This window comes from Coptis chinensis, chromosome 3, assembly GCF_015680905.1.
Source record: "Coptis chinensis isolate HL-2020 chromosome 3, ASM1568090v1, whole genome shotgun sequence".
In the NCBI taxonomy this organism is placed as follows: domain Eukaryota; kingdom Viridiplantae; phylum Streptophyta; class Magnoliopsida; order Ranunculales; family Ranunculaceae; genus Coptis; species Coptis chinensis.
This window is the reverse complement of record NC_141458.1, coordinates 10,154,810-10,226,898: the sequence shown is the minus strand read 5'-3', so window position 1 is coordinate 10,226,898 and position 72,089 is coordinate 10,154,810. Positions and strand designations below refer to the sequence as shown.

The 72,089-nt window shown below is 36.1% G+C and overlaps 1 protein-coding gene and 1 pseudogene across 4 annotated transcripts; both read left to right on the top strand.

Annotated features, from left to right (window-relative positions):
- The first annotated feature begins 25,587 nt into the window (after window positions 1–25,587).
- Window positions 25,588–34,893, top strand: LOC147507835 (PX domain-containing protein EREL1-like). Of its 3 annotated transcripts, none has more exons than XM_086600494.1 (10): window positions 25,588–25,989; window positions 26,064–26,174; window positions 27,420–27,518; window positions 27,671–27,760; window positions 28,391–28,499; window positions 28,778–29,565; window positions 31,435–31,599; window positions 31,685–31,915; window positions 32,493–32,711; window positions 34,341–34,893. In XM_086600494.1, exons 1-10 carry the CDS (start codon window positions 25,894–25,896, stop codon window positions 34,596–34,598), a joined length of 2,166 nt encoding a protein of 721 aa, XP_086456620.1. In that variant the 5' UTR covers window positions 25,588–25,893; the 3' UTR covers window positions 34,599–34,893. The 3 variants fall into 3 exon arrangements, with proteins under 3 accessions (XP_086456620.1, XP_086456621.1, XP_086456622.1); XM_086600495.1 differs by having other exon boundaries at window positions 25,850–25,989; window positions 27,428–27,518; XM_086600496.1 differs by lacking the exon at window positions 25,588–25,989 and having other exon boundaries at window positions 28,380–28,499.
- Window positions 34,894–37,790: 2,897 nt separating this feature from the next.
- Window positions 37,791–39,216, top strand: LOC147507834 (calmodulin-like protein 3 pseudogene; annotated as a pseudogene). Its single transcript, XR_015217813.1, has one exon. The product of XR_015217813.1 is annotated as a calmodulin-like protein 3 pseudogene (transcript).
- Window positions 39,217–72,089: the final 32,873 nt, after the last annotated feature.

The window sequence follows — 72,089 nt, the reverse complement described above, 5'->3', positions numbered from 1 at the left end:
TTCTATCTCACCCTATAGTACGCATCTCCGTATCGTAGAATGGCTGGAATATCTCGGCGCTAAATGCGAATTCCAGCATGATTTTTGCTGGTCAAGCCATTGTATGGTTGAAATTTGAATACGGGTAGGGGTTTAAGTAGGGGATGATAGGGGAAAGGTACTGTAAAAATTTGGAGAAGGCCTGTTTCGATGAGGGCGTGATGCACGCTTGGATTTAGTTTTGTATAGGCACGATGTGCACTGGGATCGATTTAGGTTAGATTAATTTTGGTAGGGGAAAATGATGAAGTTGGGCCGGTGTTGGATCTTAAATGGGATGGTCGGTGGGGTATAAATATTGTGGGTTGGGTGGAAAAATGAATCTTGGCCCAAGCCCAAATCTTTTCTAAAATACCCATCATGGCCTGTTGCTTCGTAAACTTAAAACTAAGATTCCCAATTCGTTAACGGTCCGATTTTTGCGAATGAGCTATGAAAATGATCAGCATGAAAAATGATATCTAATAATGTAGAAAAAAACTCAAATCTAACCGTGTTTGACATATGAAATAGTAGAAGAACGCTTCGAAATGCGTAAATGGCATAAGTTATGAGAGCGAAGGAAAATCGAGAAGACTAGATTGTGACACACGAATCTATACGACTTAAAGTAGTATAAACAAAGATAGGAAGTTGGGAGAACAAGATGGGGTGATTACCCACCCCCAAACAAAATTTTAGAATATGATGAATTTTTTTTTGTTGTGGTGAAAAAGAAGGTCTTTTAAAGTCAGATACCCTAGACTTTCTAATCTATCTAATATTTATGGGTTTTATAGTTTCTAATTTTTATGAAAATGATTTTTGAAAAGCGAAAAACAAACAAAGAAAGTAAAAATGTAAATCACTCCATAAAGAAACACTACTCAAAAGAAACGAGAAAAAGTGCAAGAAAGGAATGCGTGAATTACATGACCGTGGACTAAGGATTCGGGACTTACAATCACACACTCCGAAAGGAGGGTCCGGTTACCTTAATGGAGTACTCCCAAAATATGGAATTAATATAGGAAGTACACCAAACATAAAGGGCCAGTCCTCATAAATAGGGTATTGTATAAGGATTTCTTCTACACGGGTGAACATAATTCTTGGAAATGTTTTAAGCGTTCGCCATTTACTTGAAAGGTACTGTTGTTTTTGGGATTTAGCAAAGTGATTACCTTTTGAGGAGTGACATTAGTAACTAGAAAAGGTCCGAACCAACGTATTTTTAATTTACCATGAAAAATATGCAAACGTGAGTTATATAGCAAAACGTTTTGACCAAGATCAAACTCTTTACGTAAAATATGTTTATCATGAATATGTTTCATGCTAGCTTTATAATCCTTCGCTAAATCGTAAGAATCGCTACGGATTTTTTTAAGCTCATTTAATTGCAATTTGCGCTTTACACCAGCAGCGTTAATGTTGAAATTTAAACTTTTAATAGCCCACAGGGCACGGTATTCCAACTCAACAAGCAAGTGACAAGGTTTACCAAAAACTAAGCGGTAGGGGGACATACCAATAGGTGTTTTAAAAGACGTTCATATGTCCATAAATCATCTGTTAGGCATCTAGACCAGTCTTTCTTATCAGGATTAACTGTCATTTCTAATATCTTTTTAATTTCTCTATTGGACACATCTACTTGACCACTAGTTTGAGGATGATACGAGTCACCACCTTATGGGTAACTCCATATTTATTGACTAAAGCTTTAATAACTCTATTACAAAAATATTTTCCTCCATTACTAATGATGGCCTTAGGCACGCCGAAACGTGAGAAGATATACTCCTTTATAAACAATACTACAGTTTTATGGTCATTTTTACGACAAGCCATGACTTCAATCCATTTAGAAACGTAGTCTATAACTATAAGAATATAAATGAAACCATGTGAAATAGGAAAAGGGCCCATGAAATCAATACCCCAGACATAAAAAATCTCCACTATAATAATGCAGGGATTTAAGGGAATCATATTACGTTGAGTAATACACACAAGTTGTTGACATCTAATACACGCTTTGCAGTGTGCATGAGCATCTTGAAATAGGATCAACCAATAAAAATCACATTGAAGAACTTTCGCGGCAGTTTTCTTTCCATTAAAATGACCCCCGCATGATTGTTAATGACAGAAGGATAAGACTTTATTGTGCTCCTACTGGGGAATACAATGACAAATTATCTGATCCGCTCAATTTTAAAAAGATAGGGTTCATCCCAGTAGTAAAACTTAACTTTGGCCAAAAATCTCTTGCGTTCATTCTTAGTTCATATATCAGGAATGATCTCAGACACTAAAAAATTAACAATGTTTGCATACCAATCAAGGTGTAGAAAAAATTGAATAAAGATGTTCATCCAGAAAAGAGCCAGATATCGATTCGGAATAACTGTCATCCTAATTAGTTAACCTAGATAAATGATCTGCAACTATATTTTCAGCTATTTTTTTATCCTTAATTTCTAAGGTAAATTTAGTTAGGAGAAGAATCCAGCGGATCAATCTCTGCTTAACATCCTTCTTCACGAGAAGGTACCTAAGCGAGGCATGGTCTGTATAGACGATGGTTGTAGAACCAACTAAGTAGGGACGAAACTTATCTAAGGCATAGACAACAGCTACAAATTCTTTTTCAGTAGTAGTATAATTATGTTGAGCATTATTTAGGGTTTTACTAGCTAGCTTAAAAAATAATTGTGGATTTATTATCTAATTTCTATCCTAGCACAGCAACAACGACATAATCACTAGTATCACACATAAGTTCAAAAGGTTTTGACCAGTCTGGTGGTTGTATGATAGGTGCAGAGGTTAAAACGACTTTCAAAGTTTCAAAAGCCTGTTTGCAGTCATGATTAAAATAAAAAATGACATCTTTTAAAAGCAATTGTGTTAAAAGCTTAGCTATTTTTGAAAAATCTTTTATAAAATGTCTATAGAAACCTGCATGGCCTAGAAAAACCCTAATGTTACGGACAGTCTGTGGTATAGGCAGAGACGTTATCTTATCTATTTTAGCTTTATCTACCTCTATTCCATTTTTAGAAACAATATGACCTAAAACTATGCCTTTAGTGACCATAAAATGACATTTTTCCAATTTAAGACTAAGTTCTTTTCCTGACACTGCTTCAAAACTTTAGAAAGATTTGAAAGACAATCTTCAAAGGAATGACCATAAATGGAAAAATCATCCATAAAGACTTTCATGAATTTCTCTACCATGTCACTAAAAATATATAGCATACAACGCTGGAAAGTACTAAGTGCATTACAAAGGCCAAATGACATTTTTTTATATGCATATGTACTGAAGGGACATGTGAATGTAGTATTCTCTTGGTCATCAGGGTCAATAATAATCTGGAAATAGCTAGAGTAGCCATCTAAAAAATAATAGTAAGCATGGTCGGCTAGATGTTCAAGCATTTGGTCGACAAAGGGTCAAGAAAAGTGGTCCTTACGTGTCATAACATTAAGCTTCCTATAATCAATACAAATCCGCCACGTTATAGGAATTCGAGTGGAAACTAACTCTCCATCGGCATTACAAATGACTGTAACACTTGATTTCTTAGGGACTATATGAACTGGGCTCACCCATTCACTATCTGAAATGGGGTATATAATGCCAGCATCGAGTAATCTTAAAACTTCCGCTCTAACTACCTCTTTTATGGCAGGGTTCAAATGATGTTGTGGCTCACATGAGGTTTTCACATTATCATCCAAATGTATGCGATGTTTGCATACGCTAGGGTCAATACCCTTAATGTCATCTAAAGACCAACTAATCACAGAACGATGTTCACGAATAACCCTAATCAAATTTGCCTCTTCAGTAGCAGATAACTGAGATGATATAATAATAGGATGAGTGCCATCCGGATCAAGATGAATGTACGTTAACTCAGCGGGAAGATGTTTAAGCATAGGGGTGGGAGGAGTGGGAATGGGGGATTTAGGAAGGTCTTCCTCCTCTACAACGCAGATTTGTTCAGGAATGAGTTTTTCAAACTCAGTAGCTATATCATGGATATGAGTAGATTCTAAGAGGGCATGTACTTCTTGGATGTAAGAATCATCAATACTGCCAAAGGAAAGAAATTGATGCATCTAATTTTCTGGAAAAGTTTTATTAAAATAATCTTGAGCGAGATTTTCTATCATGCTAATTTTGCCATCTATAGTCGTGTCTTGTGTTTGTTGCATCATCTTAAAAACATTTACCTCAATAGCAAGATTTCCAAAGGAAATAGACATCGAACCATCGCAGCAATTAATGAGGGCATTGACAGTTACCAAGAAAAGACGCCTTAAGATGATAGGAACAGAGTCATGAGCGACTTCTGTGTCCAGAATGACAAAATCGGCTGGATAATAGAAGTCTTATACTTTAATAAGAATATTTTCAACTACGCCCTTGGGATACTTAATCGAACGATCGGCTAACTACAAAGTCATTTTAGTCGATTTTAAATCATGTATACCTAGTTGTTTATAAAGGTAAAACGGGAGTAAGTTAACACTCACCCATAGATCTAGAAGAGCAGTTATGGTGAAAGTATCGCCTAAGGTGCATTGTACAGTGGGACGACCAGGGTCCTTGTACTTAACGATTCTATTGTGCTCAGTTAAAGAGAAAAACTGTTATGTTAAAGGCTTCTTTAGGTATGTTTGTTTTCCTCTTTGTGGTGCATAAATCTTTAAGAAACTTAGCGTATTTTGGAAGACGTTTTATAGCTTCAAGGGAATGTAGGTTTATAGTTAAATTTTTGAAAACTTTCCTAATCTCGTCAAAATTATCGTCCTTCTTTAGCATAGCTAGTCTCTAGGGAAATGGTGGTTATTCTTTATATTTAGCATAAGGGTCAATAGGAATATTGTCCCGTTCTTTAGTTTTTGTCGGTTTCCCCTTAGGTTGAGGTTTAACCGGTACTTCTACAGTGGCAGGATCTTCAGTTTCAACTACGATATCTAGTAAGGTTCCTTTATCTTTATTAGTTTGTGGGGAATCCTCAGGCATTATTACTTTGTTGTCAACCACTTTCCCTGAACGGAGAGTAGTTACGGCCTTTAATTCTCTTTGTATTAAATTTTCATTACTAGGATTACTTGTTAATTTGAAAGCTGTGTTTGTTGATTTCAGATTAGGTACATATTGACCTGGAAACACGCCTTTTTGTTGGGTCTTTTCTTGGGATAATTGTTGGATAGGATTGTTGGATAGCTAGTAATATATGTTGTTAAGTTTGCATGTATGCATCGAATCTATCGGATTGGGAAAGTTGAGTTGCCACGAGTTGTGTAATAGGAACTATCTCACATTGATTATTAATGGGTGGATTTTGATAGTAGTTATTATCCGGGACTAAACTTCTATTATTATTATTATTATTATTATTATTATTATTATTATTATTATTATTACCTTGCCCTTATCCTTGCCTTGGTTGATATTGATTGTAGTTATTGGTGGGCCTAACGTTTTTATTATTAAAACCTAGAGGGGTTATTTGATAGTGATTACTATACCAACTAAAATTAGGATTTTGTCTCCAAGGTGTGTTAGGTATATAATTAAAAGTGCAGACATCTTTTGGCTGTGGTTGTGGTTGTTGTTCATAGGCAAGAGGACAATAATGATCAGAATTCTTAAGACTAAAACAGAAATTACAGCGAAGAGAGTTTATATTCATGACCGGAGTGGGTTTCTCTTCTTGTTTATTGATAGAAAGGGCATCTACCTTGTGAGTAAGGGATTCAATTAAAGTTCTAAGTTCAGGATCTTATTTAACCTCAAACATACTGGCTGCCTTAGTTGTAGAAGAAGGAATGGAGCGGGCGTAATTGTTACCTCCCCAGTTGTTACTTTTTTTGGATTGATTATCTAGAAAGTTATAAGGATCTGTGGCTCCTTTACCTAGGAAATTTCATTCGTTCATGATATCTAAAGTCTCTTTATGATGTTAGGATAGGCCTTTGAAGAAGGCACGAATTAGTGTGTCTTTTACTAAGATTATGATGTGGACATTTTACTAGAATATCAGTGAAACGATTCCAAGCCTCAGAAAAGGATTCTTGAGGCTTTTGGCAAAAGAAATGAATATGTGATAGCATTTCATCAGTCTTCTATGGCAGGTAAAATTATTCCATAAATAATTCTACTAGTTTTTCCCATGTGTCGACAGAGTTCGGCTTTTGTGCTGTTAGTCAAGCAGTCGCTTTGTCAGCTAGGGTGAAAGGAAATAGTCTAAGCATTATTTGTTCAGGTTTTACGTTAGGATGATGAAATGTAGTAAGAACTTGTTGTATCCTATGTAAGTGTTGATGAGGCTTCTCATGGTCTAACCCATGGAAAACAGGTAGCAGATTAAATATATTGGGGGGGATTCTAAAATCTCCCGTAGTATCTGCAAGAATTATGCAGGACTTAGGTCCATCGTTTAAAGACTTATAGAAATCAGAGAGGGGTCTCTCTGCTATTTCTTCACCCATTGCTACAAATATAGTGTAGGTGGTGTGTGTGTGGTAATTGGTGAATTTCTAGATAGGCGATTATTTTTGTGTTTACGATAAACTAATATAGCAGGTTTATGTGTACCAGATCTTAATCTCATGCAAGTTTTAAGTCTAATAGGCAAGTCCTAACGAGCATGCAAAAAATAAATAGCATAATTATTACTAGAAATAGAATCCTCTGGCAGTAGATTCGAGGATGTATAGAGGTGTTATCTGGAGCGTCCTTGCTACGCGTATAAATAGCGTCTTCAATAGCCTTGAAGCACGTCTACGTTATTTGAACAATTATACGAGTATTGGTCTGGGTACACGGTGTGGATTGTGAAGTCCTGTAAAAATAGTAACCTTATTAGTTTTTACTTTTAAGAATACGGTTTAAGCTACTTACTATGGGCTTCGTGTTGGGCCTTAATGTTAGGCCTATGAAACGGGCTTTGGTAGTGGGTGGGATTACTAAGTAAATTTAATATTAATTAATTTTTTTTGTATTTTTGTATCAAACCAACGGCCAGGTCACTCAGGAATTTGAGGGAGGTTGTTCGTGCATGCACGTTCCTTAATTAGAGAAAAATAATTTTTTAAAATTTTGTAATTTTTAGCATTCGAGTACTGTACTGTACTCTTGAGATAATAATGCAAATAATATTAAAAATTTAAGTTACTATATTTAATTTAGGGTGCGTGCGCACTTAGAATTAGGGGAAATTGGGAGCGGTGCGCGAGTTTAAAGAAAGGTGCGGGTTGCGCTCAACTAAGGCAAAATTTAGGCATGCGCGCGAGTGAAAGTAAGGTGTGGGTCGTGCACATCGAAGCCAAAATTGAGGCACACGCACTCCCAACTAAATATCTAGGGTTGAAACTTTTAGGGTCAGGTTACGGGAGGGCAGGGAGTTGGCTGAACAACTCGTATGCTCTCGAACAATAGCAGAAAAATTCGAAGAAATTACGAACAATGTTTTCAGTGTTGTTTTGTAAATAGTAAAAAATAGTGTTTCTAATCTAAGTACGCGTAATGAAAACGAACTAGATGGCAAGCAGCGCCATTGATAAGAAATGATTTATTAGATTGGAAAATAATGATATTCAGAGGGAGAAACAATAATTTATCAAGATATGAAAGTCTATAAATCATGTGAGATAGGGAGGAGTAGTCGTATTCGCCAAACTCTAGTTGTACACTATACTTGGATGCAAGTTTAGATTAGAAATATGCTTTACTAGTGAGTCAAAATAGTAGATTTAAAGGTGAAAAACAGTATTTAATAAGATGATAAAAGGGATTAGAGAGGGGAAATTCCACCACGCGATTCGATTGACTATTAGTTAGTTATCGAATTGCTTGTTTGATCCCTATTGTTTGATGGTGGCTCTAAACTCTAGTTCTACGTTGTGAGCTCTATCTCTAGACACTCACAACGAAGAACTTGAAGTTCTTGCAAAACAATTAGAAACTAAATGCTAACCTTCCTCATGTGGCTTCATAAACCCCCTCTAATGGAGGTTTAGCCTTGTTTCATTGGATTCATTAATCTAAAACAGTGAATTATAGACATAAATAATAAAACAAGAATTGAATATGATGAACTAAATCTTTATTTGATAAGGTTTTAATGGTGGCTACAAATGCTAACTCTAATGAAAGTAAAACTAATTAAAACTAAACTAAACTAAAAATTAACTAAGGAGGGGAAGAGATTAAGAGTTTATCCTTAACCCTCTTTATATAGGAGAGGGTTAGGGTTATATTTTCGTGCATGGGCCAAAAAAGGGGACTTTGGGACTCTAAAGTGAGTCCAAAGTCCATTAGGTCAAGTCTAAAAGGGCCAATTATGTTAGAAATTATTTCAGTATTCTTTTTGTCTACTTTTACAGATTTGATTGGGGCAAGGCTAGATCCATTGGAAAGCTTATTCTGAGCCAGTCGTTTTGACATAAAGTAGGCCCAATTCTGAGGCCCAAGTTCAAAGATACGGCCTGTTGAAGTTTTATTGACTTTTATATTCTTTTTCTACCCGGATTGACTTTGACTGGGGTTGAAAAAGGCTTTTCTCTATGATTCTTAGGCTTTAAATATAGAACTTCCTCAACAATCATCTTAACTCGTTTTCCATGCAAAAGTGGTGCCTTTAGTCACCTAATCAACTTCAAGTCCTAAAATGCACAAAAACACATAAACAGTACTAACTCTCATTTATTATAAATATAATTGGCCTAAGTAGAATACTATTAAGGGGTTTAAAATATATTTTTTGGTGCTTATCACTACTCGATCTATTCCTTAAATTCTAAGCATTTACTTGCATTGCCTAAGTCGCCCAATAATCAAATAAATATTCATTAGATTCTTAAAAATGAAGAAGGCACCAGTGGGATTCTAATTGAACCCTGCTTGTCAAAGTAAAATGAAAAGCTTGAACCAGACCACTAAACCAAACGATAGCTGACAATACAACCAAAAACAATGAATAACTCTGTTTGAATAGGCCTCATTTTTTTGGCTTGCCTTGGCCCCCTAGGAACTCAGAGCTGGCCCTGCATTTATGCTGCCCACAAGCATTTCTCAAGGTAAGCTAGCCATGGAGCTAGTAGCGTATCGCTCTAGCTAGCCTCCTAACTAGCCACCTTCACTAGCATTGCAAGTGAGAGGGGACTCGAACATGTGTCTCCTCCTCTTCTCCATGTAAAAGATCCACAAATGTAAAAGACACTGATGCGGGTAGCAATTGGGGATGAGGTAGGTGAGAACATCTTACTATATTAGAAAAATATGGGGGTTGATAAACATGAAAATTCATACCACGTTTCATGTCCGTCATAGGGGAATTTTCATCATTTCTTAGTTTTTCAAGGATTGGGCCTAAAGTCCCTGGTTCAAATTTAATTACGGATAAAAGACATAGACTTTTGTAATTATGTCAAAATCCCACCCGGTCCATTTGTTGGTAACATTATAAATTTGTCCCTCACCCTATCTTCCTTAAACATAAATCTAAATAGATCGAAATTTGAAAACTAAAAAACAAACCCCAGTTCTCCCAAATTGAACAGAAAGTGCAACATTGAAATCTAAAATGAAGGAAATTGATGATGATTTGGTCAATTTTGTGCAACAAAAACCAAGGTCTACTCGAAACAAACGACAACCCACTTCTAAAAAAGTTGAGAAACTAAATTTTCATCTTCATACATATGTTTAATTTAATTGCCTTTAGCTAACATTCAACCCATTGCTAATTTCATACTCTACGGTTTTGATTAATGCAACATGAGTGTTGCATGGACATCAACACTGCAAATTGGAAATACATTTACATTAGTCTATTTAATATGTTGGTTTATGCTTTATTTTGTGCTTTGGTTGAACTTGGTTCTTGCATAGATGAACATGAGGCTTAATTGCTCATGCTTGTTGTTTGATTTTACATGTTGTTATACTGTCAACTCCACTGCAATATGAATATTGCACTGTGAACTACTACTGCAACATGGATGTTGCACTGTCAATTCTACTACAACATGGATGTTGCACTATCAATTATTACTGCAACCTGATGCAACATGGAAGTTGCAATGTCAATTACTACTCCAACAACCACTGTCAACTCCCATTGCAACATGAATGTTGCACTGTCAACTCTACTTTAACATCCACAAACAACACAACACTTGACGCCGATTTCTTTTAACACAAATAATGAATGTTTGTTGGCTTAAGAAAATAAATTAATACACTTATAAATAACTAAGACTGCACAAAAACAACATAGAAACAATCAAAATGATAGCTATCATAGATCATATTGTTTAGAAGTAATAGCATTAATTTCTTTATAGAACTACTACAAATTTTAATTAGGTATGGTGACATACAAATGCTATCATCGCAAACACTACTGTTGAACCATATTTCTTTTCTAGCTAAAACTAGTAGTAATAACTGGCCGGATTTAAATAGATCTCAACCATCACCCTTTCACTTAACAATAATTCTACACTAACAAAAAAATAATGACACAGCCAACCAACACAGTGACATGACAGTGCAACATCAATGTTGCACCATGAAAAACCACCACTGCAACGTTAATGATGCATTGAAAAATACCACTGCAACATCAATGTTGTACCATGAAAACCACTCCAACATCAATGTTGCACTGAGAAATATCACTGCAACATTAATGTTGCACTATAAAAACCATTGCAATATTAATGTTGCATTGAGAAATAGAAAAAAAATGCATAGATGGGTAACGAACTATACCCTTAATCAAACATTGGGGTTTAAACTTTTTTTTTAGCAAGTTTGGGTATCCATGTCTACCACGTTTTGCAACGTTTGGTTCTGTTATACTTCCATCCATTTATTTCACACGTGTCACACTCTTTTTATTTTTCTCTAATTACGTGGCCTTAGTTTCCAATGTGGCTATGTTAACTTGACATGTGGTATGCCAACACGAAACAAAACCCGAAACACAACCCGACTACTTCTGTCTGAGCGCGAAATAAAACCCTAGTTTGAGAGATTTCCAAATAAAAATCTAATTGTGCATGTTGGGGGACTAGTTCGAAGAGAAAGGACAATTAATATTCAATTGGACTGTGATTTCGTTGGAGAATCAAGTATGTTACTTCTATCGAGTAATTTTTTTTTGTGGTTTATGCAATTTTCTAGGGTTTCAATAGAATAATAGTTGATTTTGTGTTATTTATCGTAAAGCTTCTTGATTCCCACTCTAGAATAATAGAAAATTAGCTTCTTTGTTCTCAGTGCTCATTTGAATAATAATGTTGAGTATATTACAATAGTCAATCAATTAGTTATGTAGGCTATCAGTAAACTAATGATAAAATAATATTAAAGTGTACGTTTTGGTTTGTTGTTTGTTAATGTGGGGAATATTGGAATAGTTAATCAATTATATTTGTAGGTTTTCAGTCAAATGATATTAAAATTTTCTTTTGTCTTGTTTGTTTTTGTTCAGTGGATCATATATTTGAAGGTTTATTTCCAGTGGAACTAGATTTTTGCATAGAACTTTACCATGGGGGGAAGTTTGTGTCTGAGCCAATACCTTATTATAAGGGATATAAACTAGAATACTTTTACAGAGTGGATTATGATAAGTTCTGTTTCTTTGAGCTATTGGATATGGTGAAGTTTATAGGGATTTCTAACATGATTAAGATGTACTATGCCCATCCTAGAAAAACTTTCGCATCTTCTAATAGATTAGTCATTGATGATAGTAGTACAAATGAAATGATGAAAATTGCAAGGGTGACTGGTAAGGTTGAACTGTATATTGAACATGGTGAAGATGGTGGACAAGGTGAACTTGGTGAAGTCTTTATTGAACCTGAAGAAGCACCTGAACCTGAAGACTCTAGCTCTGAAGATGAGATACACTATGTAGATGATGAGAGTGATGAGGATGTGAGTGAAGCTGCAAGTTTGGATCATCTAAGTGATTTAGATGAAAAGCTTGTTGAAGTGAGGCAGAAAAAACTACTAGAAGTGAAGAATAAGAAGAAGAAACAAGTGACTGAAGGTATTGAGGGTACTGAGGGTGATGAGAAAGGTGCTGAACCAACTGATGGAGATGTAGAATGTGAGCCAATTGTTGGAGATGGTAGTGGACCAAGTTGTGTTAGTATGGGTGATACAACAATTGAAGACATTGAATGTCCAGATAGTTCTGACTATGACAGCCCTGAAGAAGATGATGAAGGTGAGCTCAGCCTTAAACAAAAGTCTAAGTTTCCCATATTTAATCCAAGCATTGATTACAAACTTGTTGAGTTTCAGTTAGAGATGAGGTTTGGGACTAATGAAGAACTGAAAAAGGCTTTGAAAGACTATGCTGTTGCAAAAGGTTGCCCTATTTAGATGACTGTGAATAAAAAGAGTAAAACACTTGCTGAATGTGTTGAGGGTTGTAAGTGGAGGCTGTTGGCAAGTAAAATGCAATTAGAAGATAGCTTCCAGATAAAGAGTTATAACAGTGTGCACACTTGTTCTAGGGATTTGACTATCCAACTTGTTGATACTCAAATGGTTGGGCATGACTTTGTATGACAGGATTTTTGTAACGCCCGTATTTAAAATACATAATTATTAATTAATTAATTAATTTATTTATTTATTTAAAATTCGCTAGATTGGATTTGGGATATGTGGGCCTAGTTTCTGGGCCCGAGTCTGTGTTGGGCTTGGGTTTCAAACCCAAGTATATAATCACATTGTTATAGAGAATAGGGTTCTTGGAGAATAAAAAAATAATAAAAATGGAGGCGGCTTGTTTGCTCGAGCGTTGGAGCGCGACGACTCGGACTAGGAGGAATTCGTCGAGCTGTTAATAAAGGTGAGTAGATTAGTTTTCTATTTCACAAAATATGTTAATTATTCTGTTATTAATATTCGTCCTGTCATTGGTAAAACTGTCGTTATTAAAACTGATTAAAATATGTTGAAACTCGGAAATTGGATTGGAACTGGTGGAAGCTTGAAACAAGCTATCAATGGCGGCACAAGCCCCACAGCAAGATTTCGGCTTGTGTTTCATTTAAAGTTTAAACTCTTTTTGTTTGTGGTTTTGAAACTCTGAACTTAAGCTGTCGGCAGACTCGGAAGAAGTCGTCAATGGCGACGCGAGACAAAACAAACAGTGGTCCTGTATTCGATTTGGAACTGTTAGTATATTATTTGTAACTGTTTGTAGATTATACTCTTGTTGTGTTGATTGAATTACGGATTGGTGGTAGTGGGGGATGTCTGGATTGAAATTGGGTGGTGCTATTGAACTTTGACGAGGTCGTTAATGGAGGTGCCTCACTTTTATTATGTTGTTGTTTTGGTGGGTTTAGGTTGTGGTTTTATGTGGATTGTTGATTTGATGATTTGGGTGGGCTGTCGGAGCTTTGAAGGGTTGGTAATGGCTATTAATGGCGGTTGAGATCGGTTAGGGAGTGTTTTCAAAAGTAATGAACTCGATTGTTGTAGGCATTAAAGTCTTGGGGGTTTTTGTTTGGAGTCCAACTACTGGGTTGAAGTGGGAGGACGAGTGGTGTCAGGTGGTAGCTAGCGGCGCACGAGCTGGTGCGGTGGAGGAAGAAGCCTGATGGAGAAGATGACCTGTTGGTCGGTTGGGCTTGGGATTTGGGCTTTGGGCCAAAGCCTTTAGATTTTAGTTGTTGGGCCAGTTTATAATGTTTTGTTTGGGCCCGGTTTAGTTTAAGTTGTTTGGGCCAACAGTTCATTTGTTTTGGTTGGGCCGGTTTTGATATAAGTTTTTGGGCCTAAACACTAGTTAGTTGTTGGACCGGATTAATCTTTTGTTTAGGACCAGTTTAGTTTAAGTTGTGGACCAGTTTTAGTTTAAGTCCCCGGGCGGTTTTGGAGGTTTAATTCTCCTTTTTTAACTAGGCTTAAATCCATTTGTGTTTGGAGCCAGTTTCTAATTTGGTTTTGGGCCAGTCCATATAACCTAAAATAGATCTAATTGGGTCTTTAAATGTTTAGACTTTTGGGTTCTAAGGTTTGGGTTTGGGCTTGGCTAGTTGGATCCGAACCATTTCCTTAGTCATGAGCCCATGAGCCATACACCTTTGACCATGAACCTGTTGAACATGGAAACGACAGTTTGACTTTGACAATCACGTGTTGACTTTGACAATGACGTGTTGACTTTGACTTTGACCGTTGACTGTGGAATGTTGACTTTTCCAGTTTTTCACATATTTAAGTATATGAACAAATGTAGTAATAAAATATTGTCGGAAATTGTATAATTTTGGTTGTCTTTATCTAATTAAGATTTGACGTGGGCAGTGTATGAAACCTATAATATTTTGGCACGTAACAAGCGGGGAATTTTTATAAGACTTAGATATATAAGTTTTTATGAGAATTAAATTATATACGAACTTAGATTTATGGACTTTAGATTTTTGGGGATTTGATTGTGGACTGTGGACTGTTTAATTGTGCTACGTTTTATGTTGTAAATTGTATGGACAAATCAAATACTAAAATGCTGTGGAAGCTTGTATAAATTTGGTTGTCATTATCTAGGTAAGATTTGACGTTGATATTGTGTATATTTTGACACGTGACGAGATAAAAACTTTAGGAGATATAATATTCCTAAAACGCTACAAAAATGTTATGCGATATGTTTGAAGCAATTGTGACATTATATAATATCTTGGGATATATATATATATATATTAAATGCAATAGTTTTGGAGAAAAAAAAAAAGGTATAGACACTCTATTATTTTATCTGTCAGATACTAGTAGAGTATTTGTGGATATTTCCCACGGGATTGTGGCATAGTGCAATAATATATTGGCACGTGAAAGAATGAAAGTGGTTATGAGATATAATTGAGATATTTCTAAATATTGTGGCTTAGTGCAATATGGTATTTGACTTGCACATGATATAGTGGAATTATTATGAGTCATAAATGTATGACACCTGAATAAATTACGTAATGAAAATCCTAGAACCTAGCTACCATAACTCATGTGATTGGCCCTTCTGGCGTTTCAGTGAATCTGAATGGCTTTTCTGGCGTTTCAGTGAAGCTGAATGGCCCTTCTGGCGTAGCCGAATAGTGGCTTGATTATTCCGTTCGCAAAAATTAGAACGAGATGGGCGATATTTTATGCTGTATAATGGCAGTACTCACATAATGGCTTTCGTGTGAGGGTTACCTGGTGTGCGGCATCCCGCTCAGGGTAGTTACACACGAAGTGGTTCATTATGTGAGGGGAGGCATGTGGATGTACATGTTCGGCGTTGGGAAGCGATTGTGGTAGCCAGGGAAACTAGGTAAGACATAGATACGACGTGATTTTAGGGACACGCAAAGAAAGCCTTAATTAATATAATTATGAATGCTTGTGTTGGTTAATGATGTATCTTTAGATAGATGATTGTATATGGTTTTGCGAAGTGTGGGTCAAACTAATTACTTGGGCGAGACGACCCACTCAGAATTGAGCATGAAATGCGGTACGGATATAATATGCATGGTTGGTTATTTGTTTAGTTAGAACCTAAGGCGCCTCGATGGAGGAACTACATGCCTTATTTATTATGCGTATAGTTTGTTGTGTGGTTAGTGAGAAGTTAAGGCGCCTCAGTGGAGGAACTACCTGCCTTATTAGTTATTGAACTTAAGGATGTTGTATTAGTCGTGGAAAGTTAAGGCGCCTCGGTGGAGGAACTAACTGCCGTATGGATTGTGTATATATTTGGTATAAGTATATGTTGTATTTTAGAGCTACCCACACCAAGCATTTTATAATGTCAATCCCGATTTGCATGTTTGGTTATCGGTGTGTTCATTAAATGAACATAGTTGATAAGTCTTGACAGTTTAGTGTTGAAGAAGATTGGTTCTTTGCTTGTGGTTTTGCGTTAAGCGTCGCATTTCAAGATAGACTTTGTTTTCCTTTGAGGTGATATAGATTTTCAGTTGAGATAAGGTTATTTGCATTTTCATTTGTTAATTTTTGTAATGAAGAGGACTTTTGTTAATTTGAAATTTTTATTGGTTTTTAAATTATCCGCATATTTAACTGTTTATGGGTTTTTGGGAGTTGAGAGTGCGTCACACCTCGAAGATCGAAGAGTCGGGAACAAATATTGTTTTTCCGAATTCTGTCGAAATTCGGGGTGTGACAATTTTGCTGAACCCAAGTTGGAAAGTGAAGGATATGGTACAAGAAGTCAAGCAAACATTTGCATTCAATGTGTCAAAATTCAAGTGTTATAGAGCTAAGCAACATGCTTTTGGACAAATTGATAAGGTTATAAAAAAAGGTGTATGCTAAGCTTTGGGACTATGGTGCTGAAATATCAAAGCAGAATCCTAGTTCAACTATTAAGATTGCAGTGAAGAGACAATGTCAACAGAACAGTAACCCAGAGAACCCTATGCTCTTGTATCCAGCAGTGTTTGAGAGAATGTATATTTGCTTTAATGCTCTCAGGAAAGGTTTTATTGAAGGTTGTAGGTCTGTTATATGATTAGATGGTTGCTTTCTTAAGGGTTATTGCAAAGGAGAACTATTAACAGCTGTTGGTAGGGATGGTAATAAGCAGATGTATCCAATTGCTTGGGCTGTTGTGGAAGGAGAGAACACTCAGAGCTAGGGATGGTTTCTTGACTTGTTGATAGATGATCTATATTTAGTTGAAGGTCTTGGTTTGACTTTGATAACAGACCAACAAAAGGGGTTATACACAGTTATAAAAGAGAGATTGCCTTTTGCAGAACATAGATGTTGTGCAAGGCATATCTATGCAAATTTCAGGAAGACTTTCGCAGGTAACTTGACATTCTTCCTTTACATTAAGTTTTTATTGTTTTGTCAGTTTAAGAAATTAATAAAAATTCAAATTAATATGAGTTATACTTTATTGTAGGTGCTCATTTCAAAGTTTTGTTTTGGCAAGCAAATAAAGCTGCAACTCATGCAAAGTTTTAGAAGGTGATGTCTGAAATTGCAGCATATGATGTAGATGCAAAAGAGTATTTGCTAAAGAAGCAAAATCCTCAGTAGTGGAGTAGATCTTATTTCTCATTTGTTTAATTTCTACTTGTGAAAATGTTGAAAACAATATGTGTGAGTGTTATAATGGTGTGATTATTGAGGCCAGGTCAAATGATATTATTGCAATGTTGGAGGATATAAGGGTGGGTACAATGGTTAGGATGCAAAAGAAGAGAGAAATATTAGAAGGTTGGCATGACAGCCTTACTCCTACTGCAAGGGTGAAATTGGAGGAAAACAAAATGCACTGTAGGTATTGAGTACCTCAGTATTGTGGTCAACATGCATTTGAAGTGAGTCACGGAGATGACAAGTATGTGGTGGACTTAGCAACTAGGAGTTGTTCATGCAGGATATGGGAGTTGGTTGGCATACCTTGCCGTCATGCAGTAGCTGCAATTTATGCAATGAAGGAGAACCCTGACATATATGTACACAGATGCTACACAGTTGAAGTTTACCAAAAGGCATACAATCACTTCATGAAACCCTTGAATGGTGAGAGATTATGGCCTGTTACAAATAGAGAGATTATCTTGCCTCCTCTTTCAAGGAGAATGCCAGGTAGGCCTAAGAAAGCAAGAAGGAAGGAGTATCATGAACAACTAGGTAGTAGTGGTAACACTAAGTTAAGTAAAAGGGGGACATTGATTAGGTGTTCAAAGTGCAAGGAACCTGGCCATAATAGGACAACATGTCAGAAGGATGTAAGTGTTGAAGGTGAAAGTTCCAAGCCAACCAAGAAAGCAAGAAAAGAAAAAGAACCAACAACTACTCCAAATGAAGATCCAAGTTCAAGGCCAAAAACTAAGAGTAAGGGAAGAACTAAAAATAAGGGGAAGGGGAAGGAAACAAGTACTGCCAAGGAAGCAACCACTGCCAAGGGAAAAGAGGCCATTGCAAAAGGAAAAGAGACCACTGCCAAGGGAAAAGAGAAGGAGGCAAGTACTGCCAAGGGGAAGGCAACAACATCTAGTGGGACAGAGAAAGCATCACAGAATGAGTTTAATACAGTAATGTATTATTTTGAATACACTGGGCCTCAAATGCTTAAGGTAATATATAGTTAGAAATTTCTTTATAGTTAGAGCTTAGTTTGATGCTGCCATTCTCTATAGCTTAGTTTGATGTTGCCATTCTCTGCCATTCTCTGTAGGTTCTCTATAGTTTAATACAGTAATGTGTTATGTTTGATGTTGCCATTTTCTGTAGGTTCTCTGTAGTGTAGAGCTTAGTTTCTAGAGTTTATTGTTGAACTTTATTGTTTTATGCTTATGTCATGATGATTCCAGGACAAGAAGGGCCACCTATTAAAATTTCTAAAGGACCATCATCAGGGACCAGATCAGGAGCTCAATTTTCAACTGCTCCAATGGGAAGAGCTTCAAAGAAAATAACTGATACAACATCAACTCAAGTATCTGCTCATCTTGGTACACAAGGTTCCACAACTACAAATGAGGTACCTGCAAAAAGCCCTAACAAGAAAAAACCTACAACACTGGGTCTCAAAAGAACTAGAAAAAGAACTATGGATACAAGAGCAACTACTCCAGGTGTGAAGACAAGATCTGCTGCAAGCCCAATGAAGCAGCAGTGGAAAATTTGATGTCGTAGCTTGGTTTTGGGATATCTTTATGTTGATGTTTCATGTTTATTAATGTATCTTTATTTTGGTTATTTTGGAGTTTGTTCTAGATGTTTCTTTTGGGTTTTGTATACATGGAAAACATTAGAAATAGTTTGTTGATGTATGTTGATCTTATTTTTTGTTATAAAATGTTTGTTTTACTGCTTGTTCAGGGTTTGGTGGGTTTCTTTTCTATTTTATTTATAGTTTGAAATTTTCTTCTAGTTTTGTTTTAGATAACCCCATGCACAGGGTCAATTCAATTCCAAATTCTCATAATTACCCAAAGAAGTACTCCCTCTATAGCCTATACATTACCTAGCGTATACCATTCAATTTCAACTGCATCTTTCCCTTCCCAATACTAAACTGGTGGACTTCTTCAATGCTATCCTATCTATAAAGAAATTCATCTATAAAACCAAGATAAACCAACCATTGATGAATATCTCAAAGAAAAAAAAACAATGGATACTGGCAAGAAGAAGGAGAATAATGGTTAGGGGAAGAACAAGGAGAATGCTAGTAAGGGTAAGGGGCGCATTACATCATGGGTTAGAACTGGTTCAAGAATAGAGAGAGTTGCAAACCCAAAACCCAAAGCTGAGGGTAGCAGCAACAACATGATGAAGACCAATGTAGTTTACAAGGAGGGAAAAAAATGTGCCAACAACTGGAAGGAACTAAGGTGATTGGTGAAGGTCCTCTTGTTTCTGTTCCATCAGAATCAACCTCCTATAGTTCATGTTCATGTGGGCAATGTGATAGTGATAATTGTTATAGCTTGGACAGTGAGAGTGCAGATGACTGTGGGCAATCATATTCATCAGAATCAACCTCTTCTAGTAATGCTATTTAAAGATGAATGCGTGTATTTGGAATTTGCAATGTAATGCTATGAAGAAAAATAATTATTTAGAAATCTCAAGCAGAAAGCCAGCAAAAATCCATGTAACTGCGTTCATTCTCATTATAAATCTTTCTAGAAATCTTCTCATTACAAATTGTTCTTACAAATTCAAAGAAAACACCACCAAAATACAATCATTACACAAACAAAGATAGTTACTACCTTCTTCAACCTTCATTCGAAATTCTTCTTATCCAAGTTGGCCCACAGAAGTGCATTCATCTTCTCCAAATCCATAATTCTCAATTTTAATTCTCTATTCTTAGCGATCAAAACATCTTCATGATTTGTTTGTTCTTCATCATCCCAGACGAAGAACCCACATACTCTAGTCTTGGTCTCCCTATTATACTGTCCACTTCTTTCCTGGATTTTAGGAATCTGGACCAGCCACTCGTATTAGAGAAGGAGCACCACAGTGGCAAGATTTGCGCGAATTGACTGAGTTCTTCGAAGATGACATTGTCAAAGTAGTGTGCATCTAATTTGGGGGTGGTGGAGCAAGAACTACGCGGGAGTTAGGGTTCTTAGTTATACTTTATTGAAATTTCTAAATTCTTTGATTTTTGAAATTTCTTGATTTATTTGAAATTTCTTAGTATATATATCGTTATATCGTTTGAAAAAACCATCAAAATAAATAAATATACCATTTGAAATCGCACATGATTCGTGCATGTGTGGTTGCCTAATCAATCTTGCATCAGAAATATTGTATCATACCCCTTTGCCATATAAGAAAGAGCCACATTGGAAACTAAGGCCACGTAATTAGAGAAAAATAAAAAGAGTGTGACACGTGTGAGATAAATGGATGGAAGTGTAACAGAACCAAACGTTGCAAAACGTGGTAGACATGGATACCCAAACTTGCTCAAAAAAAAGTTTAAACCCCAATGTTTGATTAAGGGTATAGTTCGTTAACCATCTATGCATTTTTTTTCTTGAGAAATACTACTACAACATCAATGTTGCATCGAGATATATCATTACAACATCAATGATGCACCATGAAAAATCAATAGAATGGATGGTTTGCTATGAAAGAAATACGATAATGGAAAGAGAAGAAGTGTTTTCAGAGAGAGAAAATAGATTTTTGTCTCTTATTTTAACCTAGGTGGACATGAGTCAACATGTCATGTGTCATTTTTTCTGTCGGTAGACGGCTCGCAGCCAAGTTTCTGTTGGTAGCGGTACTTAACACCTTGGTATGTATGAGAAACTAAATGAACTATGTCATTAACACCCTCTCGCAATGCATAATATCATGCATCCATCTTTAATATATATTTGTTAGTCTTTTGTATATGTCAATGTTTATAGGAATCTAGACACATATAGTGTAAAGTTACTCATGCCAATAGAACATTGAAACACGTGTAGGGTGTTAGTATATACTTTCAAGTTCTTAAAAGATTAAAGTTAATAATATAACACACATAAATAAGGTAAGTGACTCAACTTTGTAATGCATTTTAATATTGCTTTCAATATGGTCCAAGGCAACATTCAGGTTGTGTATGTTTATTTGTTAGTGCAACATTTGTGTTGCAGTCGTTCTATCAGTGCAACAATCGTGTTGCAGCGAGTCAATTAATGCAACATTAGTGTTCCATCTACAATGTACTGTAACTATGAATTATTTTCTGCACGAAAAAAAAATGTATACATCAATTCTAATCTACCACTGGAAAATTAGAAAATCAATTCTACTTTCAAAATAAATTCCAGAATTTTGTAACATAATATCCAAAACCAAAACCGAATATTTCACTTTCTCTTTCTTGTCAATAAGAGAATCATCACACTTAGGGGTTATTTGTTTTTTTGGGTTAAGTTATAAGAGGGTCTTATAAGACCATGTGTTATAAGAGAGTCTTATAAGATGGTCTTATAAAGTGGTTTGTTTTTCATTTTAAGTTCCTCTTATAAGCACTTGTAAAAATAGAAAAAAACAAATACATGACATCCTATAGATGGTTATTTGACAAATATAACCCTGCTTTACATCACATTTAACTTGAATAGATTAATTTGAAACAAGTGTATAGTTTGATTTTCGATTTCAAATTAATTTTGATAATTAGAATATCGATTTTAGGAAACTATCTTAATTGGCGGTGGTGGTGGTAGTGGTTTTAATAGTACGGTGGTGGTGGTAGTGGAGGTGATGATATTGGTCTTAATAGCACGGTGGTGGTAGTAGTAGTAGTAGTAGAAATGGTGGATGTCTTAATAGCATGGTGGTGGTGGTGGTGGTGGTGATAGTCTTAATAGTACGATGGTAATGGTGGTGGTGGTGATGATGGTGGTGGTGGTGGTAGGCGGTAGGGGTGGGAAATGGGCCGGGTCGGGCTAGCCCGGCCCTAAACATTTAAAGCCCTTCAAATATTAGGGCCGGGTCAGCCCGGCCCTAAAGTCAGCATAGGGCCGGGCCGGGTCGGGTCGGGTCACAAGTCTAAACCTCAAGCCCTTACCCTACCCTAAGCCCTCTTTAAAGGCTTTGGGGCCGGGCTTTAGGGCCGGGCCTATATATATATATTTTTTTTTTACTACATTAGTTTTAAAACTCATTTATATTACAAAAATGTACAATAATCTACAAACTCAAAGTCCAACCAATTTAGTAATAATCTTGTATAAGTCCAAAAATTTAAAATGCACATCCACAATCTAATGAACTGAAGTACATCGAGAGTTCGGAATTTGTTCTTCATTGTACTCAAACCTCACTAAAATTACATTTTAAATTAAAATACATAGACAAATAATTATATTATCATTTTAAAGGAAGAAGTAATAGATATAAAGAAGAAACATAATAGTTTTGGTTAAGGGTCATGGAAGTTGTTAAACTATTTGTAATATCATAAATTATTTCTATAATAGATTCAAACAAATATAATATTACCTTTCTTCTAATTTAAAAGTGATTCAAGCTTTGTATATGGAAATGAAAATATTGGCTTTTGAACAAGTGATGGAGAAAGGTTTGAGATTACAAATGTCATTTTTCTGACAAAGGTTGTTTTTTAGTTTCTATGTTACAAATGTCTGCTCTGTATTTTGCTTTAATGGTGTGGAAGGAAATCTTTAGTTTTAGACTTGGCTTGGATGTGAATAAAAATATAATTTATAAGAAATAAGTGAGAAAAGAAATTGAGAATAATAAGTTATGGACTTTGACTTGATGATCAAAGGAATAAAGTCTTATTATATTTTTTTATTAGGCTAATGCTCATTGTTCTTCATGGCTGTTAAGTTGACAAGTTTTTGTTATATAAGACAAGTTATTGGAAGTACCCTTGGGTGTAAGTGATAAATTACAAAGGACAATGTTATTTTAATTGAAAATATTTAACAAAGAGTTGGACAATTATGGTATGTGTATTTATAGTGAAAGTGTGAAACAGGGCCGGTTAGGGCTTGGTTAGGGTTGGGCCTATGTTTTAGAATCTTAGCTCTAGCCCTGCCCTAGAAGGCATTAGGGCCGGGTCGGCCCTAAACGCTGTGAGGGCTTTAGTTGTGAGGACTTTATAGGGCTTAGAGTCGGGTCGGTTAGGGCCGGGTTAGGGTCGTTAGGGCCAAATTCCCACCCCTAGTAGGCGGTGGTGGCTAGGGCAATGGAGTTATTTGGAGAAGAAGATAATGAAAAGAGAAGAAGAGAGAAATGAGGCTAGGGGTATATGGACGGGGGTGTTTAAGTTATTTTTCAAATTATAAGACTTATAGAATTGAAGTAGATCCAATTTTGGCACTTATAGAATTATAACCTCTTATAAGACATTTATAGTAGAATGTCTCTTATAAAAGGCAAAAAACAAACAAAAAAAATATCCAAAATCACTGGGCCACATCTTATAAGAGGTTATAGGTCTTATAAGAGGCAAAAACAAATGGCCCCTTATAGTATAATCTTTCGCACTACTAATAAGATCTAAGTTTTATTACACTTTTTATCAAATAAATTTTTTAAATGAGATTTGAAAATGAGAAACTCAAAATCAAATAAAAACACAATTTGAGAAATGAAATAGGAAATAGAAAATTTAAGAGAAAAAAAGAGAGAGAAGATGAAAAAACGCCATTAATGTGGTTCGAAATATATAGGGACTACAGATTGTGAGTTGAAGAGAATGTAGAGATAGAAGAAATAGGTAAATTTGGTATTATAAGAAACTAAATGGGATGACCCAATTGGGTAAATGACTTTATACCACTTTATGGCCGTAAGTCAAGGTGTTTGATTTTTTAATTCATAACTAAAATAAATGGGTGGGCTTTAGCCGTAATTTATAAAGTCAATGGGTTTTAGGCTTAAAAAGACTGGAATCACGGTTATTTGCCCTGATTTTGTTCTTGCAACTGAAAATTGGCTAATAATTTCTTAACGAATTTAGTTCGATCTTCTCCAAAAATGAGTTTATATCAAGTACCCAAAGTTTGCGATATTATCTTTCCAAATGAAACATAGGCACCTAACAAATTTACTCAAAATCCTGGTTTCCTTTTTTTGGCACCTACATATATAATTGTAAGCAACAACCTCTGTCCATCGAAAGAGGATTTCTTCAAATACGGTCTTGGAATCCTAATTGAAGTGGCCTCTCAATCATATAAAACCTATTTAACCACTTCAATCATATGATCTCTCTACATATAGGCTCGCGAAGACAAACCATGGGGATGGGGAATTGGTCAGATGGAACTTCCACAAGACATCCTTGGGCTAATAGTTGAAAAACTACCTACCATAGAAGATTTTTTAAGTCTTCGATTTGTTTGTCATTCATGGAGATCTACCAAGTGCCAAAACTTTATGTTCTAGAAACACTTTCCGTGGTTGATGGTTGCTACTTTTGATGATGAAGAAAACAAGGCGCTATTATTCAGCCTTTCTGAAAATAAGGTTCGACTTCTTAAGTTGCCTGAAATTCGTGGAGGTGGTTGTTATGTCCGTTTGGCTCAGGAATATTGAATGGTCAACTTAACCTTTTAAATCCTCTATCCCGTTCCCGTGTTCCACTCCCTAATATTGGATCCAGACGCATCGATTGGTGGTTACGAAAAGTAGTTGTATCCAATATCTAAAAAATTTCTTCAATGATATATGTTGATTTATAATGATATATGTTTCGGGATATTGCCTTCTGTAGATCTGGAGAGAAAACTTGGACTACCGTAAAGAGTTCGAGTCATTACAAGGACATTATACATTTCCATGGTCAATTTTTTGCTGTTGATTCCAACTGGCATCTTTCGCTTATCAACATTAACTGCCCAAGTCCAGTGGTTATAGAGTTTGCACCTCCAAATGATATTATTGCCGAACCATTCGACCACTACAACTTGTAATGTAGCGGAACTAAATGGGGATGGTCTACTACGCATCGTTTATTCGTTTTAGAGTTTACAAGTTGAATATGTGCACCCGGAACTGGGAAGATGTGCATAGTTTAGGTGACCATGCTCTCTTCATAGGATTTTAGAATATTTCATTCTCCTTGAAGGCCTTCGACTGCCCCGGATTCATTCCTGGTTGTATCTATTTATCCGACAACTACCGTGTTCTTAGAGTACACTTAGATAGTCATGATATTGAATCCTTCAATTTGGATGGAGAAGGTGGGATCCGTTTAATGGATATGATCTCAACAGCAGCCATTCTAAAATTGTTTCTAGGCATAGACTGGACTAGCCACTTTTATTAATCATTTAATATTTACGTTGCTGTGACACTATGGAATGCACTTTTATTGTTGTCTGAATACCTTAGAGATAGTGCAGAACAAGATTCTGCCTCGTGAATTTGGTAGGTTAGAAATCTCGACATTCCATAGATATCACAAAATGCCAAGATATTTCGTGGCATTTTGTACTAAAGTTCACCATTAGAGTAAAAAAGTCGTGGTTTTATAGATCCAGCATTTTTTTTTGGTTGAGTAAAGAGACCAAGGCAAAAAAGAGAAGACAGTTAGGTAGGGAGAGAGTCCAAAATTGTATTTTGTTTTCGGAGTTAAAACCAGAGTGTGTGTCGTAGAAAGAAGGGTGGGGGGACGATACGATACGATACGATACGATACCACCAGGGCTTATTTTAGCCACGTCCCACTTTCTTCTTCTTAACGTACGCCATTCTTCTCTCCACTTGTTCATCTCAAGTTTCTTGATCAGATCAAAGAGGCCCCCATCCATAAATTGATCAAGGAAAAAATGATGCAGAAGCAGAAAAGTCAACCAAAGCATCGACACGATGGGAATTCCCCTTTGCCATTAGGGATGGATTGGAGTCCTCCACCTAAGAAATGGGTAAGCTTTTGATTCAATTTTCAATTTGTTGGCCAATGTGCTTTCATCAATAAATATTTTGTCTTCATATGTAGGATGGAAGAGACACTATTTGGCCTCATGATCCTCGCAGCGGATGGAGTTATTGTGTTACAATTCCCTCTTGGATCATTTTTCCCAAGTCAAGAGATGCGGAGGGCGTGGTGGTGAGGATTTTGCTATCTATCTCAAATAAAATGATTACCTTTCCCTATTCTGGAAATTTAAGTTCGGCAATGTTTCTATGTCATATTTAATGTTTGAGATGGTTAGGCATCAGATGCATTTGCCTTTCTGTATATGTTGTTGCTGCTGTAAGCAACTTTGTGACTTTTGTGAGTGCGTGTGTGCGTTGAGGTAAATAATTCAAAAGTAATTGGTACCAAAGAACTGCAATCTCATCAGTACGTCTAATGAACATACTACGTTAGGATGTACACGTCTGTTGAGGTGGTAAATTTGTAGGGTTCGAACCATGAAATACAGAGCAAATCCCACACTGACCTTAGGATAACAAGTTCAGTTATGTATGTTATGTTTATTTAACAGCTAGCTCTTGATTTACTTTTCTAATGCACCAAAACACACAAATGTTACAGACGTCCACGAACTCTGTTTTATTTTCTGCTGATTCCCTCTGAACCAAGTGCAGCCTTACATTTCTATTTAGTTTAACTATACAGTAATCAACGTGTCCTTTACTTAACAGCTAAAAGCTCATTTTTTTTTGGAAATATAAGACTTGTGGTCGTTACGATTATAAGATCCACCATGATAATAGGCTTGACTACAGAAAATAATCTTTGTCTTTTTCATTAAAATTTCCATTATTTAGCTGTTATATATAACTCTTGAAATTTTCCAGTATAAAATTTTTCATATATGAAAAACTTTGGAATATAGACCATATGCATCAAAGGTATTGAAGGTTAAACATAGTGTTGTTAAACTATGTTTTCTGTACTTCACTGTAGTTTCATGAGATCAGTACAACTGTACAAGTAAATATAAATATTGGTCTGTGCGTGAGTGTGTGTGTGTGCAGGTGTGAAACGAAATTTCATTTATAGATAGTCAATCAAGTCAAGTACAAACCATCAATCACCCCCTGGGTAATTGCAATCTCCATAACCCCTGGCGACCTGGATTATCGTTTGGCTCAGCATACACACTAGACAGAGGGGAACCTAATATAAAGAAATTTACCTGGACTAATTTAAGCGGCAAGAAAAGTATTATGCAGTTATGCATCAATAGAACCATTTATTCATCTTAATTTGTTAACTTAGATTAAGAATAGGTGTGTTTTGAGGTTTTTGTACGCATAAAATCTAACAGAATTAAATGTGAGTACTTTTCTTCTGATCGTACCTGCTATAGCTCTTTTCTCGTTTGACATTCGTAAGGGACAGTTTTACAGGGTTCAAGTTGGTGTACAATCACCTGAAGGGATTTCTACTGCACGAGGAGTTTTGCGGAGATTCAGTGATTTTATGAAGCTGATAGCTGCAGTAAGTCTTTGATTTTACTTTGGCCGTTGACCCCAAGATATGTTTTTTTTAATGATTATAGGCAAAACTAGTGGTCCTTATTTTGAGGATTCATTTGTTAAATCCAATGTCCATAAAACTTCTGTCCTGAAATATTAGGTATGTTTTTGTAGCTCAAGAGAATATTTCCCAAAAAGAACCTTCCGCCTGCCCCGTCGAAGCACATATTAAGAATAAATTCCAACAGATCTTTGCCGGAAGAGGTATGTAATGTACTTGGTAAATTTCTGCCTTTCATCTGCTTTGCTTTTGGATATGAATCTGTTATGTGGATCTTTTATTAGATTAAATATGGTCTTCTTAGATGGTTTCTATCTATTTAATTTGTTTTTTGGTTTTTTTTTAATATAAATCTTGGACATGCCAATTTGTTTATATCCCTCTGCCCTAATTAAATTTCTTCCGAAAAAGTTGTGTTCAGTTATACAGAAACTTTCAGATTGTAATTGGTGGGCAGCGGTAAAAAAATTATGTGTTTTCCGTTAGCATATTGTTTAGTTGTGTTATTGTATGCTTATGCAACATGGGCTGGTGTTCATCGAGTGATATTTGTTAAAAATACTCTATTTTTAGGCTTGGTTGCATGTTTCACTTTCTTCTTGTGCATTGAATTCTGATGTAGTTGGAGTATCTTCTAGCTTGACATTACATTATTTGTTTGTGTAAATATTTATATAGTAGTTTGATGTTATCCTGCAACTTATGATCACAAATAATCAAGAGTGTACTTGTGTGTGACACCTGTTCCTTATATGAGCTAACGTGAAAAGAGTGTGTATGCCACTACTATAAATATTGATATTCTTACGTTATTTGTGTTAGTTTTATTGCAGAGGAGGTGTTCTTTGGAGGAGTGGATGGGAAAGTTATTGTCTGATATTGATATATCTAGAAGTGTTCCAGTGGCATCCTTCCTTGAGCTAGAAGCTGCTGCTAGGTCTTGTAGGTGTTTCCTACACTCTGTAATGCATTTTGTGCTGCTAAGTAGATTCTTTATATTTTCCAAATGTCGATTTTGTCTTGTTTACTTGAATATTTGTTCAAATGGAGCCGTGTTTCCCAAGTTTACTTAGGATTTTATCTTTTTTCTGGAAAAATGCTAAAAAGAAAATTGCAATTCCTACCATTATACCCATTTCTTTTTTTTTTATATATATACATGGATAGTCATTGACATGGTCATATTAACAACGCGTGTCCATTGTATTTTTCTTTTTCAGCATTTCTGGATCCAAATCAGCAAACTTTGGAAGCCAATCTTTCTAATAATGGCATGACGTCTTTTGAATCAAGTTCAGCTACTTCTTTAGTTGGTGGCAGCTCATCAACAATGCCTGATTATGGTAGTGATACTGCTTATGAGACATCTGAGCTAGGAACACCCAGAGCAAGAGATAATAGCTCAGAATTGGGTGTGGAGGATTTTTTATCGGACCAAGACACAACGACTCCGATGCAAGCACTTGTGAAGTATGGGATTTCTAATATTGATAGTGGTCTGTTTACGGAAGAGACTATTGTGGAGCAGCTAGAAGGATTTCCAACTCACAAATTGCATGCCAAGAAAGTAAACAGTATTACAGATAGGGATACCTATAATGGAAATGCTTCTGTCGCACTCCTTTCTGGTGAAAGGATGGACCACAACCCAGACCCACAGCACGAGAAATTCTCTGGGCATGCTCGAAAATTCTCTACCGAGAGTATTGGAAGTGACATAAGCTCCACCAGAGGTAGTGAAATTGCTGGAGTTGCTAATTCAGTTGGGGATGGTTCCATTGACTTTGGGGGAGGTGCTGATGCTCACACAACTTTGGGAAGTCTTGGCAGCTCCGATTTGCAGCTTTCAAATGATGTACAGGTGGTTCTTCCGTTGGATCAGCGCCATAAATTGAACAGGGTCCTTACAACAATACAGCGTAGACTTGCTACAGCAAAGACAGACATGGAAGATCTTTTAGCGAGATTGAATCAAGAAATAGCAGTCAAAGACTACCTCACAACAAAGGTATTTCTCTCTACACTATTGTACATACATTCCCCATAATCGCTTATACACTCTGAGTCATGAGTAATATTTGTCTCCCCATTTATGACTTGTGATTGTTATGTTTTATTTCTTACTGCCAATAGTAAGATTTTCCATATGTGCATTAACAATTATTTTTTTGAACAATGCTGAAAAGCAATGCCTTTAAAGAGTTGGTCTGGTCCCAAGTTCCAATCCAACGTAGAACAAGGAAGGATGCCACTAACACCTACAAGACCTAGTAGCAGCTTCCAGATAAGGAAGGATGCCTTTAAAGAGTTGATCTGGTGCCAACCCAAAGTTGAACACCCATGACACCTATTACCAGCAAATAACCATACAGATAGGCGAGGGATCAATTGGCCAACATACAAACCAAAAGTTATCGGAAATTGATGATTCATGATAAGTTGAAAATCTGATCCATGCTCTCAACAAGTGTCTAAGAAATCATTTGATCATTTCGTAATTATTTTCTTCAATGGCCTCATGATAAGTTTTGTCACGTTCAACTGGATTTGGTTATTTCACAATGGGCTTAAAGTATAGTGTGTTGCAATGAACACAGTCCGGATTTCTCTTCTTCATCCTCCTTATTATCTGATGAGTGATGGAAACGTATCGGACCAGTATTGGTGTCGTATTGCGTCAAACGTGGTTACAACGACCAAGGATAGGTATCTGGGTGGCAGATGCTATGTTACAATGAATCCCATCCAAAACTAAAATTTGAAATGTAGTACTCCTGTTGAAGGGACTACCGAAGACCCATCTGAATAGAAATTCTTTGATATTGACCCATCTGAGTTGACTCTCTTTCCGATGAGGTCGTTTGATCCCCTTTTGAAGACTCTCGGGCTGGCTTCACTGACAGCGTCATCTTTTATGTAACCAACCACACTAAATAAGTGAAATCAAACTTGCCTTTTCTCCCATATTTTAGGGCACATGTTTGCATGTTCTTACTGTAATATATGTTTAATGCCTGGACCAACTCCCTAACCATCTTCTGATGGACGCTATGTAGTTTGGTCCCTTTATGTTAGGTTTTGTTGGTAACGTAGTTCATTTTTCTTTTCCTTCGTAAGGATTTTCAAAGATAGGAAAGCATATCTGTGTTAGTTTTCATTGAATTGTTCGTTTGTTCGTATATTCACATATTTCCGGTTTTATGTATTTGATTTTATACCTATATTAGCTATGTGACTCTGTCAATATGTGTGTTCCTTCTGGAAACATTTGGTCTTGTTACTTTGTAAGCCTGTGACACCCCGCTCCGGATTTTATTGAAGGGGCCATCCAGGGCCGGCTCTGAGGTGTAGGCAGCATAGGCAGCCGCCTACGGCCCCCACATAATAGACCCAATGAAAAGGCCCCCACTCAAGGTGACCTACAGTACATACTAGGTCCAGTTTTGTTTTCACTTTGTTATTTGTGTGCCAAAATGCCTCCAGAGGGAGTCGAACTTGGGCTGGAGCTATGAAACCTTAAGGTTATCACCATGGGAGCACAACGTTCTGATGGTAGAAGAGCCATAAAATTAATAATTGTTCTAAAAAAAATCTGCATAATGATTTTCTGCTGGACTTTTTGGGGTTTACAAGGCCTCGATATAAGAACTGGCCTAGGGCCCCCACAATCTCAGGGCCGGCCCTGGGACCATCACCGATATACACGTCACTAAGCTGGAATGGTTTATAACTTTTGCAATTGAACTGATTAAAGTCTGCCATTGACGTCGAAATCTTCAACTACTTTTATGTCCATTTGCGTACTCGAAACACTTTGTATTAATGCATGTTTGATTATTCTATATCCTGACTTGTCATGGTGATTAAATCTGGACAGGTTAAGGATTTGGAAGTAGAACTTGAAACTACTATAGATAAAAACAAGGAAAATCTTCAGCAAGCCATTTTAATTGAAAGGGAAAGATTCACACAAATGCAGTGGGATATGGAAGAACTTCGGAGGAAGTCCTTGGAGATGGAGCTAAAACTCAAAGCTGGAGAGGTACTTACACTTTTGTTGGTGTCAATCTTTACTCTTAAGGTAATCAATCAATATGATTTTTCATAAATGATTTGATCTTGTTCAGGATGAAAAATCTTGTACAACATCAGTGATTCAAGAGAAGGAATTGTTGGTGCATGAGTTGGATTCGACAAAAGAAAAGCTTGCCAACTTGCAGAAGCTTCACGAAGAGCTTCAGTTGAAATCGAAAGGAGATACTAGAGTACTTGTGAAAGAGGTTAAATCTCTACGTAACTCTCAGGCAGAATTGAAACAGGAGCTTGGCCGGTCACTGAAGGAAAAGTCGGAACTAGAGGTAATTGCCTCCATTGTAGTATAATTTAGTAATTGTATGTACAGTAAAAGACTTTTGTTTTGAGAACTAGACTTTCGTTTTGAGAACTAGAGGTTGTGCAACTGACTGATGAGTATATGGTCTGTCTACCAATAGTAGGGAGGCCATTTTACCCATAATGATGCACCCCCTATATCGATCTAGTTAGGTTTTTTTTATTATTTTTTTTTTTTTTTTAGCGTTTCAGTTTCTGTCACACTCCCTGTACGCGTTTCTTACAATTAATACAATTCAGCTCTCTTTGCAAAAAAATGTTCAGTAAAAGTTCTAACATAAACTTGGAAGTATGAGAAAACCTCAGTGATCTGATAAAAGAAGATAGACAAGAAATAAAACGTTTCAAAAGTATAGAATGGCGAGAATTTTGCATCATTTTTGTTGTTTCTTATTCCAATAATTCCATTACTCAGGGTAATTTTTATTTAATTATTTTATTTTGCTGTTACTATTATTATTATTATTTTAAGGGGTGCTTGAACAGTTTAAATAGTATGTGTGAAATGATAGTTTTCATCCATTGTATTTGTCTATTTTCCAGCAAGTTCTACAAAGAGAAAAGCAAAAAACAGAACATGCAAAAAATGCTAGAGCAAAGCTACTGCATGAGTGTGAAGTGCTTCGCCATCGGCTTCAAGAATGCAGTGTTAATTTACTTTCAGAGGAGGAAGATAAGTTCACTGTGGATTCTTCTTCACTCTCAGATGCTTTAGACCTCTTGACAACATCTGATAACCGAATAGGCCTCCTCCTTGCAGAGGTACTTATCACTTCTTGTTATTATATATTCACATGTCTTTTATTTATCTATTTTTGTTTGAATGAATTTATTCTGTCTCACTTATTCAGGTAACTAGAGTTCTTAATTAACCAAACCAACACTGATATGTGGTATGCTATTTCTATAGCATTTCTTTTGTTTTTTCCTTGTTTTTTTACTTCTTAATTGTCCGTGGGGAAGGTCACGGTTGCCTCAGTTCGTGAGTTTATTTCAACAGCCTTACCACTCCAACTGAGGGTTACCTTTGTCTGGAATAATTGATCCAGGACGGCAGAAGGGCGAGTAGTCAGTGATGTGCTTATTGGTAAGTAAGAAGTACCCTGTCACTGGCAGGTAGGACTGATAGGGTTGACTATGATCAGTCTGCTTGAAGCCTTAAACCAATACTGGTGGATTCCATAGGAGCAATTTTTGTCTTTAGGTTTTTTTCTCCGGAGAAAAGTTTAATCAGAGGGCATTGCGGGTTTACCATATGTACCCTTTGATTGTTGTCGTTTTGAATTTCTTGTTTTAGGTAGGATATACCCTGTGACTGTCAGATAGAAGTATCTTGTGTCGATGGGAAAAGTTGTGCATTTACACTATTTTTGGATTCCACCTGAGGAATATCTAGGACTTGATAAAATCGTTGGGTTAGCGTTCAGAATATCCGTTAAATACAAGAAAGACAAAAGGTAGACCTGATTGGATGACAGAAATTTAGAATAGATATCATGGTCTAGGAGAATTTTATAAATCAGATGGTCACCAAATCATCGTTTTCGTTATTAGTATTGTTACTTTTCCTTTATGGCAGAAGCAAGCTGGGGTTGTCTGGTCCCGAACAGTTGTATTGCTCTAAAAAGGGACATCCATAGATGGAATCAGGGGGGTGCGTGTGGGAAACCGCACCCCCAAAGATCTGGAAAGACTCCATCATCGTATTGGTGTTTAATGGCGGCTTACATACTCTTACACCCCTAGTTCAATGGCGGTTTACATACTCTTTCACCCCCAGACTTTGAATCCTGGTTACATCCATAATGTACTCGTAAACCCCTGAGTCAACTTGCCTAATACTCTGATAAGAAAGGACCAGCTAACACAACCAAAGGTTCAAGGGTGTCGCATGTATTGGCTAAGCAATCTGATGTGAATTAAAGGTGGAAGCAACTTCAATCAACACACCATTGATAAAAAGGCTAATTCTAACCCTAATTTGATGGAAAAAGGGGATTTTAGTACACCCTGATTTTTAGGAGATGATAGTGCTGACAGGATGCCGTGTACGTAACATTCTCAGTGATCAGATAACTAATGTTTCTGAGTTCAACTCTGACTTGAGCCTCTCCTCTCCTCCTATATGATAATCTCAACCAGTGCCAGTGCCAGTGCCAGTGCCCCATTCTTTCATCCTCACATTTGTGCTGCTGTGCCCAAAATTATACATTAATTGATATTCCTTCCTCATATTGGCTTTGCACTCGAGCTCGTGTATTCAATTTGTATATCAATCTCATTGGAATTACATCATCATTCACGATTTGCTTTATACTTTTTGCTGTTTTTCCGGCTAGTTTGGCATTACACTCATGCGAAACACTAACTATTGTTTTCCGAATTATCCAGGCCCAACTTCTAGCACGAGACGATGAAAACTCTCTTCCGTCAGCCAGCAGGATTCACACTAGCAATGGTAGTGATCTGCGACAAACCGACAATGACATTAGGAAAATGCTTACAGACATCTTCATTGACAATGCCAGATTAAGAAAACAGGTCAACTCTGTGATTCGTTGTGCTCTCCAAACAGCCATTAAGTCTGGGAAAGGCGAGGAGGAAACCCCATCTAGAAAGACTGTACTAAACAAATTCTTAGAAAGATGACAGGTAATAGTGTATATTCATGTAATACTCCAAAGTAGATAAACCTCCACGTTCACCACGCAGGGATTAGGTAATCATCTGTCGCTCTGAATCTCGGATCCTTAAAGAAGCAAGTGCATTTGCTCATGTAATTTTGTCCTATACAAACACTAGTCTTTAGATCCTTGCTCTGTGGCATTGTTGTATCCCCCCCATAACTGTTCATTTTCACTTTATTTGCAAATTGAATAGAAAATTGAAGAAATGAAAAGAAAAAAGAAAAGGTTTATGAAGTTGAAACCAACTTCAGCTCGTTTGTGCTGTATACATTATAGTTCCAGGATGATATTAGCTACACTGCTAACTTTTGCACTTGAAGGATCCTTTACATTACACTTACATGCTTGTAATCGAAAACCCACTAAAGTAGGCCGCAATCTTACAGCTTTTCTCTGACCAATCGCCAATAGTCCTGGCAACCATGTTTTGTTAGATTATAAAAATTCAACATAATAAGCTTTAGCAACAGTTTGTTTAGGCTCTGCTTGCTATTCCGTAAAATGGAGGTATTACCTGCGTGGCTGCACGTTACGACAAACAGGAAAGTTATGCCTAATGCCATTACTATAAAAGAGTAAGGAAAAAAAAATCTACAATTTACGTTTCTTTTTAACTTTGAATCTATGATTTTATATTTAGTTCAGTAGTTGCAGTGTAATATGCTTATATATTTGCCTCCACAATGCTGTGGCCTGGTAGGATCATTTATCAAACCACAACTAAACTTTGAACAACAAAGAGTACAATGTTATCAAGATTCAAGATTGGAATTGGCGGAAATCATAACTGATGCAGGGTTCTTTTTCTATGCACCTCGGAATCAAAATTGATCAGAAATCTAGGAGGAGGAAACAAGATCCAACAAGTTGGTAGTCTCCATTTTTAACTTTGTTTAATGTTATATTACCCTTTGCACTAAATCAAGGGTTAACTAGTATTACCCCCACTAGACGAGCCAATTAGAATTTTCTCCGTGTTAGATGGGGAAATTAGGTTCTCTCCCTAATTATACACAAAAAAATAATCAATTGAGTTGATTGTCTGTTTTTTTGTGTGTATTGAGAGTGGGAGACCCTTATTTCCTATTTAGGAAAAATCCTAATTAGTTCATCTAGTGGGGGATAATATTAGTTCACCCCTACATCAATAAGCTGGTAAGTTGGCCTAATTTTTTTTTTAGTAGGTGCACTTTATCTGGTATTCTGGTGGTGGTGGTGGGGTCATTTATAAAATCAAGACCCTTGTTTGCAAACAAAGGAACATATTGGGGACCTTGTTCTTTTTTTTTGCTTCTAGTTTATTGGAAGTAAGGTATCCAATGCTTTTCTACACGGAAACGCATTTATATTCCATCAAACTAAAGAATAATAAGTGTGTCTATAAAGTCAAAAGGTAGACTTCGTAAGAAACGTTAAGTGCGTAAACTATTCTGTGTGCCTGTGTGGAACTGTAGATTCCTTGATTTCTTAGCTGCCCAATTATTTTGCTTCCCAGAGACAAAAGTACAGCTCTTTTAGTACTATCACACCTCTTCATGAACTTAATCATTGTCCAACTCACTTTTTGATGATAGCCCACAATTTTTGATGTCATTACGTGAATAACGTGCTATTTTTTTTTCATTTGATTTCTCCAATTGGGAAAATATTTAAGTGATGTAATGTAACATCGCCCATGTGTGGACATATATAAAGGTATTTGTTTTCTCAAGATGAATAGGTTCCAACTCCCAACATTGATATACACTTCACCAAAGGTTCGCCATCTTCACACTGGTTTCTCAGTTTACTGAAAAGCAGTTGGAGGGAATTTTTTTTGAAGAAACGGCTCTGATGAGGTAGTGGTTTGTGTCTTTTAATTGGTTGTTTGAAATTTTCACTTTTATTTTCACATTCTTTTTCGGTGGAAAATAAATATGTCATACAATCCCATAACGAACGAGACACAGAGTGGTCTATGCCAAGTTTATCGAAAAAAAAAAAGAGTGGTCTATGTCAAGAAAATTAGACTGTTAAGTCACTATAAAGAAGTTAGGGTTAAACTATGACCACGTCTTCTATTTAGAATGACAATTAATTCTCAAATAAGATTCGGTACCCCAATTGTTGGTCTAAATTATGTTACTCCATTTAATTGATTCTTATATTATATTTCATGGTAGGAATTAAGACCTGATAAAGTTTTATGCCAATTAGCAAAAGGAAGAAAAGGTATGCATAAAAGTAATATTCTATATGCTCACAGTCTCCCAATTTACTCTGGGAGTCTGGGTTTTGGAAGGAATTTACAGTTTAGTATTGTTTTTGTCTCATTGGCAATTTTGGTATCAATTACAAAGACTATTTATCAATGTGTTTACAAAAAAAAAATAGAATAGTGCTACACGGATTTACTTTTTAAACCTATTATTTGAATATTTGATTTGTATTGAAATACATATGGACATGTATTTCTATGTAAATCAATAATTAAGACTTTTGACACATTAATAAGTTTAAAAAGTAAGTTAAATAAGTGGGTCTAGTATTAGTGCAAAAACATGACTGCTGTTCTTTAACATTGAACGCTTTTTAGTTTATTTTTATTTCTTTTCAAATGTTATCTTGGCGTAAAACTCCAGTTAAAGAAAAAAAACCACAGAAACAAAAAAGAAAAATCTTAGGTTGTAGTCCAAGTTAACAACTAGTCCTCATTTGAATTGCTCGAGTTGACTTGCTAAGTCTAGGAGTCAATTCAATATTTTCACAATCTTTGTAATTAATAAAGAGTCAATTGCACTGTTTTGCTTATTGGGGGAACGAGTCAAATTGCATTCAAATGGACTATCGAGAATATTGAGTGTGAATTGTGAAAACATTTGTCTCACATAAAATTCTCAACCGATTGCAACTTGAGAGGATAAAATTCGAGTAAAGGCCTCCTAGTATATTAACTCGTCCGTTCGCAGATATTTTATTGTTGTTAAAATTATTATTAATTATTATTACATACGCAAAAGTTTTGGACCATTTAAGATTATGCGTGATGATCATGATAGAAACGTGCAATGTACGGAATCAAAAGACTTAAGGGTGGTGGAGGGTGCAACACAGCATCATTTCTTGTCACTTTGAGCATATATATTAACAACTGACTACGATATTTAACAGTTATTATAGTTTCACGCGGTTTGTGGGATCAACTGTCACCCAATCACGCGTTTGATCTTGTTGAATGATCTATTCTCCACTCTTTAGGATCCAAATGTGTTCAACCAAGTCCACTTCCTCCTCTTTCCTTTCTTCTTCCTTTTCCAGTTTGTCCTTGTTTTCTTCAATTCTAGCTAGTAGTTTCTTTGACCATGGTGATTGCCATAGTATTGTTAGTTGTACTTTTTCTTGTTGGTTTCATTAACACTTGGTTATATATACCCCCGAACAAGTTTTTAGCACATCTTCAAGCACTACTTCCATATAAGCCTTCTTCAGTTATAACCGCCAAAACAAGTACTACAACAAGTACTGTAGGTCCCAAGGGAGAGAGAACGAAGAAAATGAAGAATACCCCTGAGAGGGTAGAGCTCGAAAAAGTTTTCGCGTTGTTTGACAAGAATGGTGATGGCTTTATAACTAGGCAAGAGCTTGGAGAGTCATTGAAGAACATTGGGTTATCTTCTAGTGATAAAGAAGTGTCGAGTATGATTGAGAAGTTAGATATTAACGGGGATGGTCTCATTGATGCAGACGAGTTTTGCGAGATGTATGAGTCCATGGGAAGGCGATATGAAGGAGCCAAAACTGGGGAGAAAGCTGTAGTGGAAGAGGAGGAAGATGAAGAAGTGGAGTTGAGGGATGCTTTTGATGTTTTTGATGGGAATAAAGATGGTTTGATTACTGTTGAGGAGTTGAGATCAGTTTTGTGTTCATTGGGACTCAAGAAAGGGATAAAATTTGAAGACTGCGAGGAAATGATTAAGAAAGTTGATATGGATGGAGATGGTATGGTTAATTTTGATGAGTTTAAGCTTATGATGAAAACTGGAGGAAAGCTAATTTCAGTCTCGTAAGACTTGTTATGGCCTTCCTATTCATTTTCTTATCTCAATTCTCAATCTCTTCTCTTAGCAAGTTTTCTCAACTGTTATAGTCTTTTTTCTTGTGTTTTACTAATAGGTGACAATAGTGAGGACTAGCATCACTATGCTAATCTTTCTTTGATGCAATTAAGTCTTCTATGTGGTGCAATGCAACATGTAAATGGTTTAGATCATGGTTTCTAGTACTTTCTACTACTACTAACCTCACGTAGAATAGTCTGTTTGATCATTTCAATCTCTCCTGGTGTACCAATTCAAGACAAACGCATGGTTGGGGAACCGGGAATCTTGAAAGTTAGAGACTTGGAGATCCCCTTTGCAATTGAGAAGATTATTTGACCGTGTCAGTTTTCTCTTTTTGTATTTGTTTTTCACACTTTAGTTGGTTGCTTTTGTTTCTGCGGTTTTTGGACTTGGTAATTGGTAATTTGGTATCATCTTCCATGTATGCTTCTATATGTCATTTTGCCAATTAAGGCAGCAATAAAAGCAAAATTCAACCAACTTTCCTTTTGTTCTCTTGTGGAGTACTGGAAGAGCCCCCCAAACAAAAACCTCTTGCCTAGCTGCATGCCTGCATTTATAAAGGAACTCCACTGCAAGTCATACCTTCAATGATGACTGTATCTCTTAGTGCTAGAAAACTAGAAAAGAAAAAGTGTAACCAAGCTTAAAGAAGTGGTTTATGTACGTTGTGGTACATGAGGTAGATTACAAGTTTGTGAGTGCAGTGAGTACAGTTTAATTTGTCTAAAAATAGATTCCAACATCTTATTTTTTTTAGGCAGTGTGGCAATTTTTCACACGTTTACACTTTGTCATCATGTGGCGATTCAGATTTGTCATTGAAACTCTCAGATTAAGTGTTAGAGATTCTGGGAGGTGAAACTTTTACCATTGAAATAAATCAAAATCTCACACGCTCTAGAACACAAATATGTAAGTAATGTAACACATAGAGAGGGTGATTCCTATATTAAAATGCAAGCCGCGCGAGCATGTTTCAACTGTATTTGTCAGGCTTAATAGCACAAGGATAGGGACTTCATCCATTGTTAAGCACATGCCAAGTAGTAGCAAAATATAACTTCAATATTTAAGAAAGAAAAAGCCAACTAGAACCCCACTTTTTTCTAGCAAACCTTAATGGTGTTGCAGGTCGATCATGTTGTTTTCTGCGTTAAAACTTTGAAGCATTGTTGACATACTTGAGGACTTGATGACTTGATGTTAGTTGAGCAACCAATTAATAACTAGACAGCAGGTAAGTTGTTGATGCTTTTCTAACTTAGTCAAACTCGAAACCTCTGTGAACTTAAAAATGTTAAAATAACAGTAAACAATTTCAGCTATGTGTAACACACAGTTGGAGTGTTGGACTAAGATTCTTCAGATGCGGTAGTTGGAAGTTGGGTGCTCCAAGAGTTAGTTCCATTTCCATGCATGTGTTTGAATTACCATTTCCAAATGTGGAAACTTTGATCCATTGACAAAGAAGTATGTCCAAAGTCTTCATTCTATTTGGTAACGTTACTGATGCTGTACGTAATAGCAACTGAGCAACTACTAGAGTTTAAGTACATTCCCTACTTAATTGGTCTGTTGGTCTATGTCCATATTTATGCTTCAATAATCTGTTCTTCAGAGAAGCTCACAGACCTACAGAAGGGATTCAGTCTTCACTTGATAACCTCTCTCAATCTGGACAGTTGTAAAAGGGTTAGATAAACAAATAGAACAGAAGGACAGAGGAAGAACGGAAGGACAGAAGAACGGACTGTCAAGGCGAGTGAAAACACTGTCCTTAAGAAGAGATTTCGCCCCCTTAGATAGTATAAAGGCTTCACAGGCGTCTCTACTCACAGGATTCAATGACAGAAATAAACTAAGATACAATTCAACAATCTACTCTACTAGAACTACAACAATTCAATGATAGAAGTAGACTAAGATACACTTCAATAATCTACTCTACTAGAACTACAACACAACTCTCTTTTGCAACTAAGGTTTGGATGAAAGAGATGGGTTTAGGTCTCTGTAATTGAATATCTTTGGTTGATGACTACAAACCTTTATATAGAGGTTCAAGTCACTCACAAAAAGTTAACTAACTAATGTGGAACTAAAACAATAATATAGACTGTAAAACTGAGTGTTTTTTTTTTTTTTGCTAGTTAAGTTAAAATTGCATTAAAAAGAAAAAGTACGAGGTGGGTAGGGTAGGGCAACAAGCTGCACCTCCCTAGTTCAAAACAAGATTTTCTTTCATCTAACTTATTTGGTGTTTTACATCTCTTCAAAAGTCTCAACAAAATCTATAGAATTTCTGGAACGGTGCTTCCCATTTGTGAAGCCATGGTGGTTTCCCTTGAAGGACAATAACCTCATTCAGTGGTAAAGAGTTGCCAGGCCAGCTTTTGCCATTGCATCTGCAGTAGTGTTAGCTTCCCCTAAGCTAATGATAACCCGTAAAAAACAATACTACTAGATTTACTCTAACTTACTCTTACGTTATCAATTATTTATTTTCAACTCTCACATATATATTCATATAATATATAGAGTACAGAATCGTTCCACTCTTAACTCTCTAGACTTAAACGAATTCAACTAATCAAACACAAGTAAACAGTGGTAAGAGCAATATTATGGATGTGAAATTATACAACGAAACTAAATATATGAATTTAACTTATACTAATTTAATTAAAGCAATTGAATATGACTTGAATAAAATATGGAGAAGAATAGAGAGAGTTTGAAATCCACTTTAATTAATACTTAACATGCTAACTAACAAAGAGTTTGTTGTGAAACCCTAATATTTACATTCAAACACAAGGTTCAAACATAAAGATTAAACCTTTAATGATCTCTAATCAATTATGGTATCTCTAGTCATAAGTAATTAGCATGAGAGAAAGTTTGTTTTCCATTCTCATGGCAAAACTCACTATTATCTAGTTTAGATTAAACACGTCTTATTTCTAAGTCAAGAAAAACCTAAACTTGAAATTCTAACCAACAATTCTATACTAACAAATTAAGTCTTTATCAAAGCTTCAATCAATCCCCTCTAATGGAGGTTTAACTTTGATTCATGGGACTATTATGAATAAAAGAATGAGAAGAAGACATAAAGAAAGAGAAACAATTGAATTGAATAATAGTAATAACTTGAAGATATTTGAATGGAGATTTTATGGAGGCTACAATTATAAACCCTAATTAATTAAACTATACTAAACTAAAGAAAGGGGAGAGAGAGAGAATTAAGTTATTCTAACTAATGGGAGGGAGAGAGATAGCTAAATTATTCTAACTAATGGAAGGGAGAGTTAATATAGTTTTGCATTCATCCTCTTTATATAGGAGAGGATTAGGTTTACAACAAGCTTTCGAACCCGTCCTACGAACGGGTGCCGTTATATAAATGTTTTTTTTTAATAATTCAACAAATATTTTGTAATGATATCATAAATATATTAAAGTGCATCCAGTTGTCGATTTTCCGTTAATAATTCTATGAGGTTAGTTCGATGCATTTATTTCTAGTTGTCGATTTCTCATTAATAATTCTATGAGGTTAGTTCGATGCATTTACTTCTAGCTGCCAATTTCCCCTTAATTATCCTTTGAGGTTAGTTCGGTACTTTTGCATTCAGTTTTCGATTTCCCGTTAATTATTTTTTTAGGTTAGTTTGATACTATTGTATCAAATTTCTGATTTTTCGTTAATTATTCTTTGAAATTAGTTTGATGCATTTGTATCATGTTTCCAAATTCGCGTTAATTATTATTTTATATTAGTTCAATGCATTTGCATTAATTTTTGATTTCCTATTAATTATTCTTACTTTGAGGTTTGTTCTATGCAGTTGCATCCATAATATATGTTAATTATTATTTGAGGCTAATTAGTTTAATGCATTTGCATCAAGTTTCCAATTTCTCGTTAATTATTTTTGAAGTTAGTTCAATGTAGTTACATCCAGTTTTCGATTTCCATTAATTATTCTTTGAGGTTAGTTCGATTCATTTTAATTGAGTTTCTGTTTTCCCATTAATTATTTTTTAGGTTAGTTCAATACATTTGCATCGAGTTTCCGATTTCCCGGTAATTATTCTTTGAGGTTAGTTCAATGCTTTTGCATCCAGTTGTCGATTTCTCGTTAATTATTCTTTGAAGTTAATTCAATGTATTTGCATCCAATTTCCGATTTTCTGTTAGTTATTCTTTGAGGTTAGTTCAATAATTGTGTCTCAAAAATGACATGGTCGGTTGTTTGGAAGAGGGTAGACAGTAGTGACTTTAACTATGATGATGCAAGTATATTCAAGAACATTAGCGAATTCATCTTAACACATAAAGAACATGAGCACTGATATATGTACTGTGCAGTACCTTAATCCATCAAGATTGTTCCAATGACCCGTTTGCCAAAGAACTTAGGAACTCCTTTTCATGGTTTAATATTTCAAGACCATCAAATACAAATGTAGAGGTGAATAAACACTTATTTTACTAATTGTGCGATTTCATATTTATTTTCACTCCTAAAAAAATTGAAAATTTTAGAGCAAAAACTATGGTCAAAATTTCAATTTTGTTCTATGAAAAAAATCCATGAAATCTATCAGTTAGAATCCCATTACCTGAATCATTGCATCACACACTTTATATGAAAAATGAATTCTTGTACTATGTAGAGGATTTGTTAAGAGGTTAGTTGCACTCTCAATAACTAACGGAGATTACAAACTAAAAACAGGGTACACATTTCTTATCGGGAATGCACATCCTCAATGCTATTGTTAAGTGCTTAACACCATTAATATTGTAGGAAACTCCAAGGTTCCTAAGATCTTCAGTTCTTCATTCACCAATTTAAAATGCAATAGTTTAGAAGAAATAGGCCCTTTAATTTCTTTGGACCATGTATTGAAAAATGACAATTCCAGCAAACAAACTGCTCTAGTGCTCATATCTAATCATATTCATTTATTTTTGGGTTCGGCCAAGTTCATCTTCATGACACCCCTTGAGAGCTATGAAAACTTTGCAAAAACACGGATTACCATTAAGAAATCACTGCACACAATGCTTGGGCACCACATCCAAAGATGTAATCAATATAATATTTATATCTATAGATATCACTACACCATAATAGGATATTTACAACACGCACATTTTTTGCTTTGCAACGCTTATTTACCGTTAGTAAATTGCCAACGCTAAATAAGCGTTGGCAATGTTGTAAAGCATTGGTTTATTTGAGTGAATTTCGGAATTAATTGCTAACGCTTAAAAAGCGTTGGAGAAGTTTTATAAATCCAAAAAACCAAAACAACTTCAAAATTTCAAAAATAGGGAAACAAAAAAGAAATCGCCGTCGGTATGTCAAAATAGAAAACCTCTCTTTCTCTCTCATAGCTGCTGGGTTAGGTTAGGGTTTTCTTATCTTTGCTGGTGACCCTTGTCCCTCTTTCTGTCCTTCAAGCCCTCCTCCTCTTTCTGAAAAGCACAAAGTCGAATACGAGGTTCATCGTCCCTGGTTGTTAATCGCGATCCCAAGTTCACAAACTTTGTCGAGGTTTCTTTCTATCGACTTATTACTTTCAATTTTTATTATTGTTTATTATTTATTAATTCATGTCATGGCCTTGCTAGTTTTGCACACACAAGGTTATCTACCGGAGATATGCTGGACTCTTCTTCTCCATGTGTGTTGACATTACTGATAATGAGTCTGGCTTTATTTGTCGAGATTTTGGATCATTTCTTCAAAGAACTACTTCTGTGAGCTAGATTTGGTCTTTAACTTCCATAAGGTACCTTTTCTTTCACTTACTCTTTTGTCTCATCATGGTTTATCACTTCCTCAGTTCCTCACATCCTTTAAATTTCACTATTGTTTTGCATTTAGCCAACTACATGTGATGATACCATTTTAAGTTCATCCATTTCATTATTTTGATAGATTCAGATATCTATGGTGCAATTTCAGATTTCAAGAATGCACTTTGTTGAAACAAAGTGATAAATATCAAACCCTTGATTTTCTATATATTTTACCGACATATAGGTTATATAGTATGGTATTTTGATATCAAGGAAAATGCAAAATAGTTTGTAAAGATTAGTGGACATATATATTAGAAAAATCAATATTGAACATCTGATATTCTCGTTAAGTCGGATATTCTCGTTATCTTTCAACATTCTTGTATATCAATATATATGTCTTCCTCGAAGTCATCATCTCTAATAATATCACCCCTTCTTTTTCAAAAACTAGTCATGCTTGCATTCAAAAATCTCTTTATGAAAACTATGTTTGTAGATGGGGCGATAGGCTAAGGGTTTATGAGAGAACTTGTAGATAGGGTGAAATCTGAGGAGTGACTTTCAGCCCCTGTCAAGTTTCTTTCTCGAGTCCCAAATGAATTTACTTGTTTACTCCCCGCGATTCCAAACAGTAACTCTAAGGTGGTCATTTGTTAAATCTGTAAAAGTAAATACCCCGTGATGAGTTACCCAATTTCTACTTTCTATTTATGAAGTTGTACATTGTTGTTTTTTGTTCTTCCAAGTTTCAACTCGTCATTAAATCACCCTACTTGTAGTATTGTGGCTGCTTGATTTAGTGGTGTTGACCTCATCACGTTTTGTTTTTCTACGCTTCATGAATGCTTTGGTTCAAATTGGTGCGATGGGACCCGAAGCGTTTCTTAGTTCTTCTACCCCTTAACCTCGGAAGCTAAAGACCCATCTAAAGCCAATGTGTGGTTGTTTCCTATCTTGAAGCAATATAATCGTTGGTGCTAGTTTAAGCTTCTTTGGGAAGTCCATCTTGGGCAAGGTTGGAGAGTTAAGACAAAAGTCTCGGATGGTATGAACCTTATCATTTTAGATTGATTGATTTTTCTTTCTTTTATGTGGCCTAACTCAGATGCATCATCGATGCTTGGCAGCTTGAGCAAGAGGGACAGATTTATTCTTCAAGGAGTGCAAATGCACTTATATACCCTCTATGGTCCTTGTTACCTGCCTTTGTAATTATCCTTTAGACACCGCTAGTAGTTTCAAGGATCCAAGAAAGGATTATGTGATGCGCTTCCGTGATGAGCGATGTGCGTGGCATAATCTGCTTAAGTCTACAGATTCTCATTCAACGTAACAAAAGTTTGTTGGAAGAAAAAAATGATTTGCTCAATGATGACATAAGCATTGCTGTACAAAAGAGCTAAAACAACTTATACCCCTCAAGTTGCGCGGTAGAATTTGAATGCAAGTTAGTCGCCGCGAATTTTTATCGGTATTATCCGGGCGCCTTCATGAAATCAACAACCGACAATGGTGGATGTGTGTAGGTATTTGCATATGCTTGTTACCCCGCTTCATTGAGATAGATGTATTTATTGCATGGATTTCCCTTGTTATTTTTCTTAGTTCAAAGTCTGCTCACAAGTTTCATTGTATCTTTAGTATTCACACGTTCATATAGGTATGTACTAAAGTGTATTTCGTGATACCCCTCAATTGACCCACCTGGAAATGTTGATAAGAGCTGATCTTTGTGTGGGGCGATCTCGTCACCTGCATATAGACAAAATCACATAGTTAACGAAGTGAGGATTGAAATTTTGGACATTGTAACCTTTTATCCATTCATCATATTTTTTTGTAGTTACTAAAAAAAGGGATTTCCGATGATCCCCATGGCTGTGTTATCCTTAAGAACCATTATTTTGGCTTTGAGAAGTTTAGTAATTCTATTTGTACCGCTTGCAGTCCACAATCGGTCGGTTTGCTTCAATATCGATAAGGAAGTAGTCGGGGGACTTTTTGAGCGCATAAATGGTTAAACTTCAAGGTGACTCAAGGAGTTAAAGCAAAAGCGGTCTGCAAACTCCACTTCCACGAAGATTGAGAACTCGGCAAATGGAAGTTCTCCGTTGCTAGCAAGGTGCGTGTGTGTGTGTGTGTGTGTGTGTGTGTTTCTTCATCTCTCTTTTACCGTACCTTTTAAAATTTTATTTTACGTAAATAATCTGGCTGTTAGTGGAAAATGAGAATGACATGGAAATGGATAACCTAGATATGGTGATATGGGTACGGGGCTGTGGTGTGTCGAACACTTCATTCTAGTACATTAGTAGGAGGTGGCCATGGATGTATGCAAGGAAGTAGGCGGTGTCTTAAATTCTGGATGTTGGGAAAACCTTGAGTATAAGCTGGTGGTGCCTAAGCTTAGTGAGCACATTATAGCTTTACACTTTATAGCTAGGACCACTAAATCCCGAGGTATTGTTTTAACTTAGTTTAAGAGCTTGAGAATATTATATCCAGTTTATTAATTCTACATATAGATAAGTGGCCGGTGTTGATGATTCCTCATCTTTATGTTGTTTTAGCATATGACGACTAATACTTTAAGTGACAAGTATTAAGCCTTGTTGGACAACACCAACTTAAGTAAAAATAGGAGTTGGGCTTCATGTTGGGATTTTTTTGGGAACATCAATTCAAGAATATGGGGGAGGACACATCACTGACTTAGAGGATTAGAGGAGACAGGAGGGGGATGCTAGCACTACACCATAATAGGATATTTGCAACACACACTTTTTTTGATTTGCAACGGTTATTTACCGTTAGTAAGTTTCCAATGCTAAATAAGCGTTGGCAATGTTGTAAAGCGTTAGTTTATTTGAGTGAATTTCCGGAATTAATTGCTAACGCTTAAAAAGTGTTGGAGAAGTGTTACAAATTAAAAACTTGAAAATTTATTGTAATACATTGTTATGGAGAAGGTTTCTTGTTCATTACTTGTACTAGGTTAGTACAGACTACAGCCTGCCTTTGCCGCAATGATTGTTAGTGAACTTATATGTATCAGTGTTATATCTTGCAGCTTATTCACATGATAGAAAGTTCTTGGGCAGTATTTCAGATGATCAAATGTTGAAGGTATATGATGCTCTCTCTCTCTCTGATAGTATGATACATATATTTATAACTAACGTTATATCGAAATTCAGTTTTGCACTCAATTGATGTAGTTGTTTAGTACAAATTTATGCATCTGTGTAGATAGATGACGTACTTGCGGTTACTACTAGAAATTTTTTTTTTTTACTTTCTATTATAAATATTAATTGCTATAACTTTTGATCCACTACTCGTTGGATATACTTATTTCTGTAAGAGAAGTGGAAAATCAATCAGTTCAAAGAACAAAACTTGTTTGAATAGTTTAATCCTATGTTACATGGACACGCCATATTTCAAAAATAATCCATGTCGGATACGTATCCACGTGTCCGTATTTTTTTTTGGATAAATAGATTTTATTAGAATGGCCTTTGCACTATTGCACTATTTTCTTTACTTTTTAACATCCTAGCTTGGTTGACACACTTGCCGGTTGTGTTATGGTTTTCGATTGTGTATGTCTTTGTCCGCTTATGTTTAAATTGTTTATGAAAGGCTGAAGTGCCGATTTTTTAATCACATGTCATGTCATTAGGTGAGAGTGCCCTCTACGGGGTTGATATAAACACTGGTGGAATCATAGATACATTTGCCAACTTTGTATGGGAACCCTCTGTTTGTTAAGGTATTCAATGTTCTTTCCCATGTTGCTTTGTTCGGTTTCTTTTTACCTACATTGGTGGATTGCAAATGTCTCGGATAAATGCTATAAATGCGACAACAGAGGTAGCTTGCCTAATTCTAAGTGTGGGCGAGACCGTGAAGAACCCAAAGGTAAGGTTTTCTCCAAATTAGTTGTATGGCGTTTGTAGTGTTATCTATCAAACATGTTACACTCGGCCAAAAGTTCGGTGTCTTCATATCCCAAGAGTTCAGTTGTTCAATATACATTTATTTCTTTTTCATTCCAATCGTGCCATCCTTGATAGTCACAAGTTTTTAATTTTTCTTTGCATTGTTATTTTCTAATGGCTATTCATTGTATTGATAATCCAAATCGGAGAGTGCACAAGGAGATGCTACTTCCTTGAGCGATGGGTTGAGGGCATGGCGGGGCGGTTTTAAATGGCGTGGAAGGGGAATGCTAAGGCGTTGAGCTTTTGGGTTTGAAGATGCCAAGGACTTCTTAGAGTGAAGGGAAGATTTTGAAAGCAAAGGGTAGTTTGTTTAGGTTAGGAAGTTTGCTTTCTGTCCTTAATTTTGTTTGCTTCAGTTTGGAGTGAGTTTGTAGCTATATATATATATATATATTTGTCTAAACCATTCTTGTATTCATTGGTTATTGTAGGTTTAGCTGGTCTCGCTACAAAATATGATAATTTTTTTTTTCATCAGCAACCCATCAGCAACGGTTTATAACCGTTACAAATTAATTTTAAAATATTTTTTTAAAATTAACTAATAGCTTTGCAACACTTAAAAACCGTTGGTAATATTTTTAACAACTTTGCAACGCTTAGAAAGCGTTTGTAAAATAAAAAACCGTTGCAAAGGTTTTAAATTTGTGTGCTATTAAGCGTTGGAAAGTTCTATTTGCAACGCTTATTAAACGTTGCAAAAATTTCCAACACTTTACCCACGCCATATTTGCAATGCTTAAAAAGCGTTGCGAAAATTATTTGCAACGGTTTTTTGCCGTTGCAAATAGCCTGTTATGGTGTAGTGTATTATGCCTCAAATTCCATAGCAATATAGACACATAGTGCACTGAAACTACAAATTTCGTAGAAAATACATGAAATTTCTAAAAGAATATACATGTTACATGGAATTACAAACCTATTCTAGTAGTGCAGTACTATTTACTTACCTGTTTGGATGATAATCTATGTGATTTCCATTGCACTTCTCATGGATATTTTTCAACAAATGTTGTCCTTCGGCACGCCAATGTTGGATGACATTCATGACTACTCATCTAAAACATTGTGTGAAAGTCGTCAAGCTAATACCTTTATGAATTTTCATTCATAATGAATTCTTATCCCAACATATCATTTGGGGAAAATAATCAAAAAAAAAAATGCATATTAGTTCGACATCCATCTACCTATAGCTATATATACTACTACCTAAAATATGTCTATTACTAATGGGCTTCAAAAATATTGCTCTAGATATTGTAAATAATCTATTGAAATCTTGTGTGAACAAGCCACTTGCTTGATGCTTCAGAGGTAGGGGTGTCATACCAATTAACGCCTTTAGGATGTTGTTCTTCGAGTACCTTGTGTACGTTAGATGTGATGTTACATTAAGAATAAATGATAGATGTACGTGGTCGACATCTATAAAAAAAAATGAGAAAGAATAAGTAAAACTGTTAAACACACTCATCTTTCAATAGCCTTAGCTTCGGGAAGCCAATCTTATGCAGTCTTTCGACGACTTCAATAAGATGGAAGGGTGGTGGTGATATATATATATATATATATATATATATATATATATATATATATATATATATATATATACCTGACCTAATTGACCATATTAAGATCTTCGAAGAATTAATGAGGTGTGATGTACAGAGAGTCCTGTAAAAATAAACTCCAATATCTAAAAATAGAAAAATGCTGCAAATTTTCTACCACTATTGAAGCAAGTACCTATCGTAAGCATAGCCAACTGAAATCTATAATGCTATGTTTATCACTGTCTTTTTCAATAATGATAATTGTATGTTATCACGTACCACTTTATGCTGGATTGCATATATATAAACAAATAATCAACTGCGCTGCAACTCTTTATATTAGCATACAACAATTGAAAATGAAAGTAGTTATCTTGTTTGCAGAGTCATGTAGTCATAATCGTATTTACCTTTAGAGATCGTACTGAGCAGACGTTTATTTATCAGTTTGCCAGTTGTTCCATGAGATGAAGCATTCAAATTGGTCATGATTACGTCATAAACCAAGTGACAAAAAAAAGACTTAATGCGCTTAAATGAAAACATATATATACCATCAAGGACACTTGGGATGTAAAAGAGTAAATAATTGTTAAGAAAAAGAGAAAATAATACTATAACAAGGATCTACTAACATTCTAAACTTGTAAGATAAATGAGATTGCCTTGGCTAACCGCTTGCAGTCCAAGTCTAATGTTAATAAGTAATGCAAAGAATTGAAAGAAAAATGCTAGTTTGGCAAATAAGTTCAATTCAACTTACCAATGTCACCCACTCTACCGCAAATCTTAGACTAATGACAAAAACCCACCCTATTGGTATAGATTGCACGTAACATATGGAAGTAAGCGATAGATTTATGAACAATGTAAGGAAAGAGATAAGGTGAAGCATGTATCAACTTTCAATCACAGAAACACTGAATCAAATTTGGTCATTAACACGTAATAGAAGCACCCAAATAGCACACACACACACACACAGACACATCAACATCAAGAGTAATCATTTGAACAAAACAACCAATATCAAAATTATAAAGTAGATATCATTAAATCAAATTAGTGAAATCAAGCAATTAAGTGGATCATAGAAGATTAAAGAAGAATAAAATAAGAAATAAAAGACAATACTTTGTTAGATTCAACTGGCACTGATAAAGAAATCCTTCATGGAGACGTCTCTTACGGAGTTACAAGGAGAGAGTCTCTTGTAATTAATTGGGACTCTTACTTCCTATTTAGTTTTTTTTTCTCGCAACTTGCTTTCTTTTTTCTCTCCTGATTTTCAGAGTCCTAATTTCCCATGAGTAAAAAGTGGGTACTTAAAATTTGCTGACGTTGACACCCTCAGAGAAGAGGAAAAGGGACTGCTATTATATAACCACTGCTAGCTTTGATGAGCTAACTAATTTTGTGATCCTTTAGCCTCCAAAAACTCAAGACCAGCACATAACCAATGCAATAATAATGTTAAACTGTAAAACTGACCATAGTGAATATTAATCTTATTTTGAAAATTGAAGAACTCGAGAAGCTACAGAATTGGATAATCAATATACACCAACAACATAAGTTTAAGAAAGATCAAAACAATAATGGGAAAGCTAACAAAAAGGTGGGAAAAGAAGATATACGGAGATAAGTAATAAGTTACAGAAAAATCTCTTACGCCTTCTTTGGTCGGAATTTGGATCAGCCACCAATCAATATACCGGTTTGTTTAACGCTAACTTAATGCACGAAATATACCGGTTTGTTTAACACTAACTTCATGCACAAAATAATCAATAGGCACAAATATCTCATGTAGTTCCTTTAGGTTGCACAAATATCTCCGGGAGATGATAATCATGATACCTGCAAAAAATCCAAGGAAAATTATAATCAGGTGCACGGTTGGTTATGAGGTGCTTATTATGTTGTCTGTGTGTTATACATCTAACTATTTTAAAATGGTTGTCCTATATGGGAATTTGTACACATTTTCTGTTATAGTGCTCCTACATGTTTATGTTAATTATATTCTCTAATGGGAAGCGTTTGTGAAGTAATGACTAATGTCAATCGTTAGTGTTTTACATGAAGTCATAATTTACCCGAAAATCTTTATTAATCTCTTACTAATCTTATAGATTTCAAATAGCATTTAATCGATGCTCTCCATGCATTGTGAATTGTTAGGAAACCATACAGACATTCTGGTTTTGTTGAGTCATTTTCTTAATTGTTTATTCCAATCTTGACAGTTGGCTTTAGATGTGCTTTGTAAATGTATAGTAGTCGTACACTGTTAAGGATGCATGATGACCCGATGTCCCGATGATCCCTTACTGAGAGTTGTTTTGTGCTTATAATCTTGAAATTTGGGTTTGACATCCCTTACCGAGAGTTGCTTTGTGCTTATAATCTTGAAATTTGGCTTCAGCACAGAGGCTCTACGTATTTTGCAATTTTCTTGATTAGCAATTACCTAGCAAATGCTTGTGCCGCTAAGTGACACCCATCACCCATGGGACTTAACAGTTCATAAAATTTCAAATTGGCAGAACTATTGTGCCCTGAATGAAAGAAATTATAGCACCAATTTGAATGCAAACGATGATGTTTGATTATACCATCTTCTTTTTAAAAAAACGATAGAATGAGATACATTACTAAGCACCACCATAATATAGTGTACTGTCTCATTAACAATAGTTTGGGGTGCTATCAAGCTGGACATAAAAAAAGCCTATGATTCTGTGTCGTGGCATGCTCTTGAGGCCATCTTACAAAAGTTTCAGTTCCCCCTGTTTTTCATTGAATGGTGCTTATGTGCTTTCTGCATCTCCGTGGGTACTGTCATGGTAAATGGGGCGGGAAGGGTACTTTGAAGGTAAGAGGGGGCTGCGACGGGGACCCAATTTCGCCTTTACCTATTTGTGCTTGTCATGGAGGTCTTAAGTCTTTGCTCTAAATCTAGGGCTCCAAATGAAAAGAATAAAAGCCCATTCAAAGTGCAAGAAGTCGGCCATCTCCCATCTCTCGTTTTGCGGATGACGCGTTCTTCTTTTACGCAAAAGGTAACATGGAGTCCGTCATGGCTATCAATGATATCCCGAACACGTTCTCTCAAGCAACAGGATTACATCTTAGCAATGAAAAGACTACAATTCTCACCGGAAGTATGTCGGTGGAAGAAGGAATAGAGCTAGCTGCAAAGAATGCACATCTCTCTAGTAACTCCACCTTTACCTACCTAGGGCTACCTCTTACGACCTCGAGACTAGGTATCACGGGAATGCTTGCCCCTTATAGAGAAGATCAGCTCGGTTTCAAACCGGAAGAACAAAGATCCGAACAGGCGGCAGAGTTCGATTGGTTAAGTCCGTCCTTTCATCATTCCCTGTCAGATTGGGCCCAAACTTTCGTCCTTCCGAAGACAGTACTAGATAGAGTGGCAAAGTTGTGTAATAGATTTATTTGGGCGGGATCAAATATGGCCAAAAAGATGCATCATGCTAGTCACGGGACGATCAGACTGGATAAAGATCAAGGAGGACTGGGAATATTGGACCCACGGATTTGGAACAAAGCTGCTTACTGTGGCTTGGTTTTCAAAATTGCAAAGAAACATGAGTGTTTGTCGGTTAGATGGTCATGGGATAATCATATAAGACAGGAAAATTTTTGGACGATGAAGACCCCTCGAGACTGCTCTTGGGTTTGGAGAGGTGTGATGGAGCATCGGGAAATTGCTTGGAGGTTCGTAAGGTACTGTATAGCAAAAGGAGAGGAGACTAGCTTCTGGCACGACCCATGGTGCTCGGGGCCTCTTATCAAACATGAATAGGCGAGACACCTCCTTGGCCATGTAGTACCTGACGATGCAAAGGTCGCAGAAGTGATCACTGATGGGGGTTGGGCGAGAACTATAGCCGATCTTCCGTGTTAGCGGTTAAGAAATGGATAATGGAAACCGAGATAAATTCTCACAAAAAAGACCGATTACATGGACTCCAACCCGAAGCAGGAGCATTTACGATTTCCTCAGCATATGTGCACTCAAAAATGTCCGAAACAAGGTAAAATGGTACAAGATTGTATGGGGGAAGTTTTCAGTACCAAAACACTCATTTACTATCTGGCTTCTGTTCTCGGGGGCTTTACCTATGAGAATCGACCGATGAAAAAGAAGGTGATTGAGCGTCAAAGTCTTTGTCTCGGGATGACATGAAAAAGCTCGAGCCATCTCTTCTTTGATTGCGAGTATTCACAGCTGGTATGGAGAAACTTCAAAAGAGCTATGGGGTTGCCGGAAATGGTTAAATCTTCTCACAATGAATGGTACTACTTAATGCGGATTTGTCGCACCTCCACAGTGGCAAATGAGATCATACGGGCTATGATTTGCACGGCAGTTCAAGCAATCTGGATAGAGAGGAACTGGAGACTAAAGAAACAGAGGTTTAGATCGGCTGATGATGTGAGTTTGAAGGTATTAAATAACATGAAAATCTATTTGGGTAAGTCGATGAAAACAAAGAAAAAAGGAAGATGAGGCAACAAAGAGGATTTTGAGATCGCTAGGAATTGGAGTAAGCTACCGGGAGAGGAGGAGACATGGGTAAAATGGAACAGAAAGGAGGGATGAGATACCAACACTGAATGCAGATGGATCGGTGCAGGAGGAAGTCAGAAGCTATGGGGTGTCTTTGAGATTGTAATGGTGATGTCTTGATGGCTTTTGGTGGCGGTTCGGCAAGACAGATCATTGCTCTATCAAGAGCTTCTTGAGTCTTTGAAAAGTTGGAAGGAACTAACTAGCGGATTTAAATATACAGCCGCTACAAGTCCAATCGATTCTATGAGAACCATTCAGATTTTGAGCTTCAAAGAAGAGCCTCCTTTGGTAATTTAAACTTGTTTGCGCAGCTAAAAAAAAAAGTCTCAAAGTTTGTACATGTCAATTTTAAGCATGTATTTAGGGAGGGAAACCAAGCGTCGACTATCTAGCAAAAGTAAGTAGAAATTGTGTAAATGAAACCATGTACTTTATTCCTCCTATGGATCAAAAACTTGATGAACTGATCAAGGGGGATAAAGAAGGGAAAATGTACTTACGAGGTTGCCATTAAATAAAAGGTCGGGGAATCCTTAACCCCTAGTTAGTTCAAAAAAAAAAAAAAAAAAAAGTTTGGGGTGGGGGCATAGAAGCCTCCTTTTAGCTTGGCTTCTCTTTTTAGTCTAACAAACTCTCCTTGTCAAATATGAGACATACAAAAGTCAGCAATATCCATAAGAAATAAATTATTCGCGTGTGCAAATTTGTGCAAAAAAAAAAAATACAAAGTGAGGGAAAGATGGAGTGGCGGGGGAGTAAAATGGGATCTGAAAACGTGTATGCAAAGTGGGATCTGAAAGAGATGGAGACAAATCTATGAATAAAAATATAACAGTGTCTCACCTCCTCCACGACGTGTGACAGAGTGATGGATACAAAGAGATTGCAGAGTGAGTGAACAAAAATAGTTGGGAATGAAAAGAATATGGGTTTAGGGCAGGCCCGACAGGCCGGGCAAGAAGAAAATAATATTTGGGGTTCCATCCCTTCGTATTCTTTCCCTAAACTTTTCATTTTCTTTAACGTTTAATTAAATTACCCAATTATTGCTAATTAAGTGCCATTATTTATGGTGGGGCGTACAATTCAAAATAGCGTGGATTTAGTTTTTTAATTCACCACCACATGAAAGGACCAATTACCTATTCAAAGGTGTTAAGCAACATTTTAATTTAAAGACAATATCGGTACTAAGAATTTACAAAGGCGTGAAAAAGACCAAGTGGTCCTTATTAATAAATATCTAGGTATTTGATTTAATTATTTATCCAGGGGTATTATGTGTAAAAAAAATACCCGGATGAATTTAAAAGGTTAGGTTGATTATAGGAGATGCTACTAATAGAGATGAGTAAAACAAAAACTACATTAGCTAAACTTTGAAACCCAAAGTGCTAATTTTCCAAACTGAAATGTGTTGAAGTTTCGAATTATTTATCGGTGAGTTTTTCATCACAAAACACAAGATCTTAAAAGAAAAGAAAAGCCCAACTTTGCATGTGATTGGGCCTAACAGTTAATTAATAAAAAACCCAAATATAATACATGAATAGCACGTGTGATCAAGTTTGATGTGTAACACGTATGTGAGGTGTTTTTTGTGGTAAAGATATGTGAGGTGTTGAAGTGAGTAAAGTAAATGGTCATCCTCTCTCTCTTCTCATTTTCTGAAAACCCATCACCCCAGTCACTATCAAATTGGTCAAGATATCACATTTTGTTTCTCTAAAGAACTCAATTACAATAGTTACATGTATCTTTTCCTCCATTGTGGTGTGTGGATATGTAGTTAGTTGTTGTGTTGGATCTTTTAATGGGTTTTTATGGTTAATTTTCATGAATTGCAACTGGGTGTGAGAGTGATTTTATTTATTTTTTATTTATTTTGTGAGCATATAACTTTGTAGTAATTAGAGATTGAAGATATAATTTAAAGTTCTACTGTGGAGGGGGTAAATTATTTTAAAATGAGTGATTGTGTGTATTTGGTTGACTAACTTATAAAATTCCCAACTTTGCAATTTGTTCAAGTGGATGAGGCATTAAAACCAACTGGGGAAGGTTCATCTTCCAATATTGATGCTTTCCCCAGTTGGTAAGAATGTAGTGGTTTAAATGATTTCATCGAAATATTCTATCAGTAGTGTTTATCAAACATTGTAAGTTCTACCTTCAAACAAATATTCTGCAAATTTTAAGCTTTGGATATTGATTAGCTTTGAGAGTTTGAGTACAAATTGTACTTACCTCTTTTTTAGCCAATGGTGGAGATTTAAGTGATTTTTTTCTTCTGGTCTTAAGTGTTGCTTTTTGGGTTTCGAGTAAGACAGTTTACCATTATAAAGTTGAAATATTTTTTAGTTATGAATGTGTGATTTGTTGAACCTCATATGCTAGGTCATAACTGTTTTTACACGGTCACAATTTGTTTAAGTTCACCATATTGTTTGGAGTTCTGTAAGTTGACTGATAAACTGAATTTCAAATTGTGCAACTTGTAGGATGTTAGGATAGTTCTTCTTGCATTGAATGGGAAATTGACTGGAATGTCTTTCTGTGTTGCTACGGTGGATGTCTAAGTAGTGGATCATACCGTGAGGCTTAAGAAAGTTGCGAGTTACAAACAAATCAAAGCTGCTATCAAGTAAGGATTGCAGTGTGTTACTTTTTTGGTTATAAAGATTAGATCTTATTTGGAACAATTTTCTGATAGGAATAAGAGTTCTTTTCTTCTAACTATATACTATGTCTGGATTGACAGGGAGGAGTCTGAGGGTAAGTTGAAGGGAATTTTAGGGTACATCAAAGATGATGTGGTTTCTACTGACTTTATTGGTGACAACAGCTAAGGACATTTTTTAATTAAATTTCTTGTGTCAATTCGGTTATTGATAGGTTTTATGCATGTGTCTAATGAGTATACTGTGTGAGATTGAATGTGTAGGGGCATTAAAATATGCGAGGCATAAGGGATGTGTCACACCCCGAATTTCGACAGAATTGAAAAAACATTATTTGTTCCCGACTCTTCGATCTCCGAGGTGTGACGCACTCTCAACTCCCAAAAACCCATAAACAGTTTAAATATGCGGATAAATAAAACCAATAAAAATTTCAAATTAACAAAAGTCCTCTTCATTACAAAAATTAACAAATGAAAATGCAAATAACCTTATCTCAACTGAAAATCTATATCGCCTTAAAGGAAAACAAAGCCTATCTTGAAATGCGACGCTAACGCAAACCACGAGCAGCAACCAACCTTCTTTAACATGAAACCTGTCAAGACTTACCAACTATGTTCATTTAATGAACACAGCCGATAAGCAAACATGCAAATCGGGTCAGCATTATAAAAATGCTGGTGTGAGTAGCTCTAAAATACAACATATACTTATACCAATATATACACAAACCATACGGCAGTTAGTTCCTCCACCGAGGCACCTTAGGTTCAACTAAACAAATAACCAACCAAACGTATTATATACGTACCGCATTCCATGCTCAATTACAGAGTGGGTCGTCTCTGCCCAAGTAATTAGTTTGACCCACACTTCTGCAAAACCATATACAATCATCTATCTAAAGATACATCATTAACCAACACATTACCATAATTATATTATTTAAGGCTTTCTTTGTGTGTCCCTAAAATCACGTCGTATCTATGTCTTACCTAGTTTCCCTGGCTACCACAATCGCTACCCAACGCCGAACATGTACATCCACATGCCTCCCCTTACATAATGTACCGCTTCGCGTAACTATCCCGCGGGGGATGCCGCACACACCGTAACCCTCACACGAAAAGCCATTATGTAAGTATCGCCACTATTCGGCATAAAATATCGCGTCTCGCTTCTATTTTTCGCGACGGAATAATCAAGCCACTATTCAGCTATGCGAGAAGGGCCATTCAGATTCACTGAAATGCCAGAAGGGCCAATCACATTACTTAAGCCCGAAGGCCATTCAGATTCACTGAAACGCCAGAAGGGCCAATCATATCACATACGCCCACACAGGGCAAATCACATGAGTTGTGGTAGTCAGGTTCTAGGATTTTCGTTACGTAATTTATTCAGGTGTCATACATTTATGACTCATAAATAATTCCACTATATCACGTGCAGGTCAAATACCTTATTGCACTAAGCCACAATATTTAGAAACATCTCAATTATATCTCATAACCACTTTCATTCTGTCACGTGTCAATATATTATTGCACTACGCCACAATCCCGTGGGAAATATCCACAAATACTCTACTAGCATCTCACATATAAAATAATGGAGTGTTTATACATTTATTTCTCCAAAACTATTGCATTTAATATATATATACCAACATATGATATAATGTCATAATATCAACGTCAAAACTTAATTAGATAAATGACAAACAAGGTTATACAATATTCGATAATATTTTATTACTACATTTGTCCATATTCTTAAACATGTGAAAAACTAGAAAAAGTCAACATTCCCCAGTCAACGGTCAAAGTCAAAGTCAACGGTCAATGGTCAAAGTCAAAGTCAAAATGTCATGGTCAAAGTCAACGGTCAATGGTCAAAGTCAAACTGTCGTTTCCATGTTCGACAGGTTCAGGGTCATAGCCATGGTTCATGGCTAAGGTCAAAGGTGCATGGCTCATGGGCTCCTGACTAAGGTAATGGTTCAGACCCAACTGGCCAATCCCAAACCTTAGAACCCGAAAGTTTAAATGTTGAAAGACCCCTTTGGATCTCTATTTTAAGTCCTATGGACTGGCCCCAAACAATATTAGAAATTGGCCCAAAACAGTTAAGTGGTTCGGCCCAAGACAAAAACAAAACCGGGCCCAAGCAAAACAAATGAAACTGGCCCATAGAACTTAAACTTTTCGGCCCGGCCCAACAGATGAAACAGCTAAGCCCAAGCCCAAGAGAGAGACCACCAGGTCGTCTTCTCCAGGTGCTCCAGCAGCCACCAAAATCGGCCACCACCAGCTCTTCTCCTCCTCCCCTTTCATCCCACCGGTTTTACACCTTAAGAAAAACCCTATAACTTTAATAAAAGCTTCAACCCGATTCCTTACCTCACATCCCCTCCTCCAAACTGGATCTTGATCGCCATTAATGAATCCTTCAAGCTTTAACAACCCTCATCCCATCGTCAATACCCATACCCCACACTTCCCAATAACAACTAAGCTTAAATCAAACTGGGTTCAACCCACATCAATTAAGGCAGACGTTTCCCACCTTCGACAGCCTCCACAAAATTCAAACCCGACCTCACCCAATCATCAAATCAACAATCCACATTCAATACAAATACCCAACACTTCATAACACTAGGAGTTTAAAACCCACACAAAACAAAGAGTTAAAACTATGCAGGACGATTTCTGTGAGGCTGACGCCATTAACGCCTCCAAGCTCTGATAGAGCTTCGACAGTTTAAGTTCAGAGTTTCAAAACCACAAACAAAAAGAGTCTAAACGAAACACAAGCCGAAATCTTGCTGTGAGGCTTGCGCCGCCATTAACAGCTTCTCGAAGCTTCGGCGGTTAAAGCACGATATCCGCGGTTCAACAGTTCAAATAAAATTTCCGAGAGTTTCAAGTTTAATAACACACGCATTTCAACCGAAAAAGAAACCGACAAGAATCGAGACTTTAATAAAAAAATTCTATAAAATATCTACTCACCTGTATTAAAACCCGACGAATCCCTCATGGTCCGAATCGTCGCGCTCCACCCTCCAGCAAACGAGTTTCTAGCTCTGCCTCCATTTTTATTATTTTTTTATTCTCCAAGAACCCTATTCTCTAGAACAATGTGATTATATACTTGGGTTTGAAACCCAAGCCCAACATAGACTCGGGCCCAGAAACCAGGCCCACATATCCAAATCCAATCCAGCGAATTTTTAAATAAATAATTTAATTAATAAATTAATAACTAAATATGTATTTTAAATACGGGCGTTACAGGATGAGCCTAGAGTCTAGGTGATGGGAATAGGGTAGCCTTTGACTGTTTAGTGTGCATGTCCATTGACACTGTACAGTTTGCCTTTCTATAGTGATAAACATACTTTTTAATATAAAAGAATCTAACTCACCAAAAAGTTAGCTTATATACACACCCCATTTTGTTAAATATTGGAAGATATTAGAAGTTTTGATGTTACAGTTTGGCTCACAATATTAGTTGGCAAGCATTTGGGTCTCCTATTACATTTGCCTGGAATGGGTACACTTGTTTGTGGGAGTTTTTTGCATTTGTTTTGATATATTTATTGAAGTGTACTTCTACTTGCTCGGTTTTCAATTATGTTTTTTTTACTTTTTAAGTTGTAGGTAAACAGAAGTATGAATGCATTACTTACAGAAAGGTTTGTATTCTTGATCCATTTCACTACTAATAAAATGACTTGAAATGACGGCTTTTAGCCGTCATGAAACAGGTTTAATGACATTTTTTCGTTTAAAAAACAACCGTCATTATAGAGCCTGTCATAAAAGTTAACAAAAACCATCATAAAGTTGATGACGGTTCTAGAGAAGCTGACATCAAAGCTCGAACTTAATATGACAAAAATTCATTTATAAACGTCATAACTGGATCCTTTTGCATGACATGTTTTACTTAACCGTCATAGTTTATTAGAAAAAGTGTCAAGAACTAAACCTTCATTTATGACTGTTTTTATTTAAGTGTCACCCTTAGAAGAAACAAAAGCGTCAAGAAATTAACACTAAAAACTGTCAAGAATTGGTATGCCACACGACAGTTCTTTGAAAGCCGTCATAACTCATTTTTTTCCCTGTAAATCTGAAAATTCCTGTAAATTTGAAATTCCTGTAAACCAATACGTTCCAACACCACCAATGCATTCAGATACTTGACAGCTGGAGTCCATTATGGAAACAAGAACCATACTTTTATTACCAACATAAATCATTCCAAGAACTTGTTCATATTACATGATTTATTCACGGAGAAAAAAATTAAATAACTTAAGCACTTGATTCAAAATCAAGTTTCATAATCCAACAACAATGCAATTTACATAACTCATCCAACAAATTGCTAATAAACCGATCCATCTCAAACAAACTTAATTGAGCTACCATGTTATCTCACTTATAACCTAAAAAACAATATGAAGAAGAATGTGTTAGTTATTTAATAAGTAAACTAAAAATATAATCATATAACGACTTCTACATAGTATTAAAAAAATACACAAACAATGTGTTAGCACACTAAGTCAATAACTACTAAACGAAAGAGATGCAATCAACTATGACAAAGGAAAGAACATAAGAAATCAGACCTAAATTCGAAATGTATGGTGGAAAATCTTCAGACTAAAGCTTCATATACAACCCCCAAAAACCTATCAAACATAAAAGATATATAAATGGTGCACATACCTATGCCGAGATAAATTTCTTGATGTACTCGATAAACTCCAAATGAATTTCAATAAGGTCCGCGCTTGTATATGTCCTAGTGTTAGCCAACTCCATTAGCTATATAAGTAAACAAAGAAATTACAATCATCTCTGTTCTTTTTATATATACTTGCAATTAGTATGTGAAATAACAACTATTAACTTTTGTTTTAAGTGATTGATTAAGGTTCTTCATAAAGTGTCTCATGAACCGCATGAAATAATATCCACATTCAAAATGTCCTGGTTGTTTAGGGCACTTGTAACGCCCGTATTTAAAATATGTATTTATTTATTAATTAATTAATTTAATTATTTATTTAAAATTCGCTGGATTGGATTTGGGATATATGGGCCTGATTTTTGGGCCCGAGTCTGTATTGGGCTTGGGTTTCAAACCCAAGTATATATTCGTATTGTTATGGAGAATATGGTTCTTAGATAATAAAATAATAAAAATGGAGGCGGCTTGTTTGCTCGAGCGTTGGAGCGCGACGATTCGGGCTAGGAGGAATTCGTCGAGCTGTTAATTAAGGTGAGTAGATATTTTATTGAATTTCTTTTATATAAAAAAATTCTCATTATTGGTCAATTTTACGATGCTTTGGAAAATGGTCCGTGTTGTGTTTTGATTCAAGATTTGGTTTAGTTTTAGCACTGTATTCTATTTAGTGTTAACTGTGTTTATATTCGCTTTGATGGTTTGAAGAAAACACTGTCTCCGGAAATCTTGTCCCGACCCCTTGATAACAAGCGAGTACTCAATTGATTTCAGGGTCTACTGTTAATAGATTGGTAGGTCGATGTATAGATTATTGGTGGTTGCGATTTGGGGGAAGCTTATGCGCTGTTCATGGCGGCTAAAGCCCCACCGATAGTGTTGTCTGTAAATTGTATTGAACTGTTGGAACGGTTCAAACTCTGGAGCTTTGTTAATGGAGGCGCGAGCCCCATGGATCGTACTGCCCTTTTATTATGTTGTTTGTATTGGTGGGTGTTGGTGGGCTGTTGAAGTTTGGTAAAAGCTTGAACAGCTATTAATGGCGGCGAGATCGCAGTTAGGATTAGTAATTTATATATTTTAAATTTTGATGTGTGAATTACGTTTTGATTAGTGATGGGTGATTGAATGCTGGGTCGGATGGGGCTGTCGGAGGTTGTAGAAGCCATTAATGGCGGCCAGAAATTTCCCAGATCTAGTTTTGGTGAAGATTGGGAATTTAAGAATTGAGGATTTCGCATTTATTAAAGTGGTAGGGGTTTTTACCCTCTTCATTTTCGAGTATGTTGGGAGTGGTGGTGATCGGAACTGGTGGTGGCCGATTTGGTGGCTGCTGGAGCTAAGGAAGATGACCGGGTGGGCGTTGGGCTGGTTTCAATTTTTGGACTTTAGTTTTTAGTTGTTTGGGCCCGGTTTTGTTTTACTTGTTTGGGCCAGCATTAGATTGTTTTGTTTGGGCCGGTCCACATTAGTTTAAACTGTTTTGGGCCAGTTCTATTTGTTTTGTTTGGGCCAGTTTGGTTTAAAGTTTTTGGGCCGGTTTCAGTTCAAAGTTTTTGGGCCAGTTTAGTTTAAGTTGTTTGGGCCAAAACTAATTAGTTTTCTTTGGGCCGGTTTCTAATTTTATGTGGGTTGGTCCTTATGTCCCCAATTGGGTCAGGTTGAATAAAAAGTTGGTTTAGACTTTTGGGGCCGGGTTCTAAGGTTTAGGTTTGGGCTTGGCTAGTTGGGTCCGAACCATTTCTTAGTCATGAGCCCATGAGCCATGCACCTTTGTCCTTAGCCATGAACCATGACTATGACCTTAAACCTGTTGAACATGGAAATGACAGTTTGACTTTGACTATGACGTGTTGACTTTGACTTTGACCGTTGACCATTGACTTTTTTTTCTAGATTTTCACATATTTAAGAATATGGACAAATGTAGTAATAAATATTGTCGGAAATTGTATAACTTTGTTTGTCATTATCTAATTAAGATTTGACGTAAGTAGTGTGTAAAACATATAAATATTGGCACGTAACAAGGGGGAATTCTTATAAGACTTAGATATATACGTTTTTATGAGAATTAAACTACATACGGACTTAGATTCATGGACTTTAGTTTTGGACTTTTGACGGCTGATCAGTTTGACTTGACTTGTGATTTGGACTCGAATAATTATGCGTGATATTTGGACTTGAGTTATTCTTTCTTTTAAAGTCGTTTCATTTTGATATTTGGTGGAACGGACTTATATTTTGATTATTTATATACTATTTATATTGTGCACAAATGGAAATAATGCGTGCCTTTGAGGGTGACTTGAGTTCACATAAATATATTGAACGAATATATTTCATGATTGATTATTATTATGAGTTGCTACTTAAATGAATTGTAGTATGTATGAAGGCTGAGATATTCCATATGGTGTAGTGCAATATATAATTGACACGTGAAATAATAAGTTTCGAGATTTGATATAGAGATATTTGGATATCGTGCAATAAATAGTATTGACATGTGATAATGTGGATTGTATTATAACGAGAAACGTTGAGCTTCAGTACAATTAAGTATACTGGCATGAGATAGAATAAGAATTATTATGAGATATAAAGGTATGACACCTGAATAAATTACGTAACGAAAATCCTAGAACCTAGCTACCACAACTCATGTGATTTGCCTTTGTGATGGGCGTATGTGATATGATTGGCCCTTCGGGCGTTTCAGTGAATCTGAATGGCCCTTCTGGCGTAAGTAATGTGATTGGCCCTTCTGGCGTTTCAGTGAATTTGAATGACCCTTCTGGCGTAGCCGAATAGTAGCTTGATTATTCCATTCAAAAAATTAGAACGAGACGCGCGATATTTTATGCCGAATAGTGGCAGTACTTACATAATGGCTTTCGTGTGAGGGTTACCTGGTGTACGACATCCCGCTCAGGGTAGTTATGCACGGAGTGGTTCATTATATAAGGGGAGGCATGTGGATGTACATGTTCGGCGTTGGGAAGCGATTATGGTAGCCAGGGAAACTAGGTAAGACATAGATACGACGTGATTTTAGGGACACAAAAGAAAGCCTTAAATAATATAATTAAGATAATGTGTTGGTTAATGATATATCTTTAGATAGATGATTGTATATGGTTTTGCAAAAGTGTGGGTCAAACTAATTACTTGTGCAGAGACAACCCACTCTGTAATTGAGCATGAAATGCGGTAAGTATAGAATGTGCTTGGTTGGTTATTAGTTAAGTTAGAACCTAAGGCGCCTCGTGGAGGAACTAAATGCATTTTTATTATGTGTATGGTTTGTTATGTGGTTAGTGGGAAGTTAAGGCGCCTCAGTGGAGGAACTACCTGCCTTACTTATTGTAGTTAAGAATGTTGTATTAGTCGTTGGAAGTTAAGGCGCCTCGGTGGAGGAACTAACTGCCTTATGGATTGTGTATGTATATGTATAAATATATGTTGTATTTTAGAGCTACTCACACCACCATTTTTATAATGCCGACTTGATTTGCATGTTTGCTTATCGGGTGTGTTCATTAAATGAACATAGTTGATAAGTCTTGACAGGTTTAGTGTTGAAGAAGGTTGGTTGTTGCTTGTGGTTTGCGTTAGCATTGCATTTCAGGATATATTTTGTTTTCCCTTGAGGTGATATAGATTTTCAGTTGAGACAAGGTTATTTGTATTTTCATTTGTAAATTTAAATAAAGAGTTATTGAAAAGAGATTTGTAACCTAATCTTATTTGAAATTTTTTGTAATGAAGAGGACTTTTGTTTAAGTTAAAATTTTTATTGGTTTTTAATTATCCACATATTTAAACTGTTTATGGGTTTTTGGGAGTTGAGAGTGCGTCACACCTCGAAGATCGAAGAGTTGGGAACAAATATTGTTTTTCCGAATTCTGTCGAAATTCGGGGTGTGACAGCACTACACACCAACATCAAAAAATTGTTGATCAACATTCAATTGATAATGGACTATAATTTACATTGTATATTCAAGTAATGCTTATTTACCTAGACACGCTGCCATTTTGGTTCCATTCTCTTTCCTTCACCCAATGCTAGAGTTTTGATCTCACTGATAAACGTAAAATTGAATAATTCTACTCATGAATAGAATGATAAAATTCCAACGAAAGTAAAACTAAAACTATACGAAGACTATATTTATCAAAGATTTCTACTCTCGAATCTATCGAAATAGAGTGGAGTAAAAGATTCATTCCACTCCTAGTTCTTTAGCATTTAATGTTTTATAATATTATCAGTCCTAGCCAAAGTTAATGAGAGTAATGGTGGGAATTTATACTACGATGCAAATTATACTAACAAGATACGCTAATTCAAACTACGGAATTTCTAAATTGACTATATGATAAGGAATTAGGGGGGATTGATTCCACCTTAACTCGACTTAATCAACTAACAAAGATTCGTCGTAATCCAAATTTCAATGCTTTCGCATATCAAAATGGTATTTCTAATCCCTAATTATACAAGACTATCTCTACCAATTAATAACTAGCATGTGAAACAATCAAACCCATTCTCATGGTGAACTAATTACTTTCTAGAATTGAATAGATTATCACGACGATTTCTAAGTTAACAAAGATCAAGCTTCATCAAGGCTTCTTCAACCCCCGCTACTGGAGGTTTAGCCTAGAATCATTATGCTATCATTTTCCAATGAAATTAAACAAGACATCAATAAAAGATTGTGAATTTACTTATATCAATTCAAATGGAAATCTAATTATGCAAGAATCGATTGAAACTAACAATGATAATAACTAAATCTAGGAATCGAAACTACAATGATTAATGAAATGAAACTATATTATCAAGAACTAATTTAATTTATTAATCTAATGAATAAATAACAATTGATTCAAACTACTAAATTAAAATAAGGTATGAAACTACTTAATGGAATGAAAACTAGATCTAGATCTATGCTCTAATGGCTACTTGCTACCTAACCTAATTATTCTTAAGAGTTAATTCTTCTCTATACAAATGGAGGAGACAAGATCCATATTTTCGTGCATGGGCTGAGAAGCCATGTTTTGGGCCCGAAAATCGAGCCCAAAGCCCAATTTCTTCAGTCCACAGACCCCTTTCCAGAGATTTGACTTCAGCAGACTTTTTGTCCATTTCTGCTCCTCTGATTAGGTCAAGGCTTGGACCATTGGAAATCTCTTTCCGAGCCGGTCGTTTTGACATAAGGTAGGCCCAATTCCAAAGTCTGAACCCAAAGATACAGTCTTCGGAAATTCTATTGACTTTTGTGTGTTACTTCTGCCCGCGTTGACTTTGACTTTTCAGCTTTGACCGGGCTTTTTAAAGGTTTTTTCTCCTTGAATCTTGGCCTTTAATTACAGAAGTTCGTAGCAACCAACCCTTGCTCCTTTATCTCGCCAAAGTGGTGCATTTCTACACATAATTGACTTCAAAGCCTGAAATACATAAAAACACGTAATCAACATTAACTCTTATTTATTCCTCGCATAATTGGTCTAAAAGTATTATTGTTAAGGGGTTAAAACTATAGTTTTGGGCTCTTATCAAACCACCTCCAAATAGCATTTTGTTTGTCCTCAAGCAAATATGAGAAATTAGCATAAGTGACCAAAAATGGAGTTCTAACTAATCTCGTTTCGCCGAGTGCGATTGCATTGATCATATGCAATAAGGCCTTAAATCACTAGGAATTCCCTAGTGGACGAGTTATAGCCTCGTGAGAGTTTTCTAGTGAAGGTACTCACAAACTTTATCTATACTACAACGACTAAGAAATAAAACTATTGTTTCCTTATTTATGCCTCAATTATCTATACATCTCACTAGCAATGAATACAGAATAATCAAGTCGAAACCTAAGCTAATATATGTATAATAATCAATCATCTACGAATAAACATATATACAATAAGTAATACTATGAAATGCACTAGCAGGTCCGTTTTTGAAAACTCAGAATAGCGTCCTCAAGTAGGTCCTCACATAAATGTCAAGACAAAAATCACTCTGATTTTTTGCTCAAGTTTCGCTACTCCAATGTGCAGTGAGCACACTTTACCTTACAATCTCAATGGCACACAAGGAAGTCGGAGTCAATCAAACATATCTGCCACTTACTATCACACTAACCTATTCCTAATTGAGCTAGATGTCTTTATTAGGTGTTGCGGGGATTAGGAGATGGTTTAAGAAGGAAGGAAATGGATATTCAAAAAGGACAAGTCTGAGATAATAGAGTCTTCATATTAAGTAACTAGTGAAAACCTTGTTCTTTACTTTTACTTCTACACTTTGTTTCCATCCTTAGCCATATATTTTTTTCTTTTTCTTTGGCTTTTGACTCCTTTGATTCTATTTTTAGAGTTCTTAATTTTCTTTTATTTTTATTTATTTATTTTATATTTGGATGGAAACTTTCTTTTCTTATTTGAAGCGACTAACAAATTCTTGATTTCAAAGGTCTTTCTCTTTTCTATTCTTCATCTCTATTCTCAAACTCATTCAAAAAATGGGTAAGTTGATTTTTTTTTTTTTTTTTTTTACATGGTAAAGGATTTGTGGTTTATGAAAGGCTAAAGAAAGGCTCAGAGGGGTGACTAGCGGAAAATTATTCATTGGTTTGAATTTCTGGCTATATCAATCCAAAGAGGGCCTAAATTCTCGCTTAGGATATGGTATAGTGATCAAGCAAGTGGACGTGTGATTTCTCTATCCGGATTTTACTTATCCCTTGTGTCATTTCTCAAATGTTTCAATCATATAAGGCTTTAGGCTATATTCTCACAGGATTTATAGAATAAGTACTCTAGCCTAGATTTTAGAAATTTATTGCCAACAATCATAGATACTCATGTAACATATTTATAGATAGATGCAAGGATTATTATCTACATATTAACCTAAGTTTCTAAAAACTATTCTAATGCAAAAGCTACATGAGATTTCTAGATTATCAAGGGCCTAGAGAAGGAAAACAATACCAATATTCCTAAGTGTACATCATAAACTTTTTATTAATATTTTTAATATTTTTGATTTTTTTAACTTGAAAACAAGTGCATAATGTACATATCTATATCCTAATAGATACCTTAATTACACGTGTTTCTATGCCCCCCCCCCCTAAACAAGAAGCATGCTTTGTCCTCAAAGTATTTAAATAAATAGGGTAGAGAAATACCATGGAAACGCGTGAAATTCTGGAACATCTGCAAAACAAGGTTAAACATACTAATATAGAAAATAAAAACTGACATAACTCCATAGGAGTTCCACCCGTTATGGGGTTAACAAGAATCAAATTGCTTAGGACATAAGTAGACACTAACTAAAATAAAAACTAACCTTAACTCCCGTTTAAGCCTCATCCTCATTTCCCTCTCCAAAAAGAGGAGGTTCCTTTGCATGCTGCCATGCCATGATAACTTGCCAAGCCCGCCGCTGTGTGTCATTAACTTGTGCTAACCTGTCGAGTGTTACTATGTCTGATGGGGTGTAAGGAGCAAACAAATGAGGTTGCACCTACCATCCCGGCCAAGTCATTACTCGAAATGAGCGAACCACCCAATTAGTGGATCTCATGACTTCAACCCTTTTCCAATCCATGAACTGGGTACAGAATTCAGGTAGACAACTAAGCATGATGCGGCAAACCAAAACAGACATAAGAAGATACTTATGTCTCATGCCTTGGGCTCTCTTAAGACTAGCCACTAATACTCGGGGAATGTCATATCGGCGACGTTCCTCAACTAAAGCAAGAAAAATCGTCACCAGAATACTATTTGCAGAGGTAAACTACCAATCCCCTAAAATATTCATCATGATGAATAACATATTGAGGGACATGCTACCAAGGGCTATGTTATAACGCCCTTGGTCCATTATACGCAACACCCCTCCCCCATAATACTCATGGCAATATGTTGATAAGCACCCAAAACTGTAATATTAAACCCCGAGTGACATAACATTTTGATCAATTATGTGTTTAATAATCATGTAATAATTATAATTTCGTAATTTTGCAGGTTTCCGCAGTTAAGATGAAGATAATGATAAAACATGCATCGAAGTACGAGAATACTGGAATATTTGAAGTTTCTCACTCAGCACCAATGAAGCCCAACAAAGCCTGACTAGAGCCGAAGTTTCCAAAAGAACAAAACCAGTGTAGAACCGGGTCCACATATAAAGAAGCAACAAACTTCCGAACATCATATCTGATAAATCTAGATGCCGACGTTGGCTAGTGAACTGCCAGAGCGACCAGGGCGACAAACCCTACGCAAAGACAGAAAATTATAAAAATGCCAAAATCAGCGCCGCCACTAGACACACTAAGTGGACCCACTCGGCGGGCCCAAAAGGCATGACGAGTCAGCATAGGCAGGTGGCAAGAGATGGTCACAAATTTGTGCCGCCTTAGCAATGTGAGAAGACAATTACCAATTCAAAGTTTAAATTGAATTGGGCTACAAGACAAAACCAAAAACAAAATTTGGTTTGATATGGAGAAAAGGACAAAAGCTAAAATTAAACTAGGTAAAACCAAAACTTTGGATTTCAAAGTTTTGAGTCTCGCAATTCAACAAAAGGACAAAATCAAATTAAAAGCTTCACGAGCCATTCAAACTATATATATGAGGGGGTTCTTCAGATATTCTCCTTCAGTATTTTCATGCTTTAGCCTCCGCTTAGCAGTCAGTTAGTTTCATTTAAGCACTTAAATTCTGTCATTTTTATTTCAGCAGCTTAAATACTGTAAGTCATTTTCTTCTTAATGAAAGTCATTTCTTTTCAAGTTTAATTTATGTCCTGTATTTATTTATTTAATGTATACAACAAGTTTAATTATTCTTCCAATGACCATGAGCTAATCCCCCCCACAGGGGGAGGGTTATGCTGCTCGTGTGAAAATCCGGATTGACTCTTTAATATTCTAATCCCCCCCCACAGGTGTAGATTAGACATCCGGTCCCAAAATGATTGAGATTGTACAAAGTTGGAGTGCTGATACCCCAGAACAGTCTCGCGCGCGACTCTTTTGTGTCCAACATCTCTCCAATTTGTCCAGCTGATATAGAATCGATCCAGGAGCTGAAATAATATTCCAGAGATGAAATATTAGTTCAACTTCTTATGCTAGTGCGATGCGACTTAGAGATGTGCGCGTTTCGATAGGGATCAATACTCGACGTCATCTCGGGTTTGTCTATGAACTCGAGACGAATTAGAGCTGTAGTGATGTGGTAATATAAACTGTTAAAAAATAATTCTTGCATGAGCATGATTAACCCTCTCCCTATTTCTCTATCTTTGTTTATTTACATCGAAATCACCGTTAGTAATTTACATTATTTACATTAACGTTAAATTAATTAAACCAACTAAAAAACCTAAAATCCTACTCACTAAAAGTTGTAATTCCAGTTTTGAACCTTGCCGAGCCCTAAGGTTTGGACGATCCCTTACTCAACCTATCCTACCAAACCCACGTGAGTAAGGTAAGTTGACTAAATAAACGACTATACGGACTTTGGACTTTGGACTTTGGTCTTCGGACTTCGGACTATGGACCTGTAGACTTAAGTAAAAGAATAAAAACCAAAGAAACATATATAATTCCGCGTTTATCAAATGGCGCCGCTGCACGCCGAAGGACTCTAGACATTTAACATAATAACTGGAATACATCAAACATAAAAACCCCCTCCCCTACCTCCTCATCTTTTTAATTTCCATTTCTTTTACTAAATTGTCGTACCTTATTGCCCCAACTTTTTCTACTAACAGATATCTGTGAACCAAGTCTTGTTTATTTTCATTAGCACAGTCTAAGTATTCCGTAGGAACTT

What these genes read in the sequence shown, in the direction of transcription:
- LOC147507835 (XM_086600494.1), top strand. Translation starts at nt 25,894, where the DNA reads ATGATGCAGAAGCAGAAAAGTCAACCAAAGCATCGACACGATGGGAAT. An exon ending in ACAGATCTTTGCCGGAAGAG is followed by an intron (nt 27,761 to 28,390) that starts GTATGTAATGTA and finishes GTTTTATTGCAG; the next exon opens with AGGAGGTGTTCTTTGGAGGA. An exon ending in AGAAGCTGCTGCTAGGTCTT is followed by an intron (nt 28,500 to 28,777) that starts GTAGGTGTTTCC and finishes TTTCTTTTTCAG; the next exon opens with CATTTCTGGATCCAAATCAG.